The sequence below is a fragment of the Leuresthes tenuis genome, unplaced genomic scaffold (genome assembly GCF_036924035.1).
Source record: "Leuresthes tenuis unplaced genomic scaffold, fLeuTen1.0.hap1 SCAF_18, whole genome shotgun sequence".
Classification (NCBI taxonomy): domain Eukaryota; kingdom Metazoa; phylum Chordata; class Actinopteri; order Atheriniformes; family Atherinopsidae; genus Leuresthes; species Leuresthes tenuis.
Genome location: NW_027325372.1, coordinates 26,540,262 through 26,612,299, shown reverse-complemented (window position 1 = coordinate 26,612,299; position 72,038 = coordinate 26,540,262). Strand labels below are relative to the sequence as shown.

Sequence of the window (72,038 nt, the reverse complement as noted above, 5' to 3'; positions counted from 1 at the left end):
TAATTTTCTTATTTCTAACATACTAAAAGAACCTTCTGGTGGAAAACCTCTGGACCATATGTCTTTTTCATTTCATCATGCTTAGGTCCCCCGGTAGGGTCAAAAGTCTGAGACCTACTGTTTCCAATTCTCAGACTTGGAATGGGGAAATATATTCCTTCACTCAAAGGACGTCTCCAATGAGGACCTTAATCTGTACTCACACTTCTTCGGAGTACTTCACACTTCTTCGGACTGCTTCAAAAGTTTCACTTACCCATGAAATCTCTGTCTCACTAATGACACAACCGGGAAACCCTCTTTTATTCAAATAAAAACTAAAAAGCAGTCCTATCGTCTCAGACTATCATATTTCAAAAATGATCCCAGCGCTGGTATTCAAGAAAAGGACCTGCCAGTCCTCTCTCTCAGAAAAGGCCTTGGAGGTATGAGGCTGGAACAGCTACTTCAGTCCAGGCTGGCCATGCACTGCGATCCAGTCCAGAGACACCAGTCGAGGGATCCTGTTCGTGACGCCAAAATTGTGGTGGAAATTTAGTAACGCACAGAGTCAGTTATTTTCTTCTGAGGAGATAAGAGGCTTTAATAATAATATCTTGAAAGAGAGAACAACACAGTACAGAATACAGAGTTGCTCTGACCACTGAAGCAAAAACACACAGTTATATTGCCCGCTCATCACGTCATCTGTCTTTGGTTGATAGTTGATTGTTCTTCTAACTTTCCTCCCCAACCATCAGTTTAGGTTACCCAAAAGGAGTGTATTGCTCCATCACAAGTATGCTTCTTTCACATACAGGGTAATATGAAGAATTTTATGCCTGAAACCTATTTAGACATGCAAAAATATGAAGGACAAAGCAGTTTTAACTTGGTTTGAGTGAAGGAATTCATTTTATAACAAAATCTGAAATTGTGTAGAACTCGTGAAAATAAGCTTATTCTCGGATTCCTAAAGGTTCAGTGTTGTTCTTTCCTATCCTGCAAAGTACAACGTTCTTTTTTGTTTAAAGCTATTTAGACATGGATAAATATGAAGGAAAAAGCAGTTTTAACTTGGTTTGAGTGAAGGAATTAATTTTATATCAAAATCCGGAATTGTGTAGAACTCGTGAAAAGAAGCTTATTCTTGGATTCCTGAAAAAATTTAGTGTTGTTGTTTCCTATCCTGAAAAGTACTACGTTAGTTTTTGTTTAAAGGTATTTAGAGATGGATAAATATGAAGGACAAAGCAGTTTTAACTTGGTTTGAGTGAAGGAATTAATTTTATATCAAAATCCGATATTGTGTAGAACTCGTGAAACGACGCTTATTCTCGGATTCCTGAAAAGGTTTAGTGTTGTTCTTTCCTAACCTGCAAAGTACAACGGTCTTTTTTGTTTAAAGCTATTTGGACATGGATAAATATGAAGGACAAAGCAGTTTTAACTTAGTTTGAGTGAAGGAATTCATTTTATATCAAAATCCGGAATTGTGTAGAACTCGTGAAAATAAGCTTATTCTCGGATTCCTAAAGGTTTAGTGTTGTTGTTTCCTATTCTGCAAAGTACAACGTTCTTTTTTGTTTAAAGGTATTTAGACATGGATAAATATGAAGGAAAAAGCAGTTTTAACTTGGTTTGAGTGAAGGAATTCATTTTATATCAAAATCCGGAATTGTGCATTATGGCAGCAGAATTGTAGTCTGAATACCTTTATGCCAAACAGATTTGCTTTGCCAAGGGAAGTTTTATAATTGTTTATTGTTTATGTTTACAATATATAAACTAGCAGAATAATTAATTCATCCTCCTGGTCCCTCCCACCCCGGAGAGGGCAGCCAGAGACTGGCTGCAATAGGCATCCCCGCTACCTGGGACCCAACACAGGGCAGGAGGGCCTGATGTCCACCAGGCTCGGGGCCTGCAGTCACCATATTCCGGGAGCTACTGCACCCCCAGAAGGAACCCATCCCGCCCCACCCCACTCAACCCAACCCCACCCCGGAGGACCTCTACAAAAACAAACAAACAACAACAAAAATCAAACAAACAAACAAACAAATCACCCGGTTACACCAGTCGCAGCAGCCCGGGCCTGAGACCCACCATCACCCAGGCCCCCCCCAACAGGGGAAAAGCACACCCCGATACAGACCCCCTCCTCCTCACCGCACGCCCAAACACCCTAAAAAAAACAACCACCTGCGGACACCTTGGAGTTCCCAGAGCAACAAGGCCGGCACCAGGACCTGCACCAACCCACGCATATTGTGGCATGTCCAGGGCAACCCAGACCCCCCAGGCACAGGCAGGGCCCCGCCCCGGGCGCAAGGCAGCGGCAAGCCACCAGGTCCAGGCCCAGCTCCACCACCCACGCCAGAGCGGCCCGGTCACCCGGTACAGAGCCAGCAGCCACCACCCCAAGGCCCCTAAGGGACCCCGCCCCACACCGCAAGACAGCCCCACCCGCAAGCCCCCAAAACTGCCCTCCAAGCCCGACACACAGTCCCCCCCAGCAATGACCAACCCGGTCCCCACGACCCGAGAGACCACCAGACGCCCGAAGCCACACAGCCCCCCCCAGCACACACCCAACCGCCCAGAGCGACGGGACAGCTAAGCAGCTAATTTTTTTCCTGTTTTCGCTTCCCTCTCTTTGCAGGCAGAAGACTCCCTCACAGATCTCCATGCTTTGCAAACTTTTGCCTCTGCAGATGAAATTTGGTCCTCTGGACGCATTTGGTCCTCTGTGGGTGCAACTCATACGGATGGTGTTTGGATGGGACCTGATGGTAAACCCTGTCTACCTAAAAATTTTTTTCCTCATTTTTCAAAATTGACACATGGGTTGAACCATGTGTCAAAAGGGGGGATGCTGAATGCACTCACTGCTCAGTGGTTCACAAAAGGGTTCAGTTCATATGCGCAAAAATACTGTCAGTCATGTATGGTTTGTGCCACACATAATGTAGGAAAGGCATTACACACATCGCAAGTTGCACACCCTCCACCAGAGAAACCTTTTGAACATTTGATGATGGATTTTGTTGAACTCACACCAGCTGAAGGAAAGAAATATGCACTAGTAATAGTGGACGTGTTTAGTAAATGGGTTGAAGTTTTCCCTGCAAAACATGCAAACAGTAATGCAGTGACTAAAGCACTGCTAAACAGAAATCATTCCTAGATGGGGCATTCCAGAGAAGATCAGCAGTGACAATGGCACACATTTTGTAAACACTGCATTGACTGAGGTTGGTAAATTCCTGGGAATAACCTTGCGCACACATTGTGCTTATCATCCACAGAGTGGAGGTGCTGTGGAAAGAGAAAATGGTACATTAAAGTCCAAGTTAGCCAAATGTTGTGAAGAAACAGGTCTGCCATGGACAAAAGCATTACCTATTGTGCTTACCTACATGAGAATGAGAATCAGAGCTCAAGTGAATCTCAGCCCATTTGAAATTTTATTTGGCAGACCTCCTAACCTGGGATTGGGACCTGTAACCAGACCCCTCCCTTCCACAACTGTTTGTGATGATGCTATGTTGTCTTACTGTCGAAACCTTTCCACTGTTCTATCTCAAGTTTCACAGGCAGTAAAAGCAGCCCTTCCAGCCACAGAAAACACACCACTCCAACCAGATGACAGGTGGTGAAGGAACTTCGCAGGAAACATTGGAAGTCCAAACGTTGGCAAGGCCCGTTCCAGGTGCTACTGGTCACTCACACAGCTGTTAAAGTTGCAGAGAGAGCAACCTGGATTCATGCCAGTCACTGTAAGAAGGTACCAGAACCAGTAGATGACTTCCACCCTGACATACATCAGCCTAACCAACACGCCCGGAAGGACAAAGATAAGAGTCAGCAGTAAAAGCTGTACTCCACCGGTGTGTTAAGTGCTAGTAACCTGTGACACCGAAGATTGAAACATCCTTACTGAGACCAGCGATGAAGATGATCATACACATGCTGTGAACCATGGAAGAAACTGTTTGTTGTTTGTATTTTCTTATTTGTAACCAGCATGTGCACATTGTATCTTGATTTCACAGGAAGCAATAATACAGGGCTGCTGTATTTCCCCACGACCCGAGAGACCACCAGACGCCCGAAGCCACACAGCCCCCCCCAGCACACACCCAACCGCCCAGAGCGACGGGACAGCAACCCACCACCACCACTATGTGATCAAGCTAATCAGAAGGGACCAGAGAGAATTAAATTCAGCCAATTGATGTTTTGAGGAAGCAGACATTGTTTCCATGCTAATATAATCTAAAAGAAAATTTCTAAACTGGTTAATACACAGATTGTTCTTCGCTTTCCAGTTCATGAGAATAGTTTTCTTTGCTATACATAACACTGTGAGGATCATGTGTGCTAAGCTAAATTCCACATTGATGTTGTCTAAGTCACCCAGTATGCACAGTGTGGGGCATGCAGGAATGCTACACTTTAGTCATGTTGATAGGTCCGCAAAGACTTCAAGCCAGAACCTCTGGACAGGCGCACAAAACCACAAAGCGTGTGCATAATCATCAGGTGTGTTATCTGTGCAATGTGAGCAGATGTTTGAGTGTGTTAGACCCATCCTGAACATCCTTTGTCCTGTATAGTGTGTTCTATGAAGAATTTTGTATTGTATGAGCTGTAAATTAGGATTTCGAGTCATTCTGAAGGTGTTCAAACATATATGTGGCCAGAAGCTATGACTAGAACTGATGGATAAATCTGCCTCCCATTTTGAGGACGGTAGAGACATTGTGTCATCTATCTTAGACAATAATTTATATATTTTTGATAGTAGTTTTGGGGTGCAGATGCTTAGAAATTCTACTACCCTAATCGGGAGTTGTAAGTCTGGTTGGTGGAGGATATATTTCTTTGTTATTATAGACTTAAGTTGTTGATATTCTAGGAATTTATTGCTGCCTATCTCATGTTGTGATATGAGCTCATCAAATGAAATAAAATGTCCATTTTGGATTATATGTTCCAGATGTTTGATTCCTTTGATCTTCCAGAGAGTAAAGTTTAGCATTTTTTTGTTTTGCAGGATGTCAGGATTGTTCCAGATGGGTGTAAGCTTACACAGGACAAGTGAAGACTTTGTTATTTCAAGAAATTCCCACCAGGCTGTCAGAGAGGTGCTGATGTTAATGCTTTTGAAACATTTGTGATTTTTTACGTTTTGACTAATAAGTGGCAGGTCAGAGATTTCCAGATGATCACACAATGCTTGTTCTATATTTATCCATGGTTCATCTATTGGGCTAGGTTTAAACCATTTTGATATATACTGTAACCTATTGGCTAAGGAATAGTGCTGAAAATTAGGTAAATCTAATCCACCACTGTCCTTGGTCTTCTGTAGGGTTTTTAAACTAATACGTGGTGGTTTGTTTTTCCACAGAAATTTGGAGATGCATGAACCTAGTGACTTAAACCAAGTAGCAGATGGTTTTATGGGGATCATTGAGAACAAATAGTTAACTTTTGGTAGTATCATCATTTTAATGGTTGTAACTCTCCCCATAAGTGATATAGGTAAGGACTTCAAACGAGAGAGATCGTCCTCTACTGTCTTTAATAATTGCACATAATTTAGCTTTGTTAGCCCTGAGAGCCTGGAGGAAATGTTTATGCCTAAATATCTAATATTTCCTGACTGTAAAGTGATCGCAGGTATATTCTGGTCCCTATAGTTAATGGGCAGAACTGTGGTCTTAGACCAATTGATAGAGTAGTCAGAAAGTGCTGAGAATTTATTTATGAGTGTGATCGTGTGAGTGAGAGACGTCTGTGAGTTCTGAAGGAAAAGTAATACATCATCAGCATAAAGACTTATTTTATGCTCAATATTTTGGGGTTGGATGCCTTTAATATTTCTATCTTGTCTGATAGCAGCTGCTAAAGGTTCGATGAAAATAGCAAAAAGTGAGGGCGAAAGTGGGCAACCCTGTCTTGTACCTCTCTGCAGACTGAAGCTTGGAGAAGTTTGATCATTTGTCCTGACACTTGCACTTGGGGAGTCAGTTATTTTCTTGTGAGGAGATAAGAGGCTTTAATAATAATATCTTGCAAGAGAGAACAACACAGTACAGAATACAGAGTTGCTCTGACCACTGAAGCAAAAACACACAGTTATATTGCCCACTCATCACGTCATCTGTTTTTGGGTATAGTTGATTGTTCTTCTAACTTTCCTCCCCAACCATTAGTTGAGGTTACCCAGACACACTCGTAAATACCAGCCTAACCCTGTCCCCACTAAAGTGCAGCTATCTCATAATAACAAGCCCACCATTGTAAAGAGGAATTTAAGAAAACAGGGCAGGGTGGTACCTTGCAGCTCGGTCATTTGCAGGTTATACACAGTAACACTCAATACAATGCATATAAGAATTATTTTCCATTACATTCCTCCCTTTTGATTATAATAATACCATTATATTAATCAACCCAAAAGAAACAAGGAAAATAATAACTTTATCTGTAAAACATCAGCCTGCATTTGCACACAACGTGAGTTTAAAATGCAGGCATCATAGTGATAAAGGGTCCAATGATAAACAATCAAAACATGAACAATTAAATATGATTATCTTCATCCCTCTCTAAGTCAGCGTCACTAGAGGAAAGATTTTGAAAGCAAAAAAGTTCTTTGAGTCATTTGAATCATTTGGTGAGATACATACAATGAGGCCTTTCACACAGGGAAAAATACAGCAGCCCTGTATTATTGCTTCCTGTGAAATCAAGATACAATGTGCACATGCTGGTTACAAATAAGAAAATACAAACAACAAACAGTTTCTTCCATGGTTCACAGCATGTGTATGATCATCATCATCGCAGGTCTCAGTAAGGATGTTTCAATCTTCGGTGTCAGAGGTTACTAGAACTTAACACACCGGTGGAGTACAGCTTTTACTGCTGACTCTTATCTTTGTCCTTCCGGGCGTGTTGGTTAGGCTGATGTATGTCAGGGTGGAAGTCATCTACTGGTTCTGGTACCTTCTTACAGTGACTGGCATGAATCCAGGTTGCTCTCTCTGCAACTTTAACAGCTGTATGAGTGACCAGTAGCACCTGGAACGGGCCTTGCCAACGTTTGGACTTCCAATGTTTCCTGCGAAGTTCCTTCACCACCTGTCATCTGGTTGGAATGGTGTGTTTTCTGTGGCTGGAAGGGCTGCTTTTACTGTCTGTGAAACTTGAGATAGAACAGTGGAAAGGTTTCGACAGTAAGACAACATTAGGGGTAAGCACAATAGGTAATGCTTTTGTCCTGTTTCTTCACAACATTTGGCTAACTTGGACTTTAATGTACCATTTTCTCTTTCCACAGCACCTCCACTCTGTGGATGATAAGCACAATGTGTGCGCAAGGTTATTCCCAGGAATTTACCAACCTCAGTCAATGCAGTGTTTACAAAATGTGTGCCATTATCACTGCTGATCTTCTCTGGAATGCCCCATCTAGGAATGATTTCTGTTTAGCAGTGCTTTAGTCACTGCATTACTGTTTGCATGTTTTGCAGGGAAAACTTCAACCCATTTACTAAACACGTCCACTATTACTAGTGCATATTTCTTTCCTTCAGCTGGTGTGAGTTCAACAAAATCCATCATCAAATGTTCAAAAGGTTTCTCTGGTGGAGGGTGTGCAACTTGCGATGTGTGTAATGCCTTTCCTACATTATGTGTGGCACAAACCATACATGACTGACAGTATTTTTGCGCATATGAACTGAACCCTTTTGTGAACCACTGAGCAGTGAGTGCATTCAGCATCCCCCCTTTTGACACATGGTCCAACCCATGTGTCAATTTTGAAAAATGAGGAAAAAAATGTTTAGGTAGACAGGGTTTACCATCAGGTCCCATCCAAACACCATCCATATGAGTTGCACCCACAGAGGACCAAATGCGTCCAGAGGACCAAATTTCATCTGCAGAGGCAAAAGTTTGCAAAGCATGGAGATCTGTGAGGGAGTCTTCTGCCTGCAAAGAGAGGGAAGCGAAAACAGGAAAAGATTTAGCTGCTTGCTTAGCTGCAGCATCAGCTCTGGCATTGCCACAAGCAACAGGATCGTCTGAGTTAGTGTGAGCCGCACACTTACAGACCGAGATTGCTGTAGGCAAAAGGATCGCATCAAGAAGATCAGAAACCTGCTTGGAGTTCAGAATAGTTTTACCATCTGATTTAAGGAAATGCCTGTGTTTCCACAGCGCACCAAAGTCATGAACAACACCAAAAGCATATCTGGAATCTGTGTAAATAGTGACAGACTTACCAGCTGCCAACTTACAAGCTTCAGTAAGTGCAATAAGCTCAGTAGTTTGAGCAGAGAAATGTTTAGGAAGAGAACCAGACAACAAAGTGTCATGTGAAGAACATACTGCAAACCAAACACAGTTAGTACCTGTGGCTGGATCACGCAAAGCTGATCCATCTACAAAAAGAATCATGTCAGAGTTTGGAAGAGGAGTCTCTAAAAGATCAGGTCGGGGTGTACAAACTTGTTCCAAAACAGCTTCACAGTCATGAGGCTCCCCATCCTCAGGAGTCGGAAGCAAAGTAGCAGGATTCAGAACAGTACAACGTTTAACAGTGACATTTGGCATATCACAGAGGTGTATCTGAGCCAACGAGCAGTTGAAAGATGTGAAGTTTTCTGCTCGAGAAGAATAAAGGCAACAGCATGAGGAACCAAAACAGTCAAATTAGCGTAGCCCACAATATCTTGGGAGGCCAGGACAGCTTTCTCTGCAGCTGCAACAGCACGAAGACAACCAGGCAGGCCTGCAGCCACAGAGTCCAGTTTTGCTGAGAAATGAGCCACTGGCCTTTGCCTGCCCCATGTTCCTGCATAAGAACAGATGTCATACAACCATGCTTCTCATCAACTGCCTGTATGAAAGGTTTATGAGGATCTGGAATGCCAAGTGTTGGTGCTGTTTGAAGAGCCAGCTTAAGCTGACTAAAGGCTGGAGCTGCATGTCAGAACTGCAGCTGCCTTTACCATGGATAAGAGCACCTAAGAGAGCTTCGAGAAAAGAGTAGTTAGGAATAAAGTTCCTGCAGTAAGATGTTATACCTAAGAATGACATAAGCTGTTTTTTAGTAACCGGTTTAGGAATGATCTGAACTGCAGCAACACGTTTAGGAGAAAGTGAGCGCCCATCCTTAGAAATCACATGACCCAAAAAGGTGACTTCGTCCTGTACAAACTGTAACTTAGAAAGGCTGGCTTTATGGCCATAAGAAGGAAGATGTTTCAACAGATTCACTGTCTTTTTCACACTGTTGTTTAGATGGACCACATAAAAGGATGTCATCCACATACTGCAAAAGAGCAGAGCCTGTGGTTGATTGAAGTTAATCCAGACTAGCTTTGAGGGCAGCATTGTAAATAGTGGGACTTTCACAGTACCCCTGGCATAACTGGGTAAAAGTCCAAGATCTCCCTTCAAACTAAAAAGCAAACCAAAATGGGCTATCAGGGTGCACTGGCGACAAGTCAACCACTGAGAAAAACTGTGCATCTGATGTAATTTGAGACAAAATAGTGTGTGGGTTGGGCACAGTAGGAGCATGTGGCTGAACTGCAGCATTCACCGCTTGGAGGTCCTGTACAAAACGCCATTCATCTGGCTGGCCAGCATCTTTAATCTTTTTAACAGGAAACAATGGAGTAAGCACAGGTGAATTTTCAAAAGGAACAATAACGCCTGTTTTCTGAAAAGATTGAAAAACAGGTTTAATCCCTTTAATTGCTTCAGGCTTAAAAGGGTATTGTTTTTTACATGGACAAAAGTCTGATTTAGGGGTGACAATTACTGGTTCACAGCCTTTTATCAACCCCACATCATATTTGCTCTTAGCCCAAAGATCATTGGGCACTTCAGCCAACATGGGTATCGAAGACAAATCTGTTTCAGATAAAAAACATGCTTCAAAATGTGATTCTGTGGTAGGAATTAAGTCCACAGTTCTTTGACAATGCATTGTACTCAAAAATGTTTTTTTGTATGCTGACAATTGTTCAGAAAACATCAAATTTGGATCAGCAGGTGAAACGGTCCACTCCATTTCTTTCTGACATGTAGCAACAAACTCTCCCACACCTTGTCACTGCCAGTGTGTACGTTTGGCCAAGGAAATGTGAGGGCGAGTACCACAAACATTAAAAAAATCGAAGTGCTCTGGAGTGAGCGACACAGCCAATAAAGTAGGCGCACATATTTTTTCACTTCTTCTCATAGTCATTGTCAGGCCCCGAAGAAATGTGTGATGTGCAGTGCAAATCGGTAGGTTGCATGAAATCAGAAAGGGGTGAAACTAACACTTTTGCTTCTTCCACTAGTTGTTGTGAAAAAGGAGAGCTGGGAAGTTTCCACTCATAAGCATATGTAAGTGCCGATGAATCAAACTGCACTGCTGTGAAAACTTTGTCAGGCTGTAACATAACCTTAACACCCTCTGGTGTAGAAGTTAAAATAATGCCTAATTTACTCATGAGATCACAGCCCATCAGGTTAATGGGACACAACTCTGATAACAAAAATGAGTGTTTGAAGGAGAGCTCATCGGGAGTGACAACACGCAATGGGCATTGTCATTTTCTCCTTCACAACCTGGCCTGAGGCAGACATACAGTAAACGTGGTTTCCACTTAACTTTGGAGGACAATCAAACTCCCCTGACGTCACTACTGATGAACATAAGTTCCTATATTCTGAAAGAAATATCTTTGCTCTAGGACGGAAATAGCATGCAAAACTTTACTACGTGAATCACAGTCGGCAAGCGTTTCATCACTTTTCAGCTGTGGACAGTCCTTCTTCCAGTGTCCAGTCTGGCCACAGTAAAAACAAATATTCGGATCATAGCTCTGGCGTGGCCCATTTCGACCTCCTCTCCCACACGTCCACGTCTTCAACTTCGGCCTCGTCCTCTTTTTACACCAACTGCGTAATACATGGTCATGGCTGCCAAATGCAGCTCCTTTTCACACTTGTCCCTTTTGGTTGTCTTACGCGTCTCAACTTGGTTATGAGCATGGCAAACATATCGCGAACGTCAGCCAAACGAGGACCCTCACACCATCCCAATGTTCTTTACTTCAGTGGCGACATCTGGCATGAGGCCTTTAATTATTGCATTGCATGCAATACTCTCCCATGGTCCTGATTCATTACCCAAATCCCTTGGTCTCTGATGACCGCTGTGCTTGCTGACTTCCTCAAGGATGCGGTGTACAAAATCATCAGTCCCTTCACCGGGTTTCTGTTTGCAGGTGTAAATGTGGGACATATTGATTTTGGTTGGAAATTGAGTGGTGATGGCTTGACACAGTCTTTGGATGGCTGCTTCATATTGAGCGTTATCATTATGTCCTCGTTCACTGTTGGTAGGTCGCAAATCCAGTTGTAGCATACTGGCCTCTATTTTGCAGAGGTCGGTCGGTTTGAACTTTTTTGCCAATATGCGATGCAATTCAACCCCAGTCGGGCAGATTGTGCGCAGAAATCTCGCAACTCGTCAGCAAAATGGGGTCCAGAAATCTCTGGATCTGGTAAGCATTGTTATGCTTCCATGATGTCAGTCTCAGTCCAGGGTCGATAAACCAGTAATGGTCCAGTGGGAACTGCAACTTTAACCATAGGCATGGTTTGAATCTGGTTTTGTTTTTTCTCACGTTTAGATCTCTGAAGTCCAGATTGTGGGTAAAGGATTTTTGTCACTTGCGTTAAAAGTTCTTGGGCAGGTACGCTGGAGAACCAAACGTCTTCCTTTTCCTCATCATCAGACCTATGTAACTGATGTTGTGAGAATGATGGAATTTCTTCCCGAGGGAGGATGGAAGAAGTCCCTTCTTCCCGAGAGCCAGAGGCTTGTGGCAGGGCTGGCTGTTGTTGTTGCAGGGCAGGAGTCCAGGTCTGGATCCGGCACAGCTAATACTAAATTATTATCATCATTCCGTCATGGCATTTGTTTAACATTTTCCTTTCTTTCTCTTAATACACTTTATTTTTTCCAAAATTCTATACCTTTCTTACTTCTTATTTAAACTTAATTTTCTTTTTTTTGCTTCATCTCTTTCTCATATTTGCAAAACTTTTCTTCTAATTTTCTTATTTCTAACATACTAAAAGAACCTTCAGGTGGAAAACCTCTGGACCATATGTCTTTTTCATTTCATCATGCTTAGGTCCCCCGGTAGGGTCAAAAGTCTGAGACCTACTGTTTCCCATTCTCAGACTTGGAATGGGGAAATATATTCCTTCACTCAAAGGACGTCTCCAATGAGGACCTTAATCTGTACTCACACTTCTTCGGAGTACTTCACACTTCTTCGGACTGCTTCAAAAGTTTCACTTACCCATGAAATCTCTGTCTCACTAATGACACAACCGGGAAACACTCTTTTATTCAAATAAAAACTAAACAGCAGTCCTATCGTCTCAGACTATCATATTTCAAAAATGATCCCAGCGCTGGTATTCAAGAAAAGGACCTGCCAGTCCTCTCTCTCAGAAAAGGCCTTGGAGGTATGAGGCTGGAACAGCTACTTCAGTCCAGGCTGGCCATGCACTGCGATCCGGTCCAGAGACACCAGTCGAGGGATCCTGTTCGTGACGCCAAAATTGTGGTGGAAATTTAGTAACGCACAGAGTCAGTTATTTTCTTCTGAGGAGATAAGAGGCTTTAATAATAATATCTTGAAAGAGAGAACAACACAGTACAGAATACAGAGTTGCTCTGACCACTGAAGCAAAAACACACAGTTATATTGCCCGCTCATCACGTCATCTGTCTTTGGTTGATAGTTGATTGTTCTTCTAACTTTCCTCCCCAACCATCAGTTTAGGTTACCCAAAAGGAGTGTATTGCTCCATCACAAGTATGCTTCTTTCACATACAGGGTAATATGAAGAATTTTATGCCTAAAACCTATTTAGACATGCAAAAATATGAAGGACAAAGCAGTTTTAACTTGGTTTGAGTGAAGGAATTCATTTTATATCAAAATCCGGAATTGTGTAGAACTCATGAAAAGAAGCTTATTCTTGGATTCCTGAAAAAATTTAGTGTTGTTGTTTCCTATCCTGAAACGTACTACGTTCGTTTTTGTTTAAAGCTATTTAGACATGGATAAATATGAAGGACAAAGCAGTTTTAACTTGGTTTGAGTGAAGGAATTCATTTTATATCAAAATCCGAAATTGTGTAGAACTCGTGAAAATAAGCTTATTCTCGGATTCCTAAAGGTTTAGTGTTGTTCTTTCCTATCCTGCAAAGTACAACGTTCTTTTTTGTTTAAAGCTATTTAGACATGGATAAATATGAAGGAAAAAGCAGTTTTAACTTGGTTTGAGTGAAGGAATTCATTTTATATCAAAATCCGGAATTGTGCATTATGTCAGCAGAATTGTAGTCTGAATACCTTTATGCCAAACAGATTTGCTTTGCCAAGGGAAGTTTTATAAATGTTTATTGTTTATGTTTACAATATATAAACTAGCAGAATAATTAATTCATCCTCCTGGTCCCTCCCACCCCGGAGAGGGCAGCCAGAGACTGGCTGCAATAGGCATCCCCGCTACCTGGGACCCAACACAGGGCAGGAGGGCCTGATGTCCACCAGGCTCGGGGCCTGCAGTCACCATATTCCGGGAGCTACTGTACCCCCAGAAGGAACCCATCCCGCCCCACCCCACTCAACCCAACCCCACCCCGGAGGACCTCTACAAAAACAAACAAACAACAACAAAAATCAAACAAACAAACAAACAAATCACCCGGTCACACCAGTCGCAGCAGCGAGACCCACCATCACCCAGGCCCCCCCCAACAGGGGAAAAGCACACCCCCACACAGACCCCCTCCCCCTCACCGCACGCCCCAACACCCTAAAGAAAATAACCACCTGCGGACACCTTGGAGTTCCCAGAGCAACAAGGCCGGCACCAGGACCTGCACCAACCCACGCATATTGTGGCATGTCCAGGGCAACCCAGACCCCCCAGGCACAGGCAGGGCCCCGCCTCGGGCGCAAGGCAGCGGCAAGCCACCAGGTCCAGGCCCAGCTCCACCACCCACGCCAGAGCGGCCCGGTCACCCGGTACAGAGCCAGCAGCCACCACCCCAAGGCCCCTAAGGGACCCCGCCCCACACCGCAAGACAGCCCCACCCGCAAGCCCCCAAAACTGCCCTCCAAGCCCGACACACAGTCCCCCCCAGCAATGACCAACCCGGTCCCCACGACCCGAGAGACCACCAGATGCCCGAAGCCACACAGCCCCCCCCAGCACACACCCAACCGCCCAGAGCGACGGGACAGCAACCCACCACCAACACTATGTGATCAAGCTAATAAGAGGGGACCAGAGAGAATTAAATTCAGCCAATTGATGTTTTGAGGAGGCAGACATTGTTTCCATGCTAATATAATCTAAAAGAAAATTTCTAAACTGGTTAATACACAGATTGTTCTTCGCTTTCCAGTTCATGAGAATAGTTTTCTTTGCTATACATAACACTGTGAGGATCATGTGTGCTAAGCTAAATTCCACGTTGATGTTGTCTAAGTCACCCAGTATGCACAGTGTGGGGCATGCAGGAATGCTACACTTTAGCCATGTTGATAGGTCCGCACAGACTTCAAGCCAGAACTTCTGGACAGGCGCACAAAACCACAAAGCGTGTGCATAATCATCAGGTGTGTTATCTGTGCAATGTGAGCAGATGTTTGAGTGTGTTAGACCCATCCTGAACATCCTTTGTCCTGTATAGTGTGTTCTATGAAGAATTTTGTATTGTATGAGCTCTAAATTAGGATTTTGAGTCATTCTGAAGGTGTTCAAACATATTTGTGGCCAGAAGCTATGACTAGAACTGATGGATAAATCTGCCTCCCATTTTGAGGATGGTAGAGACATTGTGTCATCTATCTTAGACAATAATTTATATATTTTTGATAGTAGTTTTGGGGTGCAGATGCTTAGAAATTCTACTACCCTAATCGGGAGTTGTAAGTCTGGTTGGTGGAGGATATATTTCTTTGTTATTATAGACTTAAGTTGTTGATATTCTAGGAATTTATTGCTGCCTATCTCATGTTGTGATATGAGCTCATCAAATGAAATAAAATGTCCATTTTGGATTATATGTTCCAGATATTTGATTCCTTTGATCTTCCAGAGAGTAAAGTTTAGCATTTTTTTGTTTTGCAGGATGTCAGGATTGTTCCAGATGGGTGTAAGCTTACACGGGACAAGTGAAGACTTTGTTATTTTAAGAAATTCCCACCAGGCTGTCAGAGAGGTGCTGATGTTAATGCTTTTGAAACATTTGTGATTTTTTACGTTTTGACTAATAAGTGGCAGGTCAGAGATTTCCAGATTATCACACAATGCTTGTTCTATATTTATCCATGTTCATCTATTGGGCTAGGTTTAAACCATTTTTATATATACCGTAACCTATTGGCTAAGGAATAGTGCTGAAAATTAGGTAAATCTAATCCACCACTGTCCTTGGTCTTCTGTAGGGTTTTTAAACTAATACGTGGTGGTTTGTTTTTCCACAGAAATTTGGAGATGCATGAATCTAGTGACTTAAACCAAGTAGCAGGTTGGTTTTATGGGGATCATTGAGAACAAATAGTTAACTTTTGGTAGTATCATCATTTTAATGGTTGTAACTCTCCCCATAAGTGATATAGGTAAGGACTTCCAACGAGAGAGATTGTCCTCTACTGTCTTTAATAATTGCACATAAATTAGCTTTGTTAGCTCTGAGAGCCTGGAGGAAATGTTTATGCCTAAATATCTAATATTTCCTGACTGTAAAGTGATCGCAGGTATATTCTGGACCCTACAGTTAATGGGCAGAACTGTGGTCTTAGACCAATTGATAGAGTAGTCAGAAAGTGCTGAGAATTTATTTATGAGTGTGATCGTGTGAGTGAGAGACGTCTGTGAGTTCTGAAGGAAAAGTAATACATCATCAGCATAAAGACTTATTTTATGCTCAATATTTTGGGGTTGGATGTCTTTAATATTTCTATCTTGTCTGATAGCAGCTGCTAAAGGTTTGATGAAAATAGCAAAAAGTGAGGGAGAAAGTGAGCAACCCTGTCTTGTACTTCTCTGCAGACTGAAGCTTGGAGAAGTTTGATCATTTGTCCTGACACTTGCATTTGGGGAGTCAGTTATTTTCTTGTGAGGAGATAAGAGACTTTAATAATAATATCTTGCAAGAGAGAACAACACAGTACAGAATACAGAGTTGCTCTGACCACTGAAGCAAAAACACACAGTTATATTGCCCGCTCATCACGTCATCTGTTTTTGGGTATAATTGATTGTTCTTCTAACTTTCCTCCCCAACCATCAGTTGAGGTTACCCAGACACACTCGTAAATACCAGCCTAACCCTGTCCCCCCTAAAGTGCAGCTATCTCATTATAACAAGCCCACCATTGTAAAGAGGAATTTAAGAAAACAGGGCAGGGTGGTACCTTGCAGCTCGGTCATTTGCAGGTTATACACAGTAACACTCAATACAATGCATATAAGAATTATTTTCCATTACATTCCTCCCTTTTGATTATAATAATACCATTATATTAATCAACCCAAAAGAAACAAGGAAAATAATAACTTTATCTGTAAAACATCAGCCTGCATTTGCACACAACGTGAGTTTAAAATGCAGGCATCATAGTAATAAAGGGTCCAATGATAAACAATCAAAACATGAACAATTAAACATGATTATCTTCATCCCTCTCTAAGTCAGCGTCACTAGAGGAAAGATTTTGAAAGCAAGAAAGTTATTTGAGTCATTTGGTCTTTTTCACACTGTTGTTTAGATGGACTACATAAAAGGATGTCATCCACATACTGCAAAAGAGCAGAGCCTGTGGTTGATTGAAGTTAATCCAGACTAGCTTTGAGGGCAGCATTGTAAATAGTGGGACTTTCACAGTACCCCTGGCATAACCAGGTAAAAGTCCAAGATCTCCCTTCAAACTAAAAAGCAAACCAAAATGGGCTATCAGGGTGCACTGGCGACAAGTCAACCACTGAGAAAAACTGTGCATCTGATGTAATTTGAGACAAAATAGTGTGTGGGTTGGGCACAGTAGGAGCATGTGGCTGAACTGCAGCATTCACCGCTTGGAGGTCCTGTACAAAACGCCATTCATCTGGCTGGCCAGCATCTTTAATCTTTTTAACAGGAAACAATGGAGTAAGCACAGGTGAATTTTCAAAAGGAACAATAACGCCTGTTTTCTGAAAAGATTGAAAAACAGGTTTAATCCCTTTAATTGCTTCAGGCTTAAAAGGGTATTGTTTTTTACATGGACAAAAGTCTGATTTAGGGGTGACAATTACTGGTTCACAGCCTTTTATCAACCCCACATCATATTTGCTCTTAGCCCAAAGATCATTGGGCACTTCAGCCAACATGGGTATCGAAGACAAATCTGTTTCAGATAAAAAACATGCTTCAAAATGTGATTCTGTGGTAGGAATTAAGTCCACAGTTCTTTGACAATGCATTGTACTCAAAAATGTTTTTTTGTATGCTGACAATCGTTCAGAAAACATCAAATTTGGATCAGCAGGTGAAACAGTCCACTCCATTTCTTTCTGACATGTAGCAACAAACTCTCCCACACCTTGTCACTGCCAGTGTGTACGTTTGGCCAAGGAAATGTGAGGGCGAGTACCACAAACATTAAAAAAATCGAAGTGCTCTGGAGTGAGCGACACAGCCAATAAAGTAGGCGCACATATTTTTTCACTTCTTCTCATAGTCATTGTCAGGCCCCAAAGAAATGTGTGATGTGCAGTGCAAATCAGTAGGTTGCATGAAATCAGAAAGGGGTGAAACTAACGCTTTTGCTTCTTCCACTAGTTGTTGTGAAAAAGGAGAGCTGGGAAGTTTCCACTCATAAGCATATGTAAGTGCCGATGAATCAAACTGCACTGCTGTGAAAACTTTGTCAGGCTGTAACATAACCTTAACACCCTCTGGTGTAGAAGTTAAAATAATGCCTAATTTACACATGAGATCACAGCCCATCAGGTTAATGGGACACAACTCTGATAACAAAAATGAGTGTTTGAAGGAGAGCTCATCGGGAGTGACAACACGCAATGGGCATTGTCATTTTCTCCTTCACAACCTGGCCTGATGCAGACATACAGTAAACGTGGTTTCCACTTAACTTTGGAGGACAATCAAACTCCCCTGACGTCACTACTGATGAACATAAGTTCCTATATTCTGAGAGAAATATCTTTGCTCTAGGACGGAAATAGCATGCAAAACTTTACTACGTGAATCACAGTCGGCAAGCGTTGCTTCACTACACAGAGCAGGAAAAATGTGTGAGTGTGTTTGTGCTATCACCCATTAGTGGAGGCTCCGCTGCCGCGTGACGTCCAGAACCTGCCTCCCACCCTCAGTCAGCCTTTTGCCCAATTTCATCACTTTTTAGCTGTGGACAGTCCTTCTTCCAGTGTCCAGTCTGGCCACAGTAAAAACAAATATTCGGATCATAGCTCTGGCGTGGCCCATTTCGACCTCCTCTCCCACACGTCCACGTCTTCGACTTCGGCCTCGTCCTCTGTTTACACCAACTGCGTAATACATGGTCATGGATGCCAAATGCAGCTCCTTTTCACACTTGTCCCTTTTGGTTGTCTTACGCGTCTCAACTTGGTTCTGAGCATGGCGAGTATATCGGCGAACGTCAGCCAAACGAGGACCCTCACACCATCCCACGTAAATGTTCTTTACTTCAGTGGCGACATCTATATAATATTGTCTGGGTCCCGTTAAAACATGTATTTTTCTTGTTTGCTTTAAAACAAGTATTCCCCATTTTCTATCCCTTCAGTAGCCAACCAGTTTGTATGGAGTACACTGGAGCAACTTGACTGATCAGTAAAACACTGCTTTTGTTGTCACCGCAAGGCTTCCCCCGTCGGTTGTTTCACTGAGACACTACTGAGTAACTACAACTCAACCCAGTTTATACACATAACATTCATATACATACTAACAAACAAACAAACAATAATTTATCGCAATTTTCTCATCTCTGTTTGAACGTACACCCAGGTAAATATTCCTGTAGTCTTCTCATACTGACTATGGACCCATTCATTGTTTAACTTCACTGTTTTGCAAATCCTAATTGAATATTACACATTGACATTGAACTTTACTGGATAAGCAGGTCTTCATTGCATTCAGCAGCCTATATGTGAGCATCTATGTGTAAGCTGTTCTTCTTTGCATTTATCAGCAGCAAGCAATTCTTCACTGCACATGCATATGTAAATAGTAAAACAATTCCAATGTGTTAGCGAAACCTTCTATATCACAGTGGTTTCTAAGATCTATTTTAAGTTCTTTGCCATCAGTGAGATGACATAGCTTACAAAGTGTGTCAAATTATCACTGAAGATCTTTTCAGGAATTTCAAATCTAGAAATGAGTTATTTTACGCGTGATTTTGCTACTGAGAGTGCATCTGCTTGTGCACATGGAAATATTTCAGACCATTTGGTAAAAACATCTGTTGTCACTGAGCAGAATCGTTTCCCTTAACATTAATTTAGTTCAATGAAATCTACACAATAATGAAATAATGAAATCCAAACAAATATGTTGAAAAAGATACACTGGCTTAGGGAATTATCTTCGTTTTGGTCTTAGATTGCCCTGTGGAATGTATTTTGCACATATTTGACCTGCTAGACAAAACTTTATTCATTTATTTATTCTAAAAAAAAAAATTCAATAATAAGTAAAACCATATGCTGTAAAAACCTTGTTCATTATTGCTTCCATCCCTCCTGTTGAGACATGACATGGTCCGTGGCTCAATACTGCAGCATATTTAAACAAATTCTTTGGCAGTATGGTTTTCCTTCCGGTCATTCATACGAGTCTATTGTAGATGGCAATTGAATAACATCTAATAATGCTAAAATATTTGTAGTTTATACATTTAGCTGTGGATGTCAACATACCTGTTTTTCCAATGCTGTGTTAACACATGTACAGTTGAGAAGGCATACTGACTGTCAGTGTAAACGTTAACAACCTTTTTGTTATTTAATTTACAAGCTTCAGTTAAAGCTACCAATTCGACTGCTTGAACAGAGTAATTTTTTGGTAGTGGTTGTTTTAAGAAAACTTCAGTTTCTGTTACTACTGCAAATCCTGTAGCATTTGTGCCATCAGGGTTTTTTGCTTGACCTGTTGAATAAATATAGTTATTTCTGCATTTTCATAACGTATATCAGTTAAGTCTGGCCTGGGTAAAACACTGATGGTTATTTCTGACATGCAATCATGAGGCTTTCCATCTGTGGGGTAGGTAGCAGTGTGGATGGATTAAGTGTAGCACATCTCTCGACAACAAGGTGTGGCTGTGAAAGAAGAACTGTTATGTAGGAGAGATGTCTGGTAAAGATATTTTGTTAAGTAACCATATCACAGCCACTGCATGAGGTACCTTAAGTGTTAATGGGTGAAATAACACCATTATTGTTGATGCCTGCACTGCCAATGGCTTCTGGCCATTGATTCAAAAGTACGATCTCGTCCCTGTTTCCCCCTTTCAGTGGACACTGGCCCCTAATTACCGCAATTCAGCAGGGGGTCTTTCATTAGGAGTACTGGACTCCCCCGTGCACGGTTTCAGCTCTGACCCTGGAAAGCGGAAAAAACGTTGAGATCTGGTTTGAGGACCCAATTGTTGAGAAAAGTCTCTCAATGAGACTCAGAGTTGCTGGAGTCAGTTAATGCAAATGTTTAATCTTGCAGCAAGTTCAAGAATGTGTGTGTGTATGGGTGTACGTGTGCGAACGTGTGTGAGTTTGTGTGTGTGAGAGTTTAAAGAACCTGTTATCCACATGCCGGTCTTAAGTAGTATGGCACAGGTCCAGCCTGTCTCATCTTTTTTGGAAGGTCCAGCGCTCGGCCGTAACCCTTCTGTCTGTTTGGACTCTCACATACATTCGGTTAATCATAGAAAAACGAGAACAAAACTTTTTAGCCCCTTAAATTCATAAAACAGACATGGTGCAGTTATTTCCATTCTAGAAAATAAGAGTAATCACCACCATTCCTATAAATTCTGGATATTCTAACAATCTGAATCTTTTTTAAATGTTCGATGAAGCCCTTTGCTGTTCTGTTTAGAGACTCAGCTGATCATAAACCAAGTTTTGCTCTTGAACCAAGCTTCTAAACTCTTCACCTTTTTCATTTCTCAGTTAGTATTCACTTTAAAACTGATTAAAAGAAAAATTATAATACAAAGTTTGTTGTTTATTGTTGAAACTTCATCAGAAGTGAAGAAATAAATGAATGCCTATCAACAAATATGGGATCTAAACTCTAGTGCTTTCTCTAAAATAATTTCCTTTCTCAATTCAGAAATGTGTGTGTGTAAGTCACAACACCCGTGACACCAAAATGGCTTTCTTTTCTCTCTTTTCTCTACACTCTGCACTGTGAGCACACACACCAAATCAGAAAGGCTTTTTTCTCTCTTTTCTACATTATGGACTGTGGGGACACAAAACCGCTCTCTCTCTTTTTTTTTTTTGATTGTGTGCCAGGGCGTTGTCTCACGTATTAGATTATGCTTAAGATACGAATGGGTTTATCAGTCACATCAGAATCCATACATACTGATCCTCCCGTAATAAAATGGTCGGATCTTATCAAACACACTTTGTTTCTTGTGACAAGTCAGCGAAACAGCGTATACACGTCAAGACACTGAATCAAGTTTGCCACAAGAACTCATAAGTTTGGCAGTATTGCTCTGCCGTCAGCAATCATACACCCATTTTATTTTCATGAGACATGTGCAGGCACCTGTTCATCTACTGTTCTATCACTATGAATTAGTTTATCTATTATCAATAAGGATACTTCTACAACTACTATCAAAGTATGTCCGGACTTCTTATGTTGTCAGTTGCTATATATGAATAAGTGGGTTGCTACTGAAAAGCATTAAGCATGTCACACAGCCCAAACATATAACATTTCAGGACACACCACACAGTTAACAACCACAGTGAAGCGTGTCAAAGCCCAAACATGTAACATTCAACAGGACACTTACACAACACATTCAAATCAAACAGTCAGACAACATACAAGAACATATACCCCAGCCGGCATTGCTCCCTGCCTATTTTCCTACAACTCACTATGTGTGCGCACACCTTTATTCACAAACTCTTCAACTTATACTCTTTTACCGAAGCTGCTACAGCTCGATTGGCCAAATACCCTTAGATCCTATTTCGGTGAATTTGACATCTGCCTTGTATGTAACAGATTAGCGGTTTAGCAGTTTTAATTTAGTTTGAGTGAAGGAATTCATTTTATAGCAAAATCCGAAATCGTGAAGAACTCATGAAAGTAAGCTTATTCTCGGATTCCTGAAACTTTAGATTTGCTCTTTCTTTTACTGCAAAGTACAACGTTGAGCAGCACTAATGAGTTGTTTCTATTTTTGGCAGGCTTTACCTTTGCGGATGAAGCCCTTTCTGTCTGTGCAAAAGAAATCTTGTTACTGTGCAGAGTGACTTCTCTGAGTAGAGTCGCCTTACTTGTTGCGACTGTGCCGATGTTCGAAGCTGGAGTGCAAAGTTGTTGCTTGAATGGTGCTCGCTGGAGCGTGTGGTAGTGTAAAGTTATACCATTTAAAAGGGCTGAAGAGTGCTCAGTGCAGCGGGTGGGCGGAGGTGCAAAGTGACACTATGGCCATAAAAAGAACCCCGCTACAAGTGCGCATTGTGCCAGGAAGGGCCCTCGGACGTGAACCAGTGGACAGTTATCGCTTCTCTGCCTTTTGGCTAAGATCAAGTGTAGTATCTGTTCTTATCAGTTTAATGTCTGATATGTCCTCTATGCGAGACTACATATTAAATGGATTTTTATCAATAGGAGTTGAAAAAGGAGCTTGCTCCGTTCACTCCAAGCATCGACCCGGTACTGCAGTGCCGCTGGGAACGGTGCGCTCTCCTCTGCTCTTGTGAAAAAGCAAACAGCGGTGCAGGATGGAAGTTTCAGGGAGCCTAAGATGAAACTTTCTTTTAATCTGCTGATAAAAGAGAGTGAATGCGAAGAAGACTTTAACACGGCTCTGGGAGCGAGCCGAGTGCGGGCTAACCAGGAGAATTGCTTGAAAGAAACGCGACACCGAATGAGCGGTCAGAACAAAGCCTCAATACGGTGTTCCTGTGGTGTTTTTATAAAATGCGGTGTAAAAAAAGGTGTGAATGCCCCATAGAAAACTAAAAGGTGGAGCGGAAGTGTTCGTTTGCAAGAAGGTGTGAATGTCCGACTATATTTAGTGAAAAGCAGGTGAAGCAAGGTCTGAATGCCCAATCTTACATCATCAAAAGCGAGATCAGAGGTGTTTGGCGGCAAGAAAACGGGTAAGGTGTGAATGACCGACTAAATATCAACTAAAGTGGGGGCGGAGGTCTTCGGATGCAAGTAGGTGTGAATATCCCACCATACAAGTATGGTGGAGAGGAAGCTGTGAATGGCCGACCATAGTTTGCAAAAAGCGGGTGAGAAAAGGTGCGAATGTCCAACCATACATGATCAAAACAGGGAGCGGAGGTGTTTGGCTGCGACAAGGTGTGAATGTCCACCCATAATTAATGAAAAGCGGGCAACAAGTAGGTTTGAATGCCCAACCATACATCAACAAAAGCAGGAGTGGATGTGTTTGGCTAGAAGAAGGTTTGAATGTCCGAGCATAGTTTGTAAAAAGCGGGTAAGAAAAGGTGCGAATGCCCGACAAAGTATGATCAAAAGAGGGAGTGGAGGTTTTCGGCTACAAGAAGGTTTGAATGTACGACCATAGTTTGTAAAAAGCGGGTAAGAAAAGGTGCGAATGCCCGAACATACACCATCAAAAGAGGGAGCGGAGGTGTTCCGCTGAAAGACGGTGTGAATGTCCGACCATAGTTGGTAAAAAGCGGGTAAGAAAAGGTTCGAATGCCCGAATATATACCATCAAAAGCGGAAGCGGAGGTGTTCGGCTGTAAGAAGTTGTGAACGTCCGACCAAAGTTTGTAAAAAGCAGTTAAGAAAAGGTTCGAATATCCAACCAAACATAATAAAAAGTGGGAGCAGAGCTGTTCGACTGCAAGTAGGTGTGAATGTCCAGCCATAATTCCTGAAAAATGGGTAAGAAAAGGTGCGAATGCCCAACCATACATCATCAAAAGAAGAAGTGGATGTGTTCTGCTACAAGAAGGTTTGAATGTCCGACCATAGTTTGTAAAAAGTGGGTAAGAAAAATTTCGAATGCCCGAACATACACCATCAAAAGAGGGAGCGGAGGTGTTCCGCTGTAAGACGGTGTGAATGTCCGACCATAATTGGTAAAAAGCGGGTAAGAAAAGGTTAAAATACCCGACTGTACACAATCAATAGCGGGAGCGGAGTTGTTCAGCTACAAGAAGGTGTGAAAGTCCGACCATGGTTTGTAAAACGCGGGTAAGACAAGGTGCGAATGCCCGACAATGTATGATCAAAAGAGGGAGCGGAGGTGTTCGGCTGCAAGGTCTGAATTTCCAACCGTAATTTGTAAACACCGTTGAAGAAAAGCCTCGAAAGCCCGACTATACACCATCAAAAGCGGGAACAGAGGTGTTCAGCTGCACAAAATCAGGTTTTTGCAAATTATGATCTGACATTCACACATGCTTTTGATGATGTATGGTTGGGCATTCGCACCTTTTCTTACCCGCTTTTTACCAATTATGGTCGGATATTCACACCTTCTTACAGCGGAAAACCTCCGCTCCCTTTTTTGATCATTTATGGTCTGGCAATACTACCTTTTCGTACCCGTTTTTGACTAATTATGGCTGGACATTCACAGCTTCTTGCAGCCGAACACCTCTTCTCCCGCTTTTGATGATGAATGGTCCGGCATTCTTACCTTTTCTAACACATTTTTCAGCAATTATTGTCGGTCATTCACACCTTTCTCATCAGCTTTTTGCAAATTATGATCTGACATTCACACCTACTTGCAGCCGAACAACTCGGCTTCCGCTTTTGATGGTGTATATTTTGGCATTCGAACCTTTTCTTACCCGCTTTTTACCAACTATGGTCGGACATTCACACCTTCTTACAGCGGAACACCTCCGCTCCCTCTTTTGATGGTGTATGTTCTGGCATTCGAACCTTTTCTTACCCACTTTTTACAAACTATGCTCGGACATTCACACCTTCTTACAGCGAAACACCTCCGCTCCCTCTTTTGATTGTGTATGTACGGGCATTCGAACCTTTTCTTACCCGCCTTTTACAAACTATGGTCGGACATTCAAACGTTCTTGTGGCCGAACACATCCACTTCTGCTTTTGATGATGTATAGTTGGGCATTCACACCTTTTCTTACCCATTTTTCAGTAATTATTGGTGGACTTTCACACCTTCTTGTAGCCGAACAACTCCGCTTCCGCTATTGATTGTGTACAGTCGGGTTTTTTAACCTTTTCTTACCCGCTTTTTACCAACTATGGTCGGACATTCGCAGCATCTTACAGCGGAACACCTCCGCTCCCACTTTTGATGGTGTATGTTCGGGCATTCGAACTTTTTCTTACCCACTTTTTACAAACTATGGTCGGACATTCAAACCTTCTTGTAGCAGAACACATCCACTTCTTCTTTTGATGATGTATGGTTGGGCATTCGCACCTTTTCTTACCCATTTTTCAGGAATTATGGGTGGACATTCACACCTACTTGCAGTCGAACAGCTCTGCTCCCACTTTTGATTATGTTTGGTTGGATATTCGAACCTTTTCTTAACTGCTTTTTACAAACTTTGGTCGGACGTTCACAACTTCTTACAGCCGAACACCTCCGCTTCCCCTTTTGATGGTATATATTCGGGCATTCGAACCTTTTCTTACCCGCTTTTTACAAACTATGTTAGGACATTCACACCGTCTTTCAGCGGAACACCTCCGCTCCCTCTTTTGATGGTGTATGTTCAGGCATTCGCACCTTTTCTTACCCGCTTTTTACAAACTATGCTCGGACATTCAAACCTTCTTGTAGCCAAACACATCCACTCTTGCTTTTGTTGATGTATGGTTGGGCATTCGAACCTACTTGTTGCCCGCTTTTCATTAATTATGGGTGGACATTCACACCTTGTCGCAGCCAAACACCTCCGCTCCCTGTTTTGATCATGTATGGTTGGACATTCGCACCTTTTCTCACCCGCTTTTTGCAAACTATGGTCGGCCATTCACAGCTTCCTCTCCACCATACTTGTATGGTGGGATATTCACACCCACTTGCATCCGAAGACCTCCGCCCCCACTTTTGTTGATATTTAGTCGGTCATTCACCCCTTACCCGTTTTCTTGCCGCCAAACACCTCTGATCTCGCTTTTGATTATGTAAGATTGGGCATTCAGACCTTGCTTTTCCTGCTTTTCACCAACTATATATATAACATTCACACCTTCTTGCAGCCGAACACTTCCGCTCCACCTTTTAGGTATCTATCACACCTTTTTTTTTCACCGCATTTTATAGATTATGGTTGGAAATTCTCGACCACTCATCCGAAGACCTCTCCTCCCGCTTTTGTTAATATATTTGAACTTTAGTCAGACATTCACACCTACTTGCAGCCGAACACCACCTCTCTAGCTTTTGATGATGTATGGTCCAGCATTCTTACCGTTTCTAACACATTTTTCAGCAATTATGGTAGGACATTCACACCTTCTTGCAGCTGAACACCTCCTCTCCCACTTATGATCATGTGTGGATTGATTTTCGAAAATTTTCTTTCATGTTTTCTAGCAATTAAAAATGGACATTTAGACCTTCTTGCAGCTGAACACCTCCGCTCCCGATTTTGATCATACATTGTCAGGCATTCGCACCTTGTCTTACCCGCTTTTTACAAAATTTAGTCGAACATTCACACCTTTTTGCAGCCGAACACAGTTTTTTGCAGCCGAATTTGGGCATTCGAACCTTTTCATACCCACTTTTTACCAACTATGGTCGGACATTCACACCGTCTTACAGCGGAACACCTCCGCTCCCTCTTTTGATGGTGTATGTTCGGGCATTCGAACCTTTTCTTACCCGCTTTTTACAAACTATGCTCGGACATTCAAACCTTCTTGTAGCCGAACACATCCACTCCTGCTTTTGATGATGTATGGTTGGGCATTCGAACCTACTTGTTGCCCGCTTTTCATTAATTATGGGTGGACATTCACACCTTGTCGCAGCCAAACACCTCCGCTCCCTGTTTTGATCATGTATGGTTGGACATTCGCACCTTTTCTCACCCGCTTTTTGCAAACTATGGTCGGCCATTCACAGCTTCCTCTCCACCATACTTGTATGGTGGGATATTCACACCCACTTGCATCCGAAGACGTCCGCCCCCACTTTTGTTGATATTTAGCCGATCATTCGCACCTTACCCGCTTTTGGCAAACTATGGCCTTCTTGCAGCCAAAAACCTCTGATCTCGCTTTTGATGATGTAAGGTTGGGCATTCAGACCTTGCTTCACCTGCTTTTCACCAAATATAGTCGGACATTCACACCTTCTTGCAGCCGAACACTTCCGCTCCACCTTTTAGTTTTCTATGGGGCATTCACACCTTTTTTTACACCGCATTTTATAAAAACACCACAGGAACACCGTATTTAGGCTTTGTTCTGACCGCTCATTCGGTGTCGCGTTTCTTTCAAGCAATTCTCCTGGTTAGCCCGCACTCGGCTCGCTCCCAGAGCCGTGTTAAAGTCTGCTTCGCATTCACTCTCTTTTCTCAGCAGATTAAAAGAAACTTCCATCCTGCACCGCTGTTTGCTTTTTCACAAGAGCAGAGGAGAGCGCACCGTTCCCAGCGGCACTGCAGTACCGGGTCGATGCTTGGAGTGAACGGAGCAAGCTCCTTTTTCAACTCCTATTGATAAAAATCCATTTAATATGTAGTCCTTGCATAGACATATCACATATTAAACTGATAAGTACAGATACTACACTTGATCTTAGCCAAAAGGCTAGAACCAGAATCATTCTTCAGGAATCCGAAAATAAGCTCTATTTTATGAGTTATGCACGAATTCGGATTCTCCTATAAAACGAATTCCTTAACTCAAACCAAGTTAAGACTGCTTTGTCCTTCATATTTATTCATGTCTAATCAAGTTTCAACGATAAACAACGTTGTACTTTGTAGAATGAGAAAGAACTTCTTCAGCAATAAGCATCTCTCGACATATGACGAAGTACAGATTTTGCTATAAAATGAATTCCTTCTATCAGCCTGACTTAAAACTGTTTGTCCTCCTTATTTATCCACTTCAAATCAAGTTTCAACAAATAAAAAAATGTTGTAGTTTGAGAAAGTACAACTTAATCTTCAGCAATCAGTATAAAAAGAGGTGCAAATGCCAACCATACATACCTAAAAGGTGGTAATCGAGCTGTAGCAGCTTCGGTAAAAGAGTATAAGTTGAAGAGTTTGTGAATAAAGGTGTGCGCACACATAGTGTGCTGTACGAAAATAGGCAGGGAGCAATGCCGGCTGGGGTATATGTTCTTGTATGTTGTCTGACTGTTTGATTTGAATGTGTTGTGTAAGTGTCCTGTTGAATGTTACATGTTTGGGCTTTGACACGCTTCACTGTGGTTGTTAACTGTGTGGTGTGTCCTGAAATGTTATATGTTTGGGCTGTGTGACATGCTTAATGCTTGTCAGTAGCTACCCACTTATTCATATATAGCAACTGACAACATAAGAAGTCCGGACATACTTTGATAGTAGTTGTAGAAGTATCCTTATTGATAATAGATCACTAATTCATAGTGATAGAACAATAGATGAACAGGTGCTTGCACATGTCTCACGAAAATAAAATGGGTGTATCATTGCTGATGGCAGAGCAATACTGCCAAACTTATGAGTTCTTGTGGCAAACTTGATTCAGTGTCTTGACGTGTATACGCTGTTTCGCTGACTTGATTGTCACAAGAAACAAAGTGTGTTTGATAAGATCCGACCATTTTATTACGGGAGGATCAGTATGTATGGATTCTGATGTGACTGATAAACCCATTCGTATCTTAAGCATAATCTAATACATGAGACAACGCCCTGGCACACGATAAAAAAAAAAAAGAGAGAGAGAGAGCGGTTTTGTGTCCCCACAGTCCATAATGTAGAAAAGAGAGAAAAAAGCCTTTCTGATTTGGTGTGTGTGCTCATAGTGCAGAGTGTAGAGAAAAGAAAGCCGTTTTGGTGTCACGGGTGTTGTGACTTACACACACACATTTCTAAATTGAGAAAGGAAATTATTTTAGAGGAAGCACTAGAGTTTAGATCCCACATTTGTTGATAGGCATTCATTTATTTCTTCACTTCTGATGAAGTTTCAACAATAAACAACAAACTTTGTATTATGAGAAAGAACCAGAATCATTCTTCAGGAATCCGAAAATAAGCTCTATTTTATGAGTTATGCACGAATTCGGATTCTCCTATAAAACGAATTCCTTAACTCAAACCAAGTTAAGACTGCTTTGTCCTTCATATTTATTCATGTCTAATCAAGTTTCAACGATAAACAACGTTGTACTTTGTAGAATGAGAAAGAACTTCTTCAGCAATAAGCATCTCTCGACATATGACGAAGTACAGATTTTGCTATAAAATGAATTCCTTCTATCAGCCTGACTTAAAACTGTTTGTCCTCCTTATTTATCCACTTCAAATCAAGTTTCAACAATTAAAAAAAATTTGTAGTTTGAGAAAGTACAACTTAATCTTCAGCAATCAGTATAAAAAGAGGTGCAAATGCCAACCATACATACCTAAAAGGTGGAGCGGAAGTATTCAGCTGCAAGTAGGTGTGAATGTTCGACTATAATTTGTAAAAAGCGGGTAAGAAAAGGTTCGAATGCCCGACTATATATTAACAAAAGCGGGAGGAGAGGTCTTCGGATGAGAGTGGGTGAGAATTTCCAACCATAATCTATAAAATACGGTGAAAAAAAATATGTGAATGCCTCATAGAACACTAAAAGCGGAAGTGTTCGGCTGCAAGAAGGTGTGAATGTCCGACTATATTTGGTGAAAAGCAGGTGAAGCAAGGTCTGAATGCCCAACCTTACATCATCAAAAGCGAGATCAGAGGTGTTTGGCTGCAAGAAGGCCATAGTTTTCCAAAAGCGGGTAAGGTGCGAATGTCCGACTAAATATCAATAAAATTTGGGGCGGAGGTCTTCGGATGCAAGTGGGTGTGAATATTCCACCATACAAGTATGGTGGAGAGGAAGCTGTGAATAGCCGACCATAGTTTGGAAAAAGCGGGTAAGAAAAGGTTTGAATGCCCGAACATACACCATCAAAAGAGGGAGCGGAGGTGTTCCGCTGTACGAAGGTGTGAATGTCCGACCATAGTTGGTAAAAAGCGGGTAAGAAAAGGTTAAAATACCCGACTGTACACAATCAATAGCGGGAGCGGAGTTGTTCGGCTACAAGAAGGTGTGAAAGTCCGACCATGGTTTGTAAAAAGCGGGTAAGAAAAGGTGCGAATGTCCGACAATGTATGATCAAAAGAGAGAGCGGAGGTTTTCGGATACAAGAAGGTTTGAATGTCCCACCATAGTTTGTAAAAAGCGGGTAAGAAAAGGTTCGAATGCCCGACTATACACCATCAAAAGCGGGAGCAGAGGTGTTCCGCTGTAAGACGGTGTGAATGTCCAACCATAGTTGGTAAAAAGCGGGTAAGAAAAGGTTAAAATACCCGACTGTACACAATCAATAGCGGGAGCGGAGTTGTTCGGCTACAAGACGGTGTGAAAGTCCGACCATGGTTTGTAAAAACCGGGAAGAAAAGGCTCGAAAGCCCGACTATACACCATCAAAAAGAAGGTTTGAATGTCCATCAATAATTGCTTTAAAACAAGAAAGTAAATTTTCGAATATCAAACCGCACATGATCATAAGCGGGAGAGGAGGTGTTCGGCTGCAAGAAGGTGTGAATGTCTACCCATAATTCATGAAAAATGGGTAAAACAAAGGTGCGAATGCCTAACAATACATTATCAAAAGCAGGTGTGAATGTCAGATCATAATTTAAAATACATCATATCACGTAGTAAAGTTTTGCATGCTATTTCCGTCCTAGAGCAAAGATATTTCTCTCAGAATATAGGAACTTATGTTCATCAGTAGTGACGTCAGGGGAGTTTGATTGTCCTCCAAAGTTAAGTGGAAACCACGTTTACTGTATGTCTGCATCAGGCCAGGTTGTGAAGGAGAAAATGACAATGCCCATTGCGTGTTGTCACTCCTGATGAGCTCTCCTTCAAACACTCATTTTTGTTATCAGAGTTGTGTCCCATTAACCTGATGGGCTGTGATCTCATGTGTAAATTAGGCATTATTTTAACTTCTACACCAGAGGGTGTTAAGGTTATGTTACAGCCTGACAAAGTTTTCACAGCAGTGCAGTTTGATTCATCGGCACTTACATATGCTTATGAGTGGAAACTTCCCAGCTCTCCTTTTTCACAACAACTAGTGGAAGAAGCAAAAGCGTTAGTTTCACCCCTTTCTGATTTCATGCAACCTACTGATTTGCACTGCACATCACACATTTCTTTGGGGCCTGACAATGACTATGAGAAGAAGTGAAAAAATATGTGCGCCTACTTTATTGGCTGTGTCGCTCACTCCAGAGCACTTCGATTTTTTTAATGTTTGTGGTACTCGCCCTCACATTTCCTTGGCCAAACGTACACACAGGCAGTGACAAGGTGTGGGAGAGTTTGTTGCTACATGTCAGAAAGAAATGGAGTGGACCGTTTCACCTGCTGATCCAAATTTTATGTTTTCTGAACGATTGTCAGCATACAAAAAAACATTTTTGAGTACAATGCATTGTCAAAGAACTGTGGACTTAATTCCTACCACAGAATCACATTTTGAAGCATGTTTTTTATCTGAAACAGATTTGTCTTCGATACCCATGTTGGCTGAAGTGCCCAATGATCTTTGGGCTAAGAGCAAATATGATGTGGGGTTGATAAAAGGCTGTGAACCAGTAATTGTCACCCCTAAATCAGACTTTTGTCCATGTAAAAAACAATACCCTTTTAAGCCTGAAGCAATTAAAGGGATTAAACCTGTTTTTCAATCTTTTCAGAAAACAGGCGTTATTGTTCCTTTTGAAAATTCACCTGTGCTTACTCCATTGATTCCTGTTAAAAAGATTAAAGATGCTGGCCAGCCAGATGAATGGCGTTTTGTACAGGACCTCCAAGCGGTGAATGCTGCAGTTCAGCCACATGCTCCTACTGTGCCCAACCCACACACTATTTTGTCTCAAATTACATCAGATGCACAGTTTTTCTCAGTGGTTGACTTGTCGCCAGTGCACCCTGATAGCCCATTTTGGTTTGCTTTTTAGTTTGAAGGGAGATCTTGGACTTTTACCCGGTTATGCCAGGGGTACTGTGAAAGTCCCACTATTTACAATGCTGCCCTCAAAGCTAGTCTGGATTAACTTCAATCAACCACAGGCTCTGCTCTTTTGCAGTATGTGGATGACATCCTTTTATGTAGTCCATCTAAACAACAGTGTGAAAAAGACAGTGAATCTGTTGAAACATCTTCATTCTTATGGCCATAAAGCCAGCCTTTCTAATTTACAGTTTGTACAGGACGAAGTCACCTTTTTGGGTCATGTGATTTCTAAGGATGGGCGCTCACTTTCTCCTAAACGTGTTGCTGCAGTTCAGATCATTCCTAAACCGGTTACTAAAAAACAGCTTATGTCATTCTTAGGTATAACATCTTACTGCAGGAACTTTATTCCTAACTACTCTTTTCTCGAAGCTCTCTTAGGTGCTCTTATCCATGGTAAAGGCCTCCAGTCAGCTGATCGTGTTCCATGGACTCCTGAGGCTGAATCAGCCTTTAGTCAGCTTAAGCTGGCTCTTCAAACAGCACCAACACTTGGCATTCCAGATCCTCATAAACCTTTCATACAGGCAGTTGATGAGAAGCATGACATCTGTTCTTATGCAGGAACATGGGGCAGGCAAAGGCCAGTGGCTCATTTCTCAGCAAAACTGGACTCTGTGGCTGCAGGCCTGCCTGGTTGTCTTCGTGTTGTTGCAGCTGCAGAGAAAGCTGTCCTGGCCTCCCAAGATATTGTGGGCTACGCTAATTTGACTGTTTTGGTTCCTCATGCTGTTGCCATTATTCTTCTCGAGCAGAAAACTTCACATCTTTCAACTGCTTGTTGGCTCAGATACACCTCTGTGATATGCCAAATGTCACTGTTAAACGTTGTACTGTTCTGAATCCTGCTACTTTGCTTCCGACTCCTGAGGATGGGGAGCCTCATGACTGTGAAGCTGTTTTGGAACAAGTTTGTACACCCCGACCTGTCTTTTAGAGACTCCTCTTCCAAACTCTGACATGATTCTTTTTGTAGATGGATCAGCTTTGCGTGATCCAGCCACAGGTACTAACTGTGTTTGGTTTGCAGTATGTTCTTCACATGACACTTTGTTGTCTGGTTCTCTTCCTAAACATTTCTCTGCTCAAACTACTGAGCTTATTGCACTTACTGAAGCTTGTAAGTTGGCAGCTGGTAAGTCTGTCACTATTTACACAGATTCCAGATATGCTTTTGGTGTTGTTCATGACTTTGGTGCGCTGTGGAAACACAGGCATTTCCTTAAATCAGATGGTAAAACTATTCTGAACTCCAAGCAGGTTTCTGATCTTCTTGATGTGATCCTTTTGCCTACAGCAATCTCGGTCTGTAAGTGTGCGGCTCACACTAACTCAGACGATCCTGTTGCTTGTGGCAATGCCAGAGCTGATGCTGCAGCTAAGCAAGCAGCTAATTTTTTTCCTGTTTTCGCTTCCCTCTCTTTGCAGGCAGAAGACTCCCTCACAGATCTCCATGCTTTGCAAACTTTTGCCTCTGCAGATGAAATTTGGTCCTCTGGACGCATTTGGTCCTCTGTGGGTGCAACTCATATGGATGGTGTTTGGATGGGACCTGATGGTAAACCCTGTCTACCTAAACATTTTTTTCCTCATTTTTCAAAATTGACACATGGGTTGGACCATGTGTCAAAAGGGGGGATGCTGAATGCACTCACTGCTCAGTGGTTCACAAAAGGGTTCAGTTCATATGCGCAAAAATACTGTCAGTCATGTATGGTTTGTGCCACACATAATGTAGGAAAGGCATTACACACATCGCAAGTTGCACACCCTCCACCAGAGAAACCTTTTGAACATTTGATGATGGATTTTGTTGAACTCACACCAGCTGAAGGAAAGAAATATGCACTAGTAATAGTGGACGTGTTTAGTAAATGGGTTGAAGTTTTCCCTGCAAAACATGCAAACAGTAATGCAGTGACTAAAGCACTGCTAAACAGAAATCATTCCTAGATGGGGCATTCCAGAGAAGATCAGCAGTGATAATGGCACACATTTTGTAAACACTGCATTGACTGAGGTTGGTAAATTCCTGGGAATAACCTTGCGCACACACTGTGCTTATCATCCACAGAGTGGAGGTGCTGTGGAAAGAGAAAATGGTACATTAAAGTCCAAGTTAGCCAAATGTTGTGAAGAAACAGGTCTGCCATGGACAAAAGTATTACCTATTGTGCTTACCTACATGAGAATGAGAATCAGAGCTCAAGTGAATCTCAGCCCATTTGAAATTTTATTTGGCAGACCTCCTAACCTGGGATTGGGACCTGTAACCAGACCCCTCCCTTCCACAACTGTTTGTGATGATGCTATGTTGTCTTACTGTCGAAACCTTTCCACTGTTCTATCTCAAGTTTCACAGACAGTAAAAGCAGCCCTTCCAGCCACAGAAAACACACCACTCCAACCAGATGACAGGTGGTGAAGGAACTTCGCAGGAAACATTGGAAGTCCAAACGTTGGCAAGGCCCGTTCCAGGTACTACTGGTCACTCATACAGCTGTTAAAGTTGCAGAGAGAGCAACCTGGATTCATGCCAGTCGCTGTAAGAAGGTACCAGAACCAGTAGATGACTTCCACCCTGACATACATCAGCCTAACCAACACGCCCGGAAGGACAAAGATAAGAGTCAGCAGTAAAAGCTGTACTCCACCGGTGTGTTAAGTGCTAGTAACCTCTGACACCGAAGATTGAAACATCCTTACTGAGACCTGCGATGAAGGTGATCATACACATGCTGTGAACCATGGCAGAAACTGTTTGTTGTTTGTACTTTCTTATTTGTAACCAGCATGTGCACATTGTACACATTCGTCCTGTACAAACTGTAACTTAGAAAGGCTGGCTTTATGGCCATAAGAATGAAGATGTTTCAACAGATTCACTGATTCACAGAGGAAAGATTTTGAAAGCAAGAAAGTTATTTGAGTCATTTGGTCTTTTTCACACTGTTGTTTAGATGGACTACATAAAAGGATGTCATCCACATACTGCAAAAGAGCAGAGCCTGTGGTTGATTGAAGTTAATCCAGACTAGCTTTGAGGGCAGCATTGTAAATAGTGGGACTTTCACAGTACCCCTGGCATAACCGGGTAAAAGTCCAAGATCTCCCTTCAAACTAAAAAGCAAACCAAAATGGGCTATCAGGGTGCACTGGCGACAAGTCAACCACTGAGAAAAACTGTGCATCTGATGTAATTTGAGACAAAATAGTGTGTGGGTTGGGCACAGTAGGAGCATGTGGCTGAACTGCAGCATTCACCGCTTGGAGGTCCTGTACAAAACGCCATTCATCTGGCTGGCCAGCATCTTTAATCTTTTTAACAGGAAACAATGGAGTAAGCACAGGTGAATTTTCAAAAGGAACAATAACGCCTGTTTTCTGAAAAGATTGAAAAACAGGTTTAATCCCTTTAATTGCTTCAGGCTTAAAAGGGTATTGTTTTTTACATGGACAAAAGTCTGATTTAGGGGTGACAATTACTGGTTCACAGCCTTTTATCAACCCCACATCATATTTGCTCTTAGCCCAAAGATCATTGGGCACTTCAGCCAACATGGGTATCGAAGACAAATCTGTTTCAGATAAAAAACATGCTTCAAAATGTGATTCTGTGGTAGGAATTAAGTCCACAGTTCTTTGACAATGCATTGTACTCAAAAATGTTTATTTGTATGCTGACAATCGTTCAGAAAACATAAAATTTGGATCAGCAGGTGAAACGGTCCACTCCATTTCTTTCTGACATGTAGCAACAAACTCTCCCACACCTTGTCACTGCCAGTGTGTACGTTTGGCCAAGGAAATGTGAGGGCGAGTACCACAAACATTAAAAAATCGAAGTGCTCTGGAGTGAGCGACACAGCCAATAAAGTAGGCGCACATATTTTTTCACTTCTTCTCATAGCCCCAAAGAAATGTGTGATGTGCAGTGCAAATCAGTAGGTTGCATGAAATCAGAAAGGGGTGAAACTAACGCTTTTGCTTCTTCCACTAGTTGTTGTGAAAAAGGAGAGCTGGGAAGTTTCCACTCATAAGCATATGTAAGTGCCGATGAATCAAACTGCACTGCTGTGAAAACTTTGTCAGGCTGTAACATAACCTTAACACCCTCTGGTGTAGAAGTTAAAATAATGCCTAATTTACACATGAGATCACAGCCCATCAGGTTAATGGGACACAACTCTGATAACAAAAATGAGTGTTTGAAGGAGAGCTCATCAGGAGTGACAACACGCAATGGGCATTGTCATTTTCTCCTTCACAACCTGGCCTCATGCAGACATACAGTAAACGTGGTTTCCACTTAACTTTGGAGGACAATCAAACTCCCCTGACGTCACTACTGATGAACATAATTTCCTATATTCTGAGAGAAATATCTTTGCTCTAGGACGGAAATAGCATGCAAAACTTTACTACGTGAATCACAGTCAGCAAGCGTTTCTTCACTACACAGAGCAGGAAAAATGTGTGAGTGTGTTTGTGCTATCACCCATTAGTGGAGGCTCCGCTGCCGCGTGACGTCCAGAACCTGCCTCCCACCCTCAGTCAGCCTTTTGCCCAATTTCATCACTTTTCAGCTGTCCAGTCTGGCCACAGTAAAAACAAATATTCGGATCATAGCTCTGGCGTGGCCCATTTCGACCTCCACTCCCACACGTCCACGTCTTCGACTTCGGCCTCGTCCTCTGTTTACACACACTGCGGAATACATGGTCATGGCTGCCAAATGCAGCTCCTTTTCACACTTGTCCCTTTTGGTTGTCTTACGCGTCTCAACTTGGTTATGAGCATGGCGAGCATATCGGCGAACGTCAGCCAAACGAGGACCCTCACACCATCCCACGTAAATGTTCTTTACTTCAGTGGCGACATCTGGCATGAGGCCTTTAATTATTGCATCGCAAACTGTGGCCTTCTCTCAGCCAAACACCTCTGATCTCGCTTTTCATGATGTAAGTTCCTGCGTATGCTGCCGCTTACCTGGATGACGTCATCATCCATAGCAACAGCTGGGCGGAGCATGTTCAGCAGATGGCGGCAGTGCTGGAGTCACTGCGGCAGGCGGGGCTCACGGCCAACCCAAAGAAGTGTGCAGTTGGATGGAGGGAGGTACGGTATCTGGGGTACCACTTGGGCGGCGGACAGGTGCGTCCACAGGTAGACAAGACAGCAGCGATTGCAGCCTGCCCAAAACCTAAGATCAAGAAAGAGGTGAGGCGGTTTTTGGGGCTGGCCGGATATTACCGGCGATTTATTCCCAACTTCGCGAAAAGGTGCCTCTGATCCGGTCCGGTGGACGAAGCAGTGCCAGGTGTCACTTGAGAGGGTAAAGCAGACCCTCTGTGGGGAGCCTCTTCTCCACACACCTAACTCCTCTCTCCCATTTGTCCTGCAGACTGATGCATCGGGAAGGGGGTCGGGGGCTGTTCTTTCCCAGCAGGTGCGGGGCGTTGACCGCCCAGTGCTTTACATCAGCCAGAAACTATCCGAGAGGGAGACCAGATACACTAACACTAACTTTATGAATAGTGCTGAAAATTAGGTAAATCTAATCCACCACTGTCCTTGGTCTTCTGTAAGGTTTTTAAACTAATACGTGGTGGTTTGTTTTTCCACAGAAATTTGGAGATGCATGAACCTAGTGACTTAAACCAAGTAGCAGATGGTTTTATGGGGATCATTGAGAACAAATAGTTACCTTTTGGTAGTATCATCATTTTAATGGTTGTAACTCTCCCCATAAGTGATATAGGTAAGGACTTCAAACGAGAGAGATCGTCCTCTACTGTCTTTAATAATTGCACATAATTTAGCTTTGTTAGCTCTGAGAGCCTGGAGGAAATGTTTATGCCTAAATATCTAATATTTCCTGACTGTAAAGTGATCGCAGGTATATTCTGGTCCCTATAGTTAATGGGCAGAACTGTGGTCTTAGACCAATTGATAGAGTAGTCAGAAAGTGCTGAGAATTTATTTATGAGTGTGATCGTGTGAGTGAGAGACGTCTGTGAGTTCTGAAGGAAAAGTAATACATCATCAGCATAAAGACTTATTTTATGCTCAATATTTTGGGGTTGGATGCCTTTAATATTTCTATCTTGTCTGATAGCAGCTGCTAAAGGTTCGATGAAAATAGCAAAAAGTGAGGGCGAAAGTGGGCAACCCTGTCTTGTACCTCTCTGCAGACTGAAGCTTGGAGAAGTTTGATCATTTGTCCTGACACTTGCACTTGGGGAGTCAGTTATTTTCTTTTGAGGAGATAAGAGGCTTTAATAATAATATCTTGCAAGAGAGAACAACACAGTACAGAATACAGAGTTGCTCTGACCACTGAAGCAAAAACACACAGTTATATTGCCCACTCATCACGTCATCTGTTTTTGGGTATAGTTGATTGTTCTTCTAACTTTCCTCCCCAACCATTAGTTGAGGTTACCCAGACACACTCGTAAATACCAGCCTAACCCTGTCCCCCCTAAAGTGCAGCTATCTCATAATAACAAGCCCACCATTGTAAAGAGGAATTTAAGAAAACAGGGCAGGGTGGTACCTTGCAGCTCAGTCATTTGCAGGTTATACACAGTAACACTCAATACAATGCATATAAGAATTATTTTCCATTACATTCCTCCCTTTTGATTATAATAATACCATTATATTAATCAACCCAAAAGAAACAAGGAAAATAATAACTTTATCTGTAAAACATCAGCCTGCATTTGCACACAACGTGAGTTTAAAATGCAGGCATCATAGTGATAAAGGGTCCAATGATAAACAATCAAAACATGAACAATTAAATATGATTATCTTCATGCCTCTCTAAGTCAGCGTCACTAGAGGAAAAATTTTGAAAGCAAAAAAGTTCTTTGAGTCATTTGAATCATTTGGTGAGATACATACAATGAGGCCTTTCACACAGGGAAAAATACAGCAGCCCTGTATTATTGCTTCCTGTGAAATCAAGATACAATGTGCACATGCTGGTTACAAATAAGAAAATACAAACAACAAACAGTTTCTTCCATGGTTCACAGCATGTGTATGATCATCTTCATCGCAGGTCTCAGTAAGGATGTTTCAATCTTCGGTGTCAGAGGTTACTAGCACTTAACACACCGGTGGAGTACAGCTTTTACTGCTGACTCTTATCTTTGTCCTTCCGGGCGTGTTGGTTAGGCTGATGTATGTCAGGGTGGAAGTCATCTACTGGTTCTGGTACCTTCTTACAGTGACTGGCATGAATCCACGTTGCCGAACACAACCTCTCTCGCTTTTGATGATGTATGGACCGGCATTCTTACCTTTTCTAACACATTTTTCAGAAATTATGGTCGGAGATTCACACCTACTCACAGCCGAACAACTCCGCTCCCGCATTTGATGGTGTATAGTCGGGCATTCTCACCCTTTCTCATCAGCTTTTTGCAAATTATGATCTGACATTCACACCTACTTGCAGTCGAACAGCTCTGCTCCCGCTTTTGATTATGTTTGGTTGGATATTCGAACCTTTTCTTAACTTCTTTTTACATATTTTGGTTGGACGTTCACACCTTCTTGTAGCCGAACACTTCCACTCCTGCTTTTGATGATGTATGGTTGGGCATTCACACCTTTTTTTTGCCCATTTTTCAGGAATTATGGGTGGACATTCACACCTTGCAGCTGAACACCTCCTATCCCACTTATGATCATGTGCGGTTTGATTTTCGAAAAGTTTCTTTCATGTTTTCTAGCAATTATTGATGGACATGTAGACCTTCTTGCAGCTGAACACCTCCGCTCCCGCTTTTGATCATACATTGTCAGGCATTCGCACCTTGTCTTACCCACTTTTTACAAACTTTAGTCGAACAGTCACACCTTTTTGCAGCCGAACACCACCTCTCCCGCTTTTGATGATGTATGGTCCAGCATTCTTACCTTTTCTAACACATTCTTCAGCAATTATGGTCGGACATTCACACCTACTCAGAGCCGAACACCTCCGCTCCCGCATTTGATGGTGTATAGTCGGGCATTCTCACACTATCTCATCAGCTTTTTACAAATTATGATCTGACATTCACACCTGCTTTTGATAATGTATTGTTAGGCATTCGCACCTTTTTTTTACCCATTTTTCATGAATTATGGGTAGACATTCACACCTTCTTGCAGCCGAACACCTCCTCTCCCGCTTATGATCATGTGCGGTTTGATATTCGAAAATTTACTTTCTTGTTTTAAAGCAATTAGTGATGGACATTCAAACCTTCTTTTTGATGGTGTATAGTCGGGCTTTCGAGCCTTTTCTTCCCGGTTTTTACAAACCATGGTCGGACTTTCACACCTTCTTGTAGCCGAACAACTCCGCTCCCGCTATTGATTGTGTACAGTCGGGTATTTTAACCTTTTCTTACCCGCTTTTTACCAACTATGGTTGGACATTCACACCGTCTTACAGCGGAACACCTCTGCTCCCGCTTTTGATGGTGTATAGTCGGGCATTCGAACCTTTTCTTACCCGCTTTTTACAAACTATGGTGGGACATTCAAACCTTCTTGTATCCGAAAACCTCCGCTCTCTCTTTTGATCATACATTGTCGGACATTCGCACCTTTTCTTACCCGCTTTTTACAAACCATGGTCGGACTTTCACACCTTCTTGTAGCCGAACAACTCCGCTCCCGCTATTGATTGTGTACAGTCGGGTATTTTAACCTTTTCTTACCCGCTTTTTACCAACTATGGTCGGACATTCACACCTTCGTACAGCGGAACACCTCCGCTCCCTCTTTTGATGGTGTATGTTCGGGCATTCAAACCTTTTCTTACCCGCTTTTTCCAAACTATGGTCGGCTATTCACAGCTTCCTCTCCACCATACTTGTATGGTGGAATATTCACACCCACTTGCATCCGAAGACCTCCGCCCCAAATTTTGTTGATATTTAGTCGGACATTCGCACCTTACCCGCTTTTGGAAAACTATGGCCTTCTTGCAGCCAAACACCTCTGATCTCGCTTTTGATGATGTAAGGTTGGGCATTCAGACCTTGCTTCACCTGCTTTTCACCAAATATAGTCGGACATTCACACCTTCTTGCAGCCGAACACTTCCGCTTTTAGTGTTCTATGAGGCATTCACATATTTTTTTTCACCGTATTTTATAGATTAAGGTTGGAAATTCTCACCCATTCTCATCCGAAGACCTCTCCTCCCGCTTTTGTTAATATATAGTCGGGCATTCGAACCTTTTCTTACCCGCTTTTTACAAATTATAGTCGAACATTCACACCTACTTGCAGCTGAATACTTCCGCTCCACCTTTTAGGTATGTATGGTTGGCATTTGCACCTCTTTTTATACTGATTGCTGAAGATTAAGTTGTACTTTCTCAAACTACAACATTTTTTTATTTGTTGAAACTTGATTTGAAGTGGATAAATAAGGAGGACAAACAGTTTTAGGTCAGGCTGATAGAAGGAATTCATTTTATAGCAAAATCTGTACTTCGTCATATGTCGAGAGATGCTTATTGCTGAAGAAGTTCTTTCTCATTCTACAAAGTACAACGTTGTTTATCGTTGAAACTTGATTAGACATGAATAAATATGAAGGACAAAGCAGTCTTAACTTGGTTTGAGTTAAGGAATTCGTTTTATAGGAGAATCCGAATTCGTGCATAACTCATAAAATAGAGCTTATTTTCGGATTCCTGAAGAATGATTCTGGTTCTTTCTCATAATACAAAGTTTGTTGTTTATTGTTGAAACTTCATCAGAAGTGAAGAAATAAATGAATGCCTATCAACAAATGTGGGATCTAAACTCTAGTGCTTCCTCTAAAATAATTTCCTTTCTCAATTTAGAAATGTGTGTGTGTAAGTCACAACACCCGTGACACCAAAACGGCTTTCTTTTCTCTACACTCTGCACTATGAGCACACACACCAAATCAGAAAGGCTTTTTTCTCTCTTTTCTACATTATGGACTGTGGGGACACAAAACCGCTCTCTCTCTCTTTTTTTTTTTATCGTGTGCCAGGGCGTTGTCTCATGTATTAGATTATGCTTAAGATACGAATGGGTTTATCAGTCACATCAGAATCCATACATACTGATCCTCCCGTAATAAAATGGTCGGATCTTATCAAACACACTTTGTTTCTTATGACAATCAAGTCAGCGAAACAGCGTATACACGTCAAGACACTGAATCAAGTTTGCCACAAGAACTCATAAGTTTGGCAGTATTGCTCTGCCATCAGCAATGATACACCCATTTTATTTTCGTGAGACATGTGCAAGCACCTGTTCATCTACTGTTCTATCACTATGAATTAGTGATCTATTATCAATAAGGATACTTCTACAACTACTATCAAAGTATGTCCGGACTTCTTATGTTGTCAGTTGCTATATATGAATAAGTGGGTAGCTACTGACAAGCATTAAGCATGTCACACAGCCCAAACATATAACATTTCAGGACACACCACACAGTTAACAACCACAGTGAAGCGTGTCAAAGCCCAAACATGTAACATTCAACAGGACACTTACACAACACATTCAAATCAAACAGTCAGACAACATACAAGAACATATACCCCAGCCGGCATTGCTCCCTGCCTATTTTCGTACAGCACACTATGTGTGCGCACACCTTTATTCACAAACTCTTCAACTTATACTCTTTTACCGAAGCTGCTACAGCTCGATTACCACCTTTTAGGTATGTATGGTTGGCATTTGCACCTCTTTTTATACTGATTGCTGAAGATTAAGTTGTACTTTCTCAAACTACAACATTTTTTTATTTGTTGAAACTTGATTTGAAGTGGATAAATAAGGAGGACAAACAGTTTTAAGTCAGGCTGATAGAAGGAATTCATTTTATAGCAAAATCTGTACTTCGTCATATGTCGAGAGATGCTTATTGCTGAAGAAGTTCTTTCTCATTCTACAAAGTACAACGTTGTTTATCGTTGAAACTTGATTAGACATGAATAAATATGAAGGACAAAGCAGTCTTAACTTGGTTTGAGTTAAGGAATTCGTTTTATAGGAGAATCCGAATTCGTGCATAACTCATAAAATAGAGCTTATTTTCGGATTCCTGAAGAATGATTCTGGTTCTTTCTCATAATACAAAGTTTGTTGTTTATTGTTGAAACTTCATCAGAAGTGAAGAAATAAATGAATGCCTATCAACAAATTGACCTTCTGTTGACCTTCGGGGAGGTGAGTATCTTCACTAGACTCACCTGTCTGCTCTTCCTCCTCATTTAGCGTAGCTCCACCCTCTGCCTGTGAATTCTCACAGACTTCAACACTGAGTGGTGAGGCCTCTACAGGCCCCTCCCCTCTTTGCTCCTCACTTCCAATCCAAGCTTTTGGCGGGAAGTTTGAATTTATTGGGTCAACCTCTTCACTTTGTTCACCAACTGCCACCTTTGGTCCTTCTCTTTGTTGGCTTGACTGTGGCTTTACCGTCTTTAATTTGTTTGCAAAAGATTTAGGGCAATCTCTGAAGAGGTGATTTAATTCTCCACAGAGATTACATTTCCTGCCATTTGGACACTCTCCAAAAGTTTGCCCAATTTCTCTGCTCTTCCCACATAACACCTTGGTACAAGCCTCAACCAGGTGCCCATGCTCACCACACTTGCGGCAGAACTTGGGCTGCCCCTGGTAGTGGATGTAACCTCGGTTTTCAAGGTGGCCAGAGTGTCGCCCACCCGCTGCACTGAGCACTCTTCAGCCCTTTTAAATGGTATAACTTTGCACTCCCGCATGCTCCAGCAAGCACCATTCAAGCAACAACTTTGCACTCCAGCTTCGAACATCGGCACAGTCGCAACAAGTAAGGCGACTCTACTCAGAGAAGTCACTCTGCACAGTAAGAAGATTTCTTTTGCACAGACAGAAAGGGCTTCACCCGCAAAGGTAAAGCCTGCCAAAAATAGAAACAACTCATTAGTGCTGCTCTCCACAGAAATCTTTAGTAAAAGGCGAAAGACTTGTACATTATGAAGAGAAACCAGAGTACGATTATCCATCACTGCGGGAGCAGGGCATCAGGCTAGTTGGCATAGCCACCTTACCCATGGTGAGCTTTGCTTGGTTGAGACGCTTGCTCCCCCCCCTTGCTCCTCGGCTGACCAAGTAGGAACATAATTTGTAAAAAGTGGGTAAGAAAAGGTTCGAATGCCCGACTAAATATTAACAAAAGCGGGAGGAGAGGTCTTCGGATGAGAGTGGAATTTCCTACCATACAAGTATGGTGGAGAGGAAGCTGTGATTGGCCGACAATAGTAAAAAGCAGGTGAGAAAAGGTGCGAATGTCAAAACATACATGATCAAAACAGGGAGCGGAGGTGTTTGGCTGCGACAAGGTGTGAATGTCCACCCATAATTAATGAAAAACGGGCAACAAGTAGGTTCAAATGCCCAACCATACATCATCAAAAGCAGGAGTGGATGTGTTCGGCTTCAAGAAGGTATGAATGTCCATCAATAATTGCTATAGAACATGAAAGAAAATTTTCGAATGTCAAACCGCACATAATCATAAGCGGGAGAGGAGGTGTTCGCTGACTTGATTGTCACAAGAAACAAAGTGTGTTTGATAAGATCCGACCATTTTATTACGGGAGGATCAGTATGTATGGATTCTGATGTGACTGATAAACCCATTCGTATCTTAAGCATAATCTAATACGTGAGACAACGCCCTGGCACACAATCAAAAAAAAAAAGAGAGAGCGGTTTTGTGTCCCCACAGTCCATAATGTAGAAAAGAGAGAAAAAAGCCTTTCTGATTTGGTGTGTGTGCTCATAGTGCAGAGTGTAGAGAAAAGAGAGAAAAGAAAGCCGTTTTGGTGTCACGGGTGTTGTGACTTACACACACACATTTCTGAATTGAGAAAAGAAATTATTTTAGAGGAAGCAGTAGAGTTTAGATCCCACATTTGTTGATAGGCATTCATTTATTTCTTCACTTCTGATGAAGTTTCAACAATAAACAACAAACTTTGTATTATGAGAAAGAACCAGACTCATTCTTCAGGAATCCGAAAATAAGCACGAATTCGGATTCTCCTATAAAACGAATTAATTAACTCAAACCAAGTTAAGACTGCTTTGTCCTTCATATTTATTCATGTCTAATCAAGTTTCAATGATAAACAACGTTGTACTTTGTAGAATGAGAAAGAACTTCTTCAGCAATAAGCATCTCTCGACATATGACGAAATACAGATTTTGCTATAAAATTAATTTCTTCTATCAGCGTGACTTAAAACTGTTTGTCCTCCTTATTTATCCACTTCAAATCAAGTTTCAACAATTAAAAAAAAATTGTAGTTTGAGAAAGAACAACTTAATCTTCAGCAATCAGTATAAAAAGAGGGTAACAAAAGGTGCAAATGCCAACCATACATCACTAAAAGGTGGAGCGGAAGTATTCAGCTGCAAGTAGGTGTGAATGTTCGACCATAATTTGTAAAAAGTGGGTAAGAAAAGGTTCGAATGCCCGACTAAATATTAACAAAAGCGGGAGGAGAGGTCTTCGGATGAGAGTGGGTGAGAATTTCCTACCATACAAGTATGGTGGAGAGGAAGCTGTGATTGGCCGACAATAGTAAAAAGCAGGTGAGAAAAGGTGCGAATGTCAAAACATACATGATCAAAACAGGGAGCGGAGGTGTTTGGCTGCGACAAGGTGTGAATGTCCACCCATAATTAATGAAAAACGGGCAACAAGTAGGTTCGAATGCCCAACCATACATCATCAAAAGCAGGAGTGGAAGTGTTCGGCTTCAAGAAGGTATGAATGTCCATCAATAATTGCTATAAAACATGAAAGAAAATTTTCGAATCCGCTGCAAGAAGGTGTGAATATCCACCCATAATTACTGAAAAATGGGTAAGAAAAGGTGCGAATGCCCAACCATACATCATCAAAAGCAGGAGTGGATGTGTTCGGCTACAAGAAGGTTTGACTGTCCGACCATAGTTTGTAAAAAGCGGGTAAGAACAGGTTTGTATAACCGACTGTACACAATCAAAAGAGGGAGCGGAGTTGTTCAGCTACAAGAAGGTGTGAAAGTCCGACCATGGTTTGTAAAAAGCGGGTAAGAAAAGGTTCGTATGCCCGAATATACACCATCAAATGCGGGAGCGGAGGTGTTCGGCTGTGAGTAGGTGTGAATCTCCAACCATAATTGCTGAAAAATGTGTTAGAAAAGGTAAAAATGCCGGTCCATACATCATCAAAAGCGGGAGAGGTGGTGTTCGGCCGCAAGTAGGTGTGAATGTCCAGCCATAATTACTCACAAACGGGTAAGAAAAGGTACTATTGCCAGACCATATATGATCAAAACAGGGAGCGGAGGTGGTTAAGCTGCAAGGAGGTGTTAATGTCCGACTAAAGTTTGTAAAAAGCGGGTAAGAAAAGGTGCGAATGCCCGACAATGTATGATCAAAAGAGGGAGCGGAGGTTTTCGGCTGAAAGAAGGTCTGAATGTCCAACCATAATTTGTAAAAACCGGGGAAGAAAAGGCTCGAAAGCCCGACTATACACCATCAAAAGCTGGAGCGGAGGTGTTCAGCTGCAAGAAGGTCTGAATGTCCATCAATAATTGCTAGAAAACATGTAAGAGAATTTTCGAATATCAAACCGCACATGATAATAAGCGGGAGAGGAGGTGTTCATATGCAAGAAGGTGTGAATGTCCACCCATAATTACTGAAAAATGGGTAAGAAAAGGTGCGAATTCCCAACCATACATCATCAAATGCACGAGTGGATGTGTTCGGCTACAAGATGGTTTGAATGTCCGACCATAGTTTGTAAAAAGCGGGTAAGAAAAGGTTTGAATGCCCAAACATACACCATCAAAAGAGGGAGCGGAGGTGTTCCGCTGTAAGAAGGTGTGAATGTCCGACCATAGTTGGTAAAAAGCGGGTAAGAAAAGGTTAAAATACCCGACTGTACACAATCAATAGCGGGAGCGGAGTTGTTCGGCTACTAAAAGGTGTGAAAGTCCGACCCTGGTTTTAAAAAGCGGGTAAGAAAAGGTTCGAATGCCCGAACATACATCATCAAAAGAGGTAGCGGAGGTGTTCCGCTGTAAGACGGTGTGAATGTCCGATCATAGTTGGTAAAAAGCGGGTAAGAAAAGGTTAAAATACCCGACTGTACACAATCAAAAGAGGGAGCGGAGTTGTTCAGCTAAGAGAAGGTGTGAAAGTCCAACCATGGTTTGTAAAAAGCGGGTAAGAAAAGGTTCGTATGCCCGAATAAACACTATCAAAACCGGAAGCGTAGGTGTTCGGCTGCAAGAAGGTGTGAACGTCCGACCAAAGTTTGTGAAAAAGCAGTTAAGAAAAGGTTCGAATATCTAACCAAACATAATCAAAAGCGGGAGCAGAGCTGTTCGACTGCAAGTAGGTGTGAATGTCAGAGAATAATTTGCAAAAAGCTGATGAGAAAGGTTGAGAAATCCCGAATATACACCATCAAATGCGGTAGCGGAGTTGTTCGGCTGTGAGTAGGTGTGATTCTCCAACCATAATTGCTGAAAAATGTGTTAGAAAAGGTAAGAATGCCGGTCCATACATCATCAAAAGCGGGAGAGGTGGTGTTCGGCTGCAAGTAGGTGTGAATGTCCATTAATAATTGCTTTAAAACATGAAAGAAAATTTTCGAATATCAAACCTTACATGATCATTAGCGGGAGAGGAGGTGTTCAGCTGCAAGAAGGTGTGAATATCCACCCATAATTACTGAAAAATGGGTAGGAAAAGATGCGATTGTCCAACCATAAATCATCAAAAGCAGGAGTGGAGTTGTTCAGCTACAAGAAGGTATGAAAGTCCAACCATGGTTTGTAAAAAGCGGGTAAGAGAAGGTTCGAATACCCGAATATATACCATCAAAAGCGGAAGCGGAGGTGTTCGGCTGCAAGAAGGTGTGAACGTCCGACCAAAGTTTGTAAAAAGCAGTTAAGAAAAGGTTTGAATATCCAACCGAACATAATCAAAAGCGGGAGCAGAGCTGCTCGACTTCAAGTAGGTGTGAATATCAGATCATAATTTGCAAAAAGCTGATGAGAAAGGGTGAGAATGCCCGACTATACACTATCAAATGTGGGAGCGGAGGTGTTCGTCTGTGAGTAGGTGTGAATGTCCGACCATAATTGCTGAAAAATGTGTTAGAAAAGGTAAGAATGCCGGACCATATATCATCAAAAGCGGGAGAGGTTGTGTTCGGCTGCAAGTAGGTGTGAATGTCCAGCCATAATTACTCACAAACGGGTAAGAAAAGGTACTATTGCCAGACCATATATGATCAAAACAGGGAGCGGAGGTGGTTCAGCTGCAAGAAGGTTTGAATGTCCGACTAAAGTTTGTAAAAAGCGGGTAAGACAAGGTGTGAATGCCCGACAATGTATGATCAAAAGAGGAGCGGAGGTTTTCGGCTGCAAGAAGGTCTGAATGTCCACCCATAATTACTGAAAAATGGGTAAGAAAAGGTGCGAAAGCCCAACCGCACATGATCATAAGTGGATGAGAAGGTGTTCGACTGCAAGTAGGTGTGAATGTAAGATCATAATTTGTAAAAAGCGGGTAAGAAAAGGTAAGAATGCCCAACCATAAATTATCAAAAGCGGCAGCAGAGTTTCGGCTGGTATTTATCAATGTCTAGATAGATTTCAACAAAAAACAACGTTGTACTTTGCAATAAAAGAAAGAGCAAATCAAAAGGTTTAGGAATCCGAGAATAAGCTTATTTTCATGAGTTCTGCACGATTTCGGATTTTATGTATAAAATGAATTCATTCACTCAAACCAAGTTAAAACTGCTTTTTCCTTCATATTTATCAATGTCTAGATCGACTTCAACAAAGAACAACATTGTATTTTGCAGTAGAAGAAAGAGCAAAACTGAAGGATCAGGAATCCGAGAATAAGCTTCTTTTCATACGTTCTGCATGATTTGGGATTTTATGTATAAAATGAATTCCTTCACTCAAACTAAGTTAACACTGCTTTGTCCTTCATATGTACCCATTTCTACATATATTTCAAGCATAAACTTCCTCATACTACCCTGAATGAGAAATAGCCACACTTGTGATTAAGCCATACGCCCCTTTTGAGGAGTTCTGCATGATTTGGGATTTTATCTATAAAATCAATTCCTTCACTCAAACTATGTTAAAACGGCTTTTACCTTCATATTTATCAATGTCTCGATAGATTTAAACAAAAAAACAACGTTGTACTTTGCAGTAAAAGAAAGAGCCAATCAAAAGTTTTAGGAATCCGAGAATAAGCTTTTTTTCATGAGTTCTGCACGATTTCGGATTTTATGTATAAAATGAATTCATTCACTCAAACCAAGTTAAAACTGCTTTTTCATTCATATTTATCAATGTCTAGATCGACTTCAACAAAGAACAACATTGTATTTTGCAGTAGAAGAAAGAGCAAAACTGAAGGATCAGGAATCCGAGAATAAGCTTATTTTCTTATGGGCAAGTGGGAACTGCTTTGTCCTTCATATTTATCAATGTGTAGATGGATTTCAACTTCTTCTACTGCAAAGTCCAATGTTTTTCTTTGTTGAAGTCGATCTAGACATTGATGAATATGGAAGGACAAAGCAGTTTTAACTTGGTTTGAGCAAAGCAATTCATTTTATAGCAAAATCCGAAATCGTGCAGAACTCATGAAAGCAGGCTTATACTCGGATTCCTGAAACTTTAGATTTGCTCTTTCTTTTACTGCAAAGTACAACGTTGTTTTTTTGTTTAAATCTTTCTAGACATGGTTAATATGAAGGACAAATCAGTTTTAACATAGTTTGAGTGAAGTAATGCATTTTATAAGCAAAATCCCAAATCATGCAGAACTCACGAAAAGCTTTTTCTCGCTTTTCACTGCTTTTTACAAACTTTGGTCGGACGTTCACACCTTCTTGCATCCGAACACCTCCGCTTCCGCTTTTGATGATGTATATTCGGGCATTCGAACCTTTTATTACCCGCTTTTTACAAAACATTGTCGGACTTTCACACCTTCTTGCAGCCGAACACCACCTCTCCCGCTTTTGATGATGTATGGTTCAGTATTCTTACCTCTTCTAACACATTTCAGCAATTATGGTCGGACATTCACACCTACTCACAGCTGGACACCTCCGCTCCCGCTTTTGATCATACAATGTCGGGACATCGCTCCTTGTCTTACCAGCTTTTTACAAATTTTAGTCGAACATTCACACCTTCTTGCAGCTGAACACCTCCGCTCCCGCTTTTGATGATGTATAGTCGGGCTTTCGAGACTTTTCTTACCCGGTTTTTACAAATTATGGTTGGACATTCAGTTGGACCTACTTGCAGTCGAACAGCTCTGCTCCCGCTTTTGATTATGTTTGGTTGGGCATTCGAACCTTTTCTTAACTGCTTTTTACAAACCATGGTCGGACTTTCACACCTTCTTGTAGCCGAACAACTCCGCTCCCGCTATTGATTGTGTACAGTCGGGTATTTTAACCTTTTCTTACCCGCTTTTTACCAACTATGGTCGGACATTCACACCGTCTTACAACGGAACACCTCTGCTCCCGCTTTTGATGGTGTATAGTCGGGCATTCGAACCTTTTCTTACCCGCTTTTTACAAACTATGGTGGGACATTCAAACCTTCTTGTATCCGAAAACCTCCGCTCTCTCTTTTGATCATACATTGTCGGACATTCGCACCTTTTCTTACCCGCTTTTTACAAACCATGGTCGGACTTTCACATCTTCTTGTAGCCGAACACATCCGCTCCCGCTATTGATTGTGTACAGTCGGGTATTTTAACCTTTTCTTACCCGCTTTTTACCAAGTATGGTCGGACATTCACACCTTCGTACAGCGGAACACCTCCGCTCCCTCTTTTGATGGTGTATGTTCGGGCATTCAAACCTTTTCTTACCCGCTTTTTCCAAACTATGGTCGACTATTCACAGCTTCCTCTCCACCATACTTGTATGGTGGGATATTCACACCCACTTGCATCCGAAGACCTCCGCCCCAAATTTTGTTGATATTTAGTCGGACATTCGCACCTTACCCGCTTTTGGCAAACTATGGCCTTCTTGCAGCCAAACACCTCTGATCTCGCTTTTGATGATGTAAGGTTGGGCATTCAGACCTTGCTTCACCTGCTTTTCACCAAATATAGTCGGACATTCACACCTTCTTGCAGCCGAACACTTCCGCTCCACCTTTTAGTGTTCTATCACACCTTTTTTTCACCGCATTTTATACATTATGGTCGGAAATTTTCAACCACTCTCATCCGAAGACCTCTCCTCCCGCTTTTGTTAATATATTTGAACTTTAGTTTGACATTCAAACCTTCTTGTAGCCGAACAACTCCGCTCCCGCTATTGATTGTGTACAGTCGGGTATTTTAACCTTTTCTTACCCGCTTTTTACCAACTATGGTCGGACATTCACACCGTCTTACAGCGGAATACCTCTGCTCCCGCTTTTGATGGTGTATAGTCGGGCATTCGAACCTTTTCTTACCCGCTTTTTACAAACTATGGTGGGACATTCAAACCTTCTTGTATCCGAAAACCTCCGCTCTCTCTTTTGATCATACATTGTCGGACATTCGCACCTTTTCTTACCCGCTTTTTACAAACCATGGTCGGACTTTCACATCTTCTTGTAGCCGAACACATCCGCTCCCGCTATTGATTGTGTACAGTCGGGTATTTTAACCTTTTCTTACCCGCTTTTTACCTAGTATGGTCGGACATTCACACCTTCGTACAGCGGAACACCTCCGCTCCCTCTTTTGATGGTGTATGTTCGGGCATTCAAACCTTTTCTTACCCGCTTTTTCCAAACTATGGTCGACTATTCACAGCTTCCTCTCCACCATACTTGTATGGTGGGATATTCACACCCCCTTGCATCCGAAGACCTCCGCCCCAAATTTTGTTGATATTTAGTCGGACATTCGCACCTTACCCGCTTTTGGCAAATTATGGCCTTCTTGCAGCCAAACACCTCTGATCTCGCTTTTGATGATGTAAGGTTGGGCATTCAGACCTTGCTTCACCTGCTTTTCACCAAATATAGTCGGACATTCACACCTTCTTGCAGCCGAACACTTCCGCTCCACCTTTTAGTGTTCTATCACACCTTTTTTTCACCGCATTTTATACATTATGGTCGGAAATTTTCAACCACTCTCATCCGAAGACCTCTCCTCCCGCTTTTGTTAATATATTTGAACTTTAGTTTGACATTCAAACCTTCTTGCAGCTGAACCACCTCCGCTCCCTGTTTTGATCATATATGGTCTGGCTACTACCTTTTCTTACACGTTTGTGAGTAATTATGGCTGGACATTCACACCTACTTGCAGTCGAACACAACCTCTCTCGCTTTTGATGATGTATGGACCGGCATTTTTACCTTTTCTAACACATTTTTCAGCAATTATGGTCGGAGATTCACACCTACTCACAGCCGAACAACTCCGCTCCCGCATTTGATGATGTATAGTCGGGCATTCTCACCCTTTCTCATCAGCTTTTTGCAAATTATGATCTGACATTCACACCTACTTGCAGTCGAACAGCTCTGCTCCCGCTTTTGATTATGTTTGGTTGGATATTCGAACCTTTTCTTAACTTCTTTTTACATATTTTGGTTGGACGTTCACACCTTCTTGTAGCCGAACACTTCCACTCCTGCTTTTGATGATGTATGGTTGGGCATTCACACCTTTTTTTTGCCCATTTTTCAGGAATTATGGGTGGACATTCACACCTTGCAGCTGAACACCTCCTATCCCACTTATGATCATGTGCGGTTTGATTTTCGAAAAGTTTCTTTCATGTTTTCTAGCAATTATTGATGGACATGTAGACCTTCTTGCAGCTGAACACCTCCGCTCCCGCTTTTGATCATACATTGTCAGGCATTCGCACCTTGTCTTACCCACTTTTTACAAACTTTAGTCGAACAGTCACACCTTTTTGCAGCCGAACACCACCTCTCCCGCTTTTGATGATGTATGGTCCAGCATTCTTATCTTTTCTAACACATTCTTCAGCAATTATGGTCGGACATTCACACCTACTCAGAGCCGAACACCTCCGCTCCCGCATTTGATGGTGTATAGTCGGGCATTCTCACCCTTTCTCATCAGCTTTTTACAAATTATGATCTGACATTCACACCTGCTTTTGATAATGTATTGTTAGGCATTCGCACCTTTTTTTTTTACCCATTTTTCATGAATTATGGGTGGACATTCACACCTTCTTGCAGCCGAACACCTCCTCTCCCGCTTATGATCATGTGCGGTTTGATATTCGAAAATTTACTTTCTTGTTTTAAAGCAATTATTGATGGACATTCAAACCTTCTTTTTGATGGTGTATAGTCGGGCTTTCGAGCCTTTTCTTCCCGGTTTTTACAAACCATGGTCGGACTTTCACACCTTCTTGTAGCCGAACAACTCCGCTCCCGCTATTGATTGTGTACAGTCGGGTATTTTAACCTTTTCTTACCCGCTTTTTACCAACTATGGTCGGACATTCACACCGTCTTACAGCCGAACACATCCGCTCCCGCTATTGATTGTGTACAGTCGGGCATTCGAACCTTTTCTTACCCGCTTTTTACAAACTATGGTGGGACATTCAAACCTTCTTGTATCCGAAAACCTCCGCTCTCTCTTTTGATCATACATTGTCGGACATTCGCACCTTTTCTTACCCGCTTTTTACAAACCATGGTCGGACTTTCACATCTTCTTGTAGCCGAACACATCCGCTCCCGCTATTGATTGTGTACAGTCGGGTATTTTAACCTTTTCTTACCCGCTTTTTACCAAGTATGGTCGGACATTCACACCTTCGTACAGCGGAACACCTCCGCTCCCTCTTTTGATGGTGTATGTTCGGGCAGTCAAACCTTTTCTTACCCGCTTTTTCCAAACTATGGTCGGCTATTCACAGCTTCCTCTCCACCATACTTGTATGGTGGGATATTCACACCCACTTGCATCCGAAGACCTCCGCCCCAAATTTTGTTGATATTTAGTCGGACATTCGCACCTTACCCGCTTTTGGCAAACTATGGCCTTCTTGCAGCCAAACACCTCTGATCTCGCTTTTGATGATGTAAGGTTGGGCATTCAGACCTTGCTTCACCTGCTTTTCACCAAATATAGTCGGACATTCACACCTTCTTGCAGCCGAACACTTCCGCTCCACCTTTTAGTGTTCTATCACACCTTTTTTTCACCGCATTTTATACATTATGGTCGGAAATTTTCAACCACTCTCATCCGAAGACCTCTCCTCCCGCTTTTGTTAATATATTTGAACTTTAGTTTGACATTCAAACCTTCTTGTAGCCGAACAACTCCGCTCCCGCTATTGATTGTGTACAGTCGGGTATTTTAACCTTTTCTTACCCGCTTTTTACCAACTATGGTCGGACATTCACACCGTCTTACAGCGGAACACCTCTGCTCCCGCTTTTGATGGTGTATAGTCGGGCATTCGAACCTTTTCTTACCCGCTTTTTACAAACTATGGTGGGACATTCAAACCTTCTTGTATCCGAAAACCTCCGCTCTCTCTTTTGATCATACATTGTCGGACATTCGCACCTTTTCTTACCCGCTTTTTACAAACCATGGTCGGACTTTCACATCTTCTTGTAGCCGAACACATCCGCTCCCGCTATTGATTGTGTACAGTCCGGTATTTTAACCTTTTCTTACCCGCTTTTTACCAAGTATGGTCGGACATTCACACCTTCGTACAGCGGAACACCTCCGCTCCCTCTTTTGATGGTGTATGTTCGGGCATTCAAACCTTTTCTTACCCGCTTTTTCCAAACTATGGTCGACTATTCACAGCTTCCTCTCCACCATACTTGTATGGTGGGATATTCACACCCACTTGCATCCGAAGACCTCCGCCCCAAATTTTGTTGATATTTAGTCGGACATTCGCACCTTACCCGCTTTTGGCAAACTATGGCCTTCTTGCAGCCAAACACCTCTGATCTCGCTTTTGATGATGTAAGGTTGGGCATTCAGACCTTGCTTCACCTGCTTTTCACCAAATATAGTCGGACATTCACACCGTCTTGCAGCCGAACACTTCCGCTCCACCTTTTAGTGTTCTATCACACCTTTTTTTCACCGCATTTTATACATTATGGTCGGAAATTTTCAACCACTCTCATCCGAAGACCTCTCCTCCCGCTTTTGTTAATATATTTGAACTTTAGTTTGACATTCAAACCTTCTTGCAGCTGAACCACCTCCGCTCCCTGTTTTGATCATATATGGTCTGGCTACTACCTTTTCTTACACGTTTGTGAGTAATTATGGCTGGACATTCACACCTACTTGCAGTCGAACACAACTTCTCTCGCTTTTGATGATGTATGGACCGGCATTTTTACCTTTTCTAACACATTTTTCAGCAATTATGGTCGGAGATTCACACCTACTCACAGCCGAACAACTCCGCTCCCGCATTTGATGATGTATAGTCGGGCATTCTCACCCTTTCTCATCAGCTTTTTGCAAATTATGATCTGACATTCACACCTACTTGCAGTCGAACAGCTCTGCTCCCGCTTTTGATTATGTTTGGTTGGATATTCGAACCTTTTCTTAACTTCTTTTTACATATTTTGGTTGGACGTTCACACCTTCTTGTAGCCGAACACTTCCACTCCTGCTTTTGATGATGTATGGTTGGGCATTCACACCTTTTTTTTGCCCATTTTTCAGGAATTATGGGTGGACATTCACACCTTGCAGCTGAACACCTCCTATCCCACTTATGATCATGTGCGGTTTGATTTTCGAAAAGTTTCTTTCATGTTTTCTAGCAATTATTGATGGACATGTAGACCTTCTTGCAGCTGAACACCTCCGCTCCCGCTTTTGATCATACATTGTCAGGCATTCGCACCTTGTCTTACCCACTTTTTACAAACTTTAGTCGAACAGTCACACCTTTTTGCAGCCGAACACCACCTCTCCCGCTTTTGATGATGTATGGTCCAGCATTCTTACCTTTTCTAACACATTCTTCAGCAATTATGGTCGGACATTCACACCTACTCAGAGCCGAACACCTCCGCTCCCGCATTTGATGGTGTATAGTCGGGCATTCTCACCCTTTCTCATCAGCTTTTTACAAATTATGATCTGACATTCACACCTGCTTTTTATAATGTATTGTTAGGCATTCGCACCTTTTTTTTTTACCCATTTTTCATGAATTATGGGTGGACATTCACACCTTCTTGCAGCCGAACACCTCCTCTCCCGCTTATGATCATGTGCGGTTTGATATTCGAAAATTTACTTTCTTGTTTTAAAGCAATTATTGATGGACATTCAAACCTTCTTTTTGATGGTGTATAGTCGGGCTTTCGAGCCTTTTCTTCCCGGTTTTTACAAACCATGGTCGGACTTTCACACCTTCTTGTAGCCGAACAACTCCGCTCCCGCTATTGATTGTGTACAGTCGGGTATTTTAACCTTTTCTTACCCGCTTTTTACCAACTATGGTCGGACATTCACACCGTCTTACAGCGGAACACCTCTGCTCCCGCTTTTGATGGTGTTTAGTCGGGCATTCGAACCTTTTCTTACCCGCTTTTTACAAACTATGGTGGGACATTCAAACCTTCTTGTATCCGAAAACCTCCGCTCTCTCTTTTGATCATACATTGTCGGACATTCGCACCTTTTCTTACCCGCTTTTTACAAACCATGGTCGGACGTTCACATCTTCTTGTAGCCGAACACATCCGCTCCCGCTATTGATTGTGTACAGTCGGGTATTTTAACCTTTTCTTACCCGCTTTTTACGAAGTATGGTCGGACATTCACACCTTCGTACAGCGGAACACCTCCGCTCCCTCTTTTGATGGTGTATGTTCGGGCAGTCAAACCTTTTCTTACCCGCTTTTTCCAAACTATGGTCGGCTATTCACAGCTTCCTCTCCACCATACTTGTATGGTGGGATATTCACACCCACTTGCATCCGAAGACCTCCGCCCCAAATTTTGTTGATATTTAGTCGGACATTCGCACCTTACCCGCTTTTGGCAAACTATAGCCTTCTTGCAGCCAAACACCTCTGATCTCGCTTTTGATGATGTAAGGTTGGGCATTCAGACCTTGCTTCACCTGCTTTTCACCAAATATAGTCGGACATTCACACCTTCTTGCAGCCGAACACTTCCGCTCCACCTTTTAGTGTTCTATCACACCTTTTTTTCACCGCATTTTATACATTATGGTCGGAAATTTTCAACCACTCTCATCCGAAGACCTCTCCTCCCGCTTTTGTTAATATATTTGAACTTTAGTTTGACATTCAAACCTTCTTGTAGCCGAACAACTCCGCTCCCGCTATTGATTGTGTACAGTCGGGTATTTTAACCTTTTCTTACCCGCTTTTTACCAACTATGGTCGGACATTCACACCGTCTTACAGCGGAACACCTCTGCTCCCGCTTTTGATGGTGTATAGTCGGGCATTCGAACCTTTTCTTACCCGCTTTTTACAAACTATGGTGGGACATTCAAACCTTCTTGTATCCGAAAACCTCCGCTCTCTCTTTTGATCATACATTGTCGGACATTCGCACCTTTTCTTACCCGCTTTTTACAAACCATGGTCGGACTTTCACATCTTCTTGTAGCCGAACACATCCGCTCCCGCTATTGATTGTGTACAGTCGGGTATTTTAACCTTTTCTTACCCGCTTTTTACCAAGTATGGTCGGACATTCACACCTTCGTACAGCGGAACACCTCCGCTCCCTCTTTTGATGGTGTATGTTCGGGCATTCAAACCTTTTCTTACCCGCTTTTTCCAAACTATGGTCGGCTATTCACAGCTTCCTCTCCACCATACTTGTATGGTGGGATATTCACACCCACTTGCATCCGAAGACCTCCGCCCCAAATTTTGTTGATATTTAGTCGGACATTCGCACCTTACCCGCTTTTGGCAAACTATGGCCTTCTTGCAGCCAAACACCTCTGATCTCGCTTTTGATGATGTAAGGTTGGGCATTCAGACCTTGCTTCACCTGCTTTTCACCAAATATAGTCGGACATTCACACCTTCTTGCAGCCGAACACTTCCGCTCCACCTTTTAGTGTTCTATCACACCTTTTTTTCACCTCATTTTATAAATTATGGTCGGAAATTTTCAACCACTCTCATCCGAAGACCTCTCCTCCCGCTTTTGTTAATATATTTGAACTTTAGTTTGACATTCAAACCTTCTTGCAGCTGAACCACCTCCGCTCCCTGTTTTGATCATATATGGTCTGGCTACTACCTTTTCTTACACGTTTGTGAGTAATTATGGCTGGACATTCACACCTACTTGCAGTCGAACACAACCTCTCTCGCTTTTGATGATGTATGGACCGGCATTTTTACCTTTTCTAACACATTTTTCAGCAATTATGGTCGGAGATTCACACCTACTCACAGCCGAACAACTCCGCTCCCGCATTTGATGATGTATAGTCGGGCATTCTCACCCTTTCTCATCAGCTTTTTGCAAATTATGATCTGATATTCACACCTACTTGCAGTCGAACAGCTCTGCTCCCGCTTTTGATTATGTTTGGTTGGATATTCGAACCTTTTCTTAACTTCTTTTTACATATTTTGGTTGGACGTTCACACCTTCTTGTAGCCGAACACTTCCACTCCTGCTTTTGATGATGTATGGTTGGGCATTCACACCTTTTTTTTGCCCATTTTTCAGGAATTATGGGTGGACATTCACACCTTGCAGCTGAACACCTCCTATCCCACTAATGATCATGTGCGGTTTGATTTTCGAAAAGTTTCTTTCATGTTTTCTAGCAATTATTGATGGACATGTAGACCTTCTTGCAGCTGAACACCTCCGCTCCCGCTTTTGATCATACATTGTCAGGCATTCGCACCTTGTCTTACCCACTTTTTACAAACTTTAGTCGAACAGTCACACCTTTTTGCAGCCGAACACCACCTCTCCCGCTTTTGATGATGTATGGTCCAGCATTCTTACCTTTTCTAACACATTCTTCAGCAATTATGGTCGGACATTCACACCTACTCAGAGCCGAACACCTCCGCTCCCGCATTTGATGGTGTATAGTCGGGCATTCTCACCCTTTCTCATCAGCTTTTTACAAATTATGATCTGACATTCACACCTGCTTTTGATAATGTATTGTTAGGCATTCGCACCTTTTTTTTTTACCCATTTTTCATGAATTATGGGTGGACATTCACACCTTCTTGCAGCCGAACACCTCCTCTCCCGCTTATGATCATGTGCGGTTTGATATTCGAAAATTTACTTTCTTGTTTTAAAGCAGTTATTGATGGACATTCAAACCTTCTTTTTGATGGTGTATAGTCGGGCTTTCGAGCCTTTTCTTCCCGGTTTTTACAAACCATGGTCGGACTTTCACACCTTCTTGTAGCCGAACAACTCCGCTCCCGCTATTGATTGTGTACAGTCGGGTATTTTAACCTTTTCTTACCCGCTTTTTACCAACTATGGTCGGACATTCACACCGTCTTACAGCGGAACACCTCTGCTCCCGCTTTTGATGGTGTATAGTCGGGCATTCGAACCTTTTCTTACCCGCTTTTTACAAACTATGGTGGGACATTCAAACCTTCTTGTATCCGAAAACCTCCGCTCTCTCTTTTGATCATACATTGTCGGACATTCGCACCTTTTCTTACCCGCTTTTTACAAACCATGGTCGGACTTTCACATCTTCTTGTAGCCGAACACATCCGCTCCCGCTATTGATTGTGTACAGTCGGGTATTTTAACCTTTTCTTACCCGCTTTTTACCAAGTATGGTCGGACATTCACACCTTCGTACAGCGGAACACCTCCGCTCCCTCTTTTGATGGTGTATGTTCGGGCAGTCAAACCTTTTCTTACCCGCTTTTTCCAAACTATGGTCGGCTATTCACAGCTTCCTCTCCACCATACTTGTATGGTGGGATATTCACACCCACTTGCATCCGAAGACCTCCGCCCCAAATTTTGTTGATATTTAGTCGGACATTCGCACCTTACCCGCTTTTGGCAAACTATGGCCTTCTTGCAGCCAAACACCTCTGATCTCGCTTTTGATGATGTAAGGTTGGGCATTCAGACCTTGCTTCACCTGCTTTTCACCAAATATAGTCGGACATTCACACCTTCTTGCAGCCGAACACTTCCGCTCCACCTTTTAGTGTTCTATCACACCTTTTTTTCACCGCATTTTATACATTATGGTCGGAAATTTTCAACCACTCTCATCCGAAGACCTCTCCTCCCGCTTTCTTCAATATATTTGAACTTTAGTCGGACATTCAAACCTTCTTGCAGCTGAACCACCTCCGCTCCCTGTTTTGATCATATATGGTCTGGCAATACTAACTTTTCTTACCCGTTTGTGAGTAATTATGGCTGGACATTCACACCTACTTGCAGCCGAACACAACCTCTCTCGCTTTTGATGATGTATGGACCGGCATTTTTACCTTTTCTAACACATTTTTCAGCAATTATGGTCCGAGATTCACAGCTACTCACAGCCGAACAACTCCGCTCCCGCATTTGATGATGTATAGTCGGGCATTCTCACCCTTTCTCATCAGCTTTTTGCAAATTATGATCTGACATTCACACCTACTTGCAGTCGAAAAGCTCTGCTCCCGCTTTTGATTATGTTTGGTTGGATATTCGAACCTTTTCTTAACTGCTTTTTACATATTTTGGTTGGACGTTCACACCTTCTTGTAGCCGAACACTTCCACTCCTGCTTTTGATGATGTATGGTTGGGCATTCACACCTTTTTTTTGCCCATTTTTCAGGAATTATGGGTGGACATTCACACCTTGCAGCTGAACACCTCCTATCCCACTTATGATCATGTGCGGTTTGATTTTCGAAAAGTTTCTTTCATGTTTTCTAGCAATTATTGATGGACATGTAGACCTTCTTGCAGCTGAACACCTCCGCTCCCGCATTTGATCATACATTGTCAGGCATTCGCACCTTGTCTTACCCACTTTTTACAAACTTTAGTCGAACAGTCACACCTACTTGCAGCCGAACACAACCTCTCTCGCTTTTGATGATGTATGGACCGGCATTCTTACCTTTTCTAACACATTTTTCAGCAATTATGGTCGGAGATTCACACCTACTCACAGCCGAACAACTCCGCTCCCGCATTTGATGGTGTATAGTCGGGCATTCTCACCCTTTCTCATCAGCTTTTTGCAAATTATGATCTGACATTCACACCTACTTGCAGTCGAACAGCTCTGCTCCCGCTTTTGATTATGTTTGGTTGGATATTCGAACCTTTTCTTAACTTCTTTTTACATATTTTGGTTGGACGTTCACACCTTCTTGTAGCCGAACACTTCCACTCCTGATTTTGATGATGTATCGTTGGGCATTCACACCTTTTTTTTGCCCATTTTTCAGGAATTATGGGTGGACATTCACACCTTGCAGCTGAACACCTCCTATCCCACTAATGATCATGTGCGGTTTGATTTTCGAAAAGTTTCTTTCATGTTTTCTAGCAATTATTGATGGACATGTAGACCTTCTTGCAGCTGAACACCTCCGCTCCCGCTTTTGATCATACATTGTCAGGCATTCGCACCTTGTCTTACCCACTTTTTACAAACTTTAGTCGAACAGTCACACCTTTTTTCAGCCGAACACCACCTCTCCCGCTTTTGATGATGTATGGTCCAGCATTCTTACCTTTTCTAACACATTCTTCAGCAATTATGGTCGGACATTCACACCTACTCAGAGCCGAACACCTCCGCTCCCGCATTTGATGGTGTATAGTCGGGCATTCTCACCCTTTCTCATCAGCTTTTTACAAATTATGATCTGACATTCACACCTGCTTTTGATAATGTATTGTTAGGCATTCGCACCTTTTTTTACCCATTTTTCATGAATTATGGGTGGACATTCACACCTTCTTGCATCCGAAGACCTCCGCCCCAAATTTTGTTGATATTTAGTCGGACATTCGCACCTTACCCGCTTTTGGAAAACTATGGCCTTCTTGCAGCCAAACACCTCTGATCTCGCTTTTGATGATGTAAGGTTGGGCATTCAGACCTTGCTTCACCTGCTTTTCACCAAATATAGTCGGACATTCACACCTTCTTGCAGCCGAACACTTCCGCTTTTAGTGTTCTATGAGGCATTCACATATTTTTTTTCACCGTATTTTATAGATTATGGTTGGAAATTCTCACCCACTCTCATCCGAAGACCTCTCCTCCCGCTTTTGTTAATATATAGTTGGGCATTCGAACCTTTTCTTACCCGCTTTTTACAAATTATAGTCGAACATTCACACCTACTTGCAGCTGAATACTTCCGCTCCACCTTTTAGGTATGTATGGTTGGCATTTGCACCTCTTTTTATACTGATTGCTGAAGATTAAGTTGTACTTTCTCAAACTACAACATTTTTTTATTTGTTGAAACTTGATTTGAAGTGGATAAATAAGGAGGACAAACTGTTTTAAGTCAGGCTGATAGAAGGTATTAATTTTATAGCAAAATCTGTACTTCGTCATATGTCGAGAGATGCTTATTGCTGAAGAAGTTCTTTCTCATTCTACAAAGTACAACGTTGTTTATCGTTGAAACTTGATTAGACATGAATAAATATGAAGGACAAAGCAGTCTTAACTTGGTTTGAGTTAAGGAATTCGTTTTATAGGAGAATCCGAATTCGTGCATAACTCATAAAATAGAGCTTATTTTCGGATTCCTGAAGAATGATTCGGGTTCTTTCTCATAATACAAAGTTTGTTGTTTATTGTTGAAACTTCATCAGAAGTGAAGAAATAAATGAATGCCTATCAACAAATTGACCTTCTGTTGACCTTCGGGGAGGTGAGTATCTTCACTAGACTCACCTGTCTGCTCTTCCTCCTCATTTAGCGTAGCTCCACCCTCTGCCTGTGAATTCTCACAGACTTCAACACTGAGTGGTGAGGCCTCTACAGGCCCCTCCCCTTTTTGCTCCTCACTTCCAATCCAAGCTTTTGGCGGGAAGTTTGAATTTATTGGGTCAACCTCTTCACTTTGTTCACCAACTGCCACCTTTGGTCCTTCTCTTTGTTGGCTTGACTGTGGCTTTACCGTCTTTAATTTGTTGGCAAAAGATTTAGGGCAATCTCTGAAGAGGTGATTTAATTCTCCACAGAGATTACATTTCCTGCCATTTGGACACTCTCCAAAAGTTTGCCCAATTTCTCTGCTCTTCCCACATAACACCTTGGTACAAGCCTCAACCAGGTGCCCATGCTCACCACACTTGCGGCAGAACTTGGGCTGCCCCTGGTAGTGGATGTAACCTCGGTTTTCAAGGTGGCCAGAGTGTCGCCCACCCGCTGCACTGAGCACTCTTCAGCCCTTTTAAATGGTATAACTTTGCACTCCCGCACGCTCCAGCAAGCACCATTCAAGCAACAACTTTGCACTCCAGCTTCGAACATCGGCACAGTCGCAACAAGTAAGGCGACTCTACTCAGAGAAGTCACTCTGCACAGTAAGAAGATTTCTTTTGCACAGACAGAAAGGGCTTCACCCGCAAAGGTAAAGCCTGCCAAAAATAGAAACAACTCATTAGTGCTGCTCTCCACAGCCGCTTGCTCCCCCCCCCTTGCTCCTCGGCTGACCAAGTAGGAACAATCGGGCCCTATTCGATGGCTGCCTTGTCTTTTACTCTGTGCAAAAGACAAGGCAGCAACAAAAACACCACGAGAATCCCGTATTGAGGCTTTGTTCTGACCGCTCATTCGGTGTCGCGTTTCTTTCAAGCAATTCTCCCGGTTAGCCCACACTCGGCTCGCTCCCATAGCCGTGTTAAAGTCTACTTCGCATTCACTCTCTTTTCTCAGCAGACTCTTGGGATTTTATCTATAAAATGAATTCCTTCACTCAAACTATGTGAAAAATGCTTTGTCCTTAATATTTACCATGTCTAGAAAGATTTAAACAAAAAAAACAACGTTGTACTTTGCAGTAAAAGAAAGAGCAAATCTAAAGTTTCAGGAATCCGAGAATAAGCTTACTTTCATGAGTGCTTCACGATTTCGGATTTTGCTATAAAATGAATTCCTTCACTCAAACTAAATTAAAACTGCTAAACCGCTAATCTGTTATATGTAAGGCAGATGTCAAATTCACCGAAATAGGATCAAAGGGTATTCGGCCAATCGAGCTGTAGCAGCTTCGGTAAAAGAGTATAAGTTGAAGAGTTTGTGAATAAAGGTGTGCGCACACATAGTGTGCTGTACGAAAATAGGCAGGGAGCAATGCCGGCTGGGGTATATGTTCTTGTATGTTGTCTGACTGTTTGATTTGAATGTGTTGTGTAAGTGTCCTGTTGAATGTTACATGTTTGGGCTTTGACACGCTTCACTGTGGTTGTTAACTGTGTGGTGTGTCCTGAAATGTTATATGTTTGGGCTGTGTGACATGCTTAATGCTTGTCAGTAGCTACCCACTTATTCATATATAGCAACTGACAACATAAGAAGTCCGGACATACTTTGATAGTAGTTGTAGAAGTATCCTTATTGATAATAGATCACTAATTCATAGTGATAGAACAGTAGATGAACAGGTGCTTGCACATGTCTTACGAAAATAAAATGTGTGTATCATTGCTGACGGCAGAGCAATACTGCCAAACTTATGAGTTCTTGTGGCAAACTTGATTCAGTGTCTTGACGTGTATACGCTGTTTCGCTGACTTGATTGTCACAAGAAACAAAGTGTGTTTGATAAGATCCGACCATTTTATTACGGGAGGATCAGTATGTATGGATTCTGATGTGACTGATAAACCCAGTCGTATCTTAAGCATAATCTAATACGTGAGACAACGCCCTGGCACACGATAAAAAAAAAAAAAGAGAGAGAGCGGTTTTGTGTCCCCAGAGTCCATAATGTAGAAAAGAGAGAAAAAAGCCTTTCTGATTTGGTGTGTGTGCTCATAGTGCAGAGTGTAGAGAAAAGAAAGCCGTTTTGGTGTCACGGGTGTTGTGACTTACACACACACATTTCTAAATTGAGAAAGGAAATTATTTTAGAGGAAGCACTAGAGTTTAGATCCCACATTTGTTGATAGGCATTCATTTATTTCTTCACTTCTGATGAAGTTTCAACAATAAACAACAAACTTTGTATTATGAGAAAGAACCAGACTCATTCTTCAGGAATCCGAAAATAAGCTCTATTTTATGAGTTATGCACGAATTCGGATTCTCCTATAAAACGAATTCATTAACTCAAACCAAGTTAAGACTGCTTTGTCCTTCATATTTATTCATGTCTAATCAAGTTTCAACGATAAACAACGTTGTACTTTGTAGAATGAGAAAGAACTTCTTCAGCAATAAGCATCTCTCGACATATGACGAAATACAGATTTTGCTATAAAATTAATACCTTCTATCAGCCTGACTTAAAACTGTTTGTCCTCCTTATTTATCCACTTCAAATCAAGTTTCAACAATTAAAAAAAATTTGTAGTTTGAGAAAGAACAACTTAATCTTCAGCAATCAGTATAAAAAGAGGTGCAAATGCCAACCAAACATACCTAAAAGGTGGAGCGGAAGTATTCAGCTGCAAGTAGGTGTGAATGTTCGACCATAATTTGTAAAAAGCGGGTAAGAAAAGGTTCGAATGCCCGACTATATATTAACAAAAGCGGGAGGAGAGGTCTTCGGATGAGAGTGGGTGAGAATTTCCAACCATAATCTATAAAATACGGTGAAAAAAAATATGTGAATGCCTCATAGAACACTAAAAGCGGAAGTGTTCGGCTGCAAGAAGGTGTGAATGTCCGACTATATTTGGTGAAAAGCAGGTGAAGCAAGGTCTGAATGCCCAACCTTACATCATCAAAAGCAGGAGTGCATGTGTTCGGCTACAAGAAGGTGTGAACGTCCAACCAAAGTTTGTAAAAAGCAGTTAAGAAAAGGTTCGAATATCCAACCATACATAATCAAAAGCGGGAGCAGAGCTGTTCGACTGCAAGTAGGTGTGAATGTCAGATCATAATTTGCAAAAAGCTGATGAGAAAGGGTGAGAATGCCCGACTATACACCATCAAATGCGGTAGCGGAGTTGTTCGGCTGTGAGTAGGTGTGAATCTCCAACCATAATTGCTGAAAAATGTGTTAGAAAAGGTAAAAATGCCGGTCCATACATAATCAAAATCGGGAGAGGTGGTGTTCAGTTGCAAGAAGGTCTAAATGTCCATCAATAATTGCTAGAAAACATGAAAGAAAATTTTCGAAAATCAAACCACACATGATCATAAGTGGGAGCGGAGTTGTTCGGCTGTGAGTAGGTGTGAATGTCCGACCATAATTGCTGAAAAATGTGTTAGAAAAGGTAAGAATGCCGGTCCATACATCATCAAAAGCGAGAGAGGTTGTGTTCGGCTGCAAGTAGGTGTGAATGTCCAGCCATAATTACTCACAAACGGGTAAGAAAAGGTAGTATTGCCAGACCATATATGATCAAAACAGGGAGCGGAGGTGGTTCAGCTGCAAGAAGGTTTGAATGTCCGACTAAAGTTCAAATATATTAACAAAAGCGGGAGGAGAGGTCTTCGGATGAGAGTGGTTGAAAATTTCCAACCATAATGTATAAAATGCGGTGAAAAAAAGGTGTGATAGAACACTAAAAGGTGGAGCGGAAGTGTTCGGCTGCAAGAAGGTGTGAATGTCCGACTATATTTGGTGAAAAGCAGGTGAAGCAAGGTCTGAATGCCCAACCTTACATCATCAAAAGCGAGAAAAGAGGTGTTTGGCTGCAAGAAGGCCATAGTTTGCCAAAAGCGGGTAAGGTGCGAATGTCCGACTAAATATCAACAAAATTTGGGGCGGAGGTCTTCGGATGCAAGTGGGTGTGAATGTCCGACTATATTTGGTGAAAAGCAGGTGAAGCAAGGTCTGAATGCCCAACCTTACATCATCAAAAGCGAGATCAGAGGTTTTTGGCTGCAAGAAGGCCATAGTTTGCCAAAAGCGGGTAAGGTGCGAATGACCGACTAAATATCAACAAAAGTGGGGGCGGAGGTCTTCGGATGCAAGTGGGTGTGAATATCCCACCATACAAGTATGGTGGAGAGGAAGCTGTGAATGGCCGACCATAGTAAAAGGCGGGTGAGAGAAGGTGCGAATGTCAAACCATACATAATCAAAACAGGGAGCGGAGGTGTTCTGCTGTAAGAAGGTGTGAATGTCCAACCATAGTTGGTAAAAAGCGGGTAAGAAAAGGTTAAAATACCCGACTGTACACAATCAATAGCGGGAGCGGAGTTGTTCGGCTACTAAAAGGTGTGAAAGTCCGACCATGGTTTGTAAAAAGCGGGTAAGAAAAGGTGCGAATGCCCGACAATGTATGATCAAAAGAGGGAGTGGAGGTTTTCGGCTGCAAGAAGGTCTGAATGTCCAACCATAATTTGTAAAAACCGGGGAAGAAAAGGCTCGAAAGCCCGACTATACACCATCAAAAGTGGGAGCGGAGGTGTTCAGCTGCAAGACGGTCTGAATGTCCATCAATAATTGCTAGAAAACATGAAAGAAAATTTTCGAATATCAAACTGCACATGATCATAAGCGGGAGAGGAGGTGTTCAGCTGCAAGAAGGTGTGAATGTCTACCCATAATTACTGAAAAATGGGTAAGAAAAGGTGCGAATGCCTAACCATACATCATCAAAATAGGGAGCGGAGGTGTTCCGCTGTAAGACGGTGTGAATGTCCGACCATAGATGGTAAAAAGCGGCTAAGAAAAGGTTAAATTACCCGACTGTACACAATCAAAAGAGGGAGCGGAGTTGTTCAGCTAAGAGAAGGTGTGAAAGTCCGACCTTGGTTTGTAAAAAGCGGGTAAGAAAAGGTTCGTATGCCCGAATATACACCATCAAAAGCGGAAGCGGAGTTGTTCGGCTGTGAGTAGGTGTGAATCTCCAACCATAATTGCTGAAAAATGTGTTAGAAAAGGTAAAAATGCCGGTCCATACATAATCAAAATCGGGAGAGGTGGTGTTCAGCTGCAAGAAGGTCTAAATGTCCATCAATAATTGCTAGAAAACATGAAAGAAAATTTTCGAAAATCAAACCACACATGATCATAAGTGGGAGAGGAGGTGTTCAGCTGCAAGAAGGTGTGAATGTCCACCCATAATACCTGAAAAATGGGTAAAAAAAAAGGTGCGAATGCCCAACCATACATCATCAAAAGCAGGAGTGCATGTGTTCGGCTACAAGAAGGTGTGAACGTCCAACCAAAGTTTGTAAAAAGCAGTTAAGAAAAGGTTCGAATATCCAACCATACATAATCAAAAGCGGGAGCAGAGCTTTTTGACTGCAAGTAGGTGTGAATGTCAGATCATAATTTGCAAAAAGCTGATGAGAAAGGGTGAGAATGCCCGACTATACACCATCAAATGCGGGAGCGGAGTTGTTTGGCTGTGAGTAGGTGTGAATCTCCGACCATAATTGCTGAAAAATGTGTTAGAAAAGGTAAGAATGCCGGTCCATACATCATCAAAAACGAGAGAGGTTGTGTTCGGCTGCAAGTAGGTGTGAATGTCCAGCCATAATTACTCACAAACGGGTAAGAAAAGGTACTATTGCCTGACCATATATGATCAAAACAGGGAGCGGAGGTGGTTCAGCTGCAAGAAGGTTTGAATGTCCGACTAAAGTTCAAATATATTAACAAAAGCGGGAGGAGAGGTCTTCGGATGAGAGTGGTTGAAAATTTCCAACCATAATGTATAAAATGCGGTGAAAAAAAGGTGTGATAGAACACTAAAAGGTGGAGCGGAAGTGTTCGGCTGCAAGAAGGTGTGAATGTCCGACTATATTTGGTGAAAAGCAGGTGAAGCAAGGTCTGAATGCCCAACCTTACATCATCAAAAGCGAGATCAGAGGTGTTTGGCTGCAAGAAGGCCATAGTTTGCCAAAAGCGGGTAAGGTGCGAATGTCCGACTAAATATCAACAAAATTTGGGGCGGAGGTCTTCGGATGCAAGTGGGTGTGAATGTCCGACTATATTTGGTGAAAAGCAGGTGAAGCAAGGTCTGAATGCCCAACCTTACATCATCAAAAGCGAGATCAGAGGTGTTTGGCTGCAAGAAGGCCATAGTTTGCCAAAAGCGGGTAAGGTGCGAATGACCGACTAAATATCAACAAAAGTGGGGGCGGAGGTCTTCGGATGCAGGTGGGTGTGAATATCCCACCATACAAGTATGGTGGAGAGGAAGCTGTGAATGGCCGACCATAGTAAAAGGCGGGTGAGAGAAGGTGCGAATGTCAAACCATACATAATCAAAACAGGGAGCGGAGGTGTTCTGCTGTAAGTAGGTGTGAATGTCCAACCATAGTTGGTAAAAAGCGGGTAAGAAAAGGTTAAAATACCCGACTGTACACAATCAATAGCGGGAGCGGATGTGTTCGGCTACTAAAAGGTGTGAAAGTCCGACCATGGTTTGTAAAAAGCGGGTAAGAAAAGGTGCGAATGCCCGACAATGTATGATCAAAAGAGAGAGTGGAGGTTTTCGGCTGCAAGAAGGTCTGAATGTCCAACCATAATTTGTAAAAACCGGGGAAGAAAAGGCTCGAAAGCCCGACTATACACCATCAAAAGTGGGAGCGGAGGTGTTCAGCTGCAAGACGGTCTGACTGTCCATCAATAATTGCTAGAAAATGTGAAAGAAAATTTTCGAATATCAAACTGCACATGATCATAAGCGGGAGAGGAGGATTTCAGCTGCAAGAAGGTGTGAATGTCCGACCATAGATGGTAAAAAGCGGGTAAGAAAAGGTTAAATTACCCGACTGTACACAATCAAAAGAGGGAGCGGAGTTGTTCAGCTAAGAGAAGGTGTGAAAGTCCGACCTTGGTTTGTAAAAAGCGGGTAAGAAAAGGTTCATATGCCCGAATATACACCATCAAAAGCGGAAGCAGAGGTGTTCGGCTGCAAGATATTGTGAACGTCCGACCAAAGTTTGTAAAAAGCAGTTAAGAAAAGGTTCGAATATCTAACCATACATAATCAAAAGCGGGAGCAGAGCTGTTCGACTGCAAGTAGGTGTGAATGTCAGATCATAATTTGCAACAAGCTGATGAGAAAGGGTCAGAATGCCCGACTATACACCATCAAATGCGGTAGCGGAGTTGTTCGGCTGTGAGTAGGTGTGAATCTCCAACCATAATTGCTGAAAAATGTGTTAGAAAAGGTAAAAATGCCGGTCCATACATCATCAAAATCGGGAGAGGTGGTGTTCAGCTGCAAGAAGGTCTAAATGTCCATCAATAATTGCTAGAAAACATGAAAGAAAATTTTCGAAAATCAAACCACACATGATCATAAGTGGGAGAGGAGGTGTTCAGCTGCAAGACGGTGTGAATGTCCACCCATAATACCTGAAAAATGGGTAAAAAAAAGGTGCGAATGCCCAACCATACATCATCAAAAGACGGAGTGCATGTGTTCGGCTACAAGAAGGTGTGAACGTCCAACCAAAGTTTGTAAAAAGCAGTTAAGAAAAGGTTCGAATATCATACCAAACATAATCAAAAGCAGGAGCAGAGCTGTTCGACTGCAAGTAGGTGTGAATGTCAGATCATAATTTGCAAAAAGGTGATGAGAAAGGGTGAGAATGCCCGACTATACACCATCAAATGCGGTAGCGGAGTTGTTCGGCTGTGAGTAGGTGTGAATCTCCGACCATAATTGCTGAAAAATGTGTTAGAAAAGGTAAGAATGCCGGTCCATACATCATCAAAAGCGAGAGAGGTTGTGTTCGGCTGCAAGTAGGTGTGACTGTTCGACTAAAGTTTGTAAAAAGTGGGTAAGACAAGGTGCGAATGCCTGACAATGTATGATCAAAAGCGGGAGCGGAGGTGTTCAGCTGCAAGAAGGTCTACATGTCCATCAATAATTGCTAGAAAACATGAAAGAAACTTTTCGAAAATCAAACCGCACATGATCATAAGTGGGATAGGAGGTGTTCAGCTGCATGGTGTGAATGTCCACCCATAATTCCTGAAAAATGGGCAAAAAAAAGGTGTGAATGCCCAACCATACATCATCAAAAGCAGGAGTGGAAGTGTTTGGCTACAAGAAGGTGTGAACGTCCAACCAAAATATGTAAAAAGAAGTTAAGAAAAGGTTCGAATATCCAACCAAACATAATCAAAAGCGGGAGCAGAGCTGTTCGACTGCAAGTAGGTGTGAATGTCAGATCA

The 72,038-nt window shown here is 42.2% G+C and overlaps 3 non-coding genes across 3 annotated transcripts; 1 reads left to right on the top strand and 2 right to left on the bottom strand.

The window, feature by feature from the left end:
* The first annotated feature begins 22,888 nt into the window (after positions 1-22,888).
* On the top strand, positions 22,889-23,078 carry LOC140275941 (U2 spliceosomal RNA). Its single transcript, XR_011908641.1, has one exon. It is a non-coding gene; the product is annotated as a U2 spliceosomal RNA (small nuclear RNA).
* A 4,881-nt stretch (positions 23,079-27,959) lies between these two features.
* LOC140276147 (U2 spliceosomal RNA) lies at positions 27,960-28,146 on the bottom strand. Its single transcript, XR_011908829.1, has one exon. It is a non-coding gene; the product is annotated as a U2 spliceosomal RNA (small nuclear RNA).
* Positions 28,147-44,542: 16,396 nt separating this feature from the next.
* LOC140275773 (U5 spliceosomal RNA) lies at positions 44,543-44,656 on the bottom strand. The gene has a single exon (XR_011908490.1). It is a non-coding gene; the product is annotated as a U5 spliceosomal RNA (small nuclear RNA).
* Between the last annotated feature and the right edge of the window lie 27,382 nt (positions 44,657-72,038).